Source organism: Engraulis encrasicolus, chromosome 13 (assembly GCF_034702125.1).
Source record: "Engraulis encrasicolus isolate BLACKSEA-1 chromosome 13, IST_EnEncr_1.0, whole genome shotgun sequence".
Lineage (NCBI taxonomy): Eukaryota > Metazoa > Chordata > Actinopteri > Clupeiformes > Engraulidae > Engraulis > Engraulis encrasicolus.
Window position 1 is genome coordinate 12,084,781 of NC_085869.1, and position 71,790 is coordinate 12,156,570.

At 44.3% G+C, this 71,790-nt stretch overlaps 3 protein-coding genes across 6 annotated transcripts in view; 1 reads left to right on the plus strand and 2 right to left on the minus strand.

Annotated features, from left to right (window-relative positions):
• Nucleotides 1-8,357: 8,357 nt before the first annotated feature.
• On the minus strand, nucleotides 8,358-19,152 carry nup35 (nucleoporin 35). Of its 2 annotated transcripts, none has more exons than XM_063214440.1 (9): nucleotides 19,033-19,152; nucleotides 18,347-18,517; nucleotides 18,098-18,228; nucleotides 16,571-16,625; nucleotides 16,336-16,477; nucleotides 14,155-14,224; nucleotides 13,758-13,886; nucleotides 12,679-12,837; nucleotides 8,358-9,963 (listed from the first exon to the last, which is right to left on the minus strand). In XM_063214440.1, exons 1-9 carry the CDS (start codon nucleotides 19,043-19,045, stop codon nucleotides 9,886-9,888), a joined length of 948 nt encoding a protein of 315 aa, XP_063070510.1. In that variant the 5' UTR covers nucleotides 19,046-19,152; the 3' UTR covers nucleotides 8,358-9,885. The 2 variants fall into 2 exon arrangements, with proteins under 2 accessions (XP_063070510.1, XP_063070509.1); XM_063214439.1 differs by having other exon boundaries at nucleotides 18,098-18,231.
• Nucleotides 19,153-19,573: 421 nt separating this feature from the next.
• dnajc10 (DnaJ (Hsp40) homolog, subfamily C, member 10) lies at nucleotides 19,574-54,464 on the plus strand. The gene is made up of 23 exons (XM_063214441.1): nucleotides 19,574-19,796; nucleotides 20,352-20,667; nucleotides 24,671-24,836; nucleotides 26,444-26,494; nucleotides 26,700-26,782; nucleotides 27,274-27,405; nucleotides 28,617-28,710; nucleotides 28,936-29,013; nucleotides 29,179-29,222; nucleotides 31,602-31,733; nucleotides 33,260-33,349; nucleotides 33,780-33,890; nucleotides 35,166-35,280; nucleotides 37,013-37,140; nucleotides 37,708-37,824; nucleotides 39,627-39,728; nucleotides 43,744-43,899; nucleotides 47,376-47,509; nucleotides 47,670-47,723; nucleotides 48,203-48,350; nucleotides 49,892-50,014; nucleotides 51,806-51,919; nucleotides 53,626-54,464. The coding sequence occupies exons 2-23, from the start codon at nucleotides 20,452-20,454 to the stop codon at nucleotides 53,635-53,637; spliced, it is 2,400 nt and encodes a 799-aa protein (XP_063070511.1). The 5' UTR covers nucleotides 19,574-19,796; nucleotides 20,352-20,451; the 3' UTR covers nucleotides 53,638-54,464.
• Nucleotides 54,465-68,634: 14,170 nt separating this feature from the next.
• Nucleotides 68,635-71,790, minus strand: part of frzb (frizzled related protein) — a 5,501-nt gene continuing 2,345 nt past the window's right edge. For all 3 annotated transcript variants that reach the window (XM_063213046.1, XM_063213047.1, XM_063213045.1), the window contains 2 exons: nucleotides 71,545-71,608; nucleotides 68,635-70,560 (listed from right to left, as the gene is read on the minus strand). In XM_063213046.1, the coding sequence (XP_063069116.1) occupies nucleotides 70,489-70,560; nucleotides 71,545-71,608 (136 nt within the window). In that variant the 3' untranslated portion in view covers nucleotides 68,635-70,488. The remainder of the gene's footprint in view (nucleotides 70,561-71,544; nucleotides 71,609-71,790) is intronic.

A 71,790-nucleotide genomic window follows, 5' to 3' on the forward strand; every position in this document is an offset into this window, starting at 1 on the left:
CATCCTGACTGTTTTGAATTAGCCCCCGTATATCTCCGAGCAAAACGGAAGAGCCTCTTTGAAGAGTCCCAGTCAATTACGGACCACTCTATCAGGCTGTAAACCATCGGAGAGGGGAGGTCACCCGCTCTTTCTAGTCTCAGAGTAGACAATACAAGTAGGTATAGTGTACAGTATATAAAGTACACAACAAGATCTCAGGGGACGACGTTTACACTGTAAATGAAGAAAAAGGGTTTTTTCTTCTGATAAGTGTGGAAACCATAAGGGATTTGGCTTGCAGTTCTGTCCTTCCATTTCTGACTCCAGCTGGTGCTTTTCCCCCGTCTTCTTCTTCGCTTTCTTCCAATTGCGGTGGTGTGGTGCAGTGTGGTGAGTAAAAGAAGAGAAGAAGGTGATGAGACAGAGAGAGAGAGAGAGAGAGAGAGAGGGAGAGAGAGAGAGAGAGGTAAAGAGGTGGCGGAGGAGAGAGAGAGAGAGAGAGAGAGGGAGAGAGAGAGACAGAGAGAGAGAGAGAGAGAGAGAGAGGGAGAGTGAGGGAGAGAGAGAGAGAGATAGAGAGGGGAGAGAGAAGTGGGAGAGAGAGAGAGAGGAGAGAGGGGAGAGAGAGAGAGAGAGAGAGAAGAGAGAGAGAGAGAGAGAGAGAGAGAGAGAGAGAGAGAGAGAGAGAGGGAGGGAGAGAGAGAGAGGGGGGGGAAAGAGCTGGGGGAGAGAGGGAGAAAGAGAGAGAGAGGGAGGCCAGGCTGAGTAATTACAGCCTCTTAGAGTTCCCTCTTTGAGCTCAGAGTGCAGTTGGCGTGTGGCGTAGGTTGCCAATCAAGCTTAGTGTTGATTCAACCAACGGTGTGCTGAAGTGAAGTGCCTTTATTCTGATTGGGGCCGGGTGTATATAGAGAGAGACCAAAACATCTCTCAAGGAATTAAAAGTGTGTTTGGGGAGAGGGAGAGGGAGAGGGAAAGGGAGAGGGAGAGGGAGAGGGAGAGGGAGAGGGAGAGGGAGAGGAGGAATGTGTGCGTAGGGGTGTGTAATAGCAGGACAGCTAGAGGGTCTTTAAATATACACGCAAACACACACACACACACACACCCCCACACACACACCCCCCCACACACACACACACACACACACACACACATACAGTCGCACACACACACACAGACACACAGACACACAGACAAGCACACGCACACGCACACACACACACACACACACACACGCACACACACACACACAAACTCTTTGAGGGTGTGATTAAATAGTTTAGGATTATTTAACAGGATGGTTTTAGCCTTTCAAACACTGTGTTGACAGGATAACCAATTAAAACAAATCACCGAGATGAAAAAAAGGCTTCAAACACTGAGCAACAAAAAGCTTTTCTGCTCTTTTTTCCCCTTTTAAAACCACAGAAGGAAATAGGTGTTGCTCTTACATACACCTGCCTCTTCACCAAAGCGATGGGGAGCAGAGCACACTGTTCAAAGACAATCATCGGAAATCATTATCATTCCTTCTCAATGAGATGCGCCATATCCAATCAAAAACTTCACTCAATACCTCCTGGATGCACAGAGATCGCAGAGGTGTGTGTGTGTGTGTGTGTGTGTGTGTGTGTGTGTGTGTGTGTGTGTGTGTGTGTGTGTGTGTGTGTGCACTTAGTACCCAAACTGTTGGGAGCCAAAAATCTCACACACACACACACACACACACACACACACACACACACACACACACACACACACACACACAATGTATATTGTTCCTGGATGCACAAAGATTGCATAGAAATGTATATGTGTGTGTTTGCTTACCCAAACTGTTGGCAGACAAAAATATCACACACGTACGCATGCACACGCACACACACACACACTACACTTATATTGCTACAAGTTTTCTCAAGAGAGTTAACAGCGGCGCCGGCACAGTATCCAACAGGACAGACGGCTGCTTCTCCACAGTTGTTCATGTTCTTTTTTGATCTCGCTCTCCCTCTCTCTCTATCTCTCTCAGCCTCATCACCTTCTTCTCTTCTTTGAAAGGTAAATGAGCAGGTAAAAAAAACATGCTGAGAGAGAGAGAGAGAGAGAAAAGTAGGACAGCTGGGAATTCATATTTTAACCAGATGCTGATGTGCTCCGCGCAATACTTCTAAACTAACTCCCAAGTGCAACTGTACGAGTGTGTGGGAGAGCGAGAGAGCGTGTGAGAGAAGGTAAGAGGGGAGTGCTGATCACTACTACACAAAGGAAACACTGCCATCTTGTGGTAGCTTTCTGTAGTGTTGGTCACAAGTGCCGCCCTCCTATTTCAGGGATCTGACTATGGAGACATAGGTACAGTACTACACACACTCTTTAAAAAACCAATATCACAAGTTTCCCAGCAGCCTAAGCTAATTTAAATCCTTATTGTAAGTTGTGCGAATCTTTGAATTGCAGCGTTGAGTTCAAATAACACACACAACTCCACACAATTTACAAAAAAGATTTAAGTTAACTTGGAATTCTGAGGCAGCTAGGAAACTTGTGATTTCAAGTTAAATAAACCATGCTGATTTTTTTTTTACAGCAATAGCAGAATGAACTACCGTATATAAGTTATCATGACTTATCATTTTATATCATTATCATGATATCATTTTTCTTACAGTGTACAGTCTCACTATTGAGCATTTAAATATTCAGACTTGCATATACTTGCATATAGGCTACTAACAATACAGACAGTACCGGGCCGAAATTATACTGTGATTTCTAAGCACCGGGCTTTCAGGAACTGCTGCTGTGACTTATGTTTGCCAACATGTAAAGACTAAAAAAACACTCACAGGAAAAAATAGGTCCAAGGCTAAAGTATCCATTAGTAATAAAAAATGTCTTATTTCGATGAGGTTTTTGCTGTCTGTCATTTTCACTGCATGCTCACGCACGCACACACGCATGCACGCATGCCCGCCCGCCCGACCGCCACACACACACACACACACACACACTTACACACACACACACACACACACACACACACACACACACACACACACACCTCCTGTTGACACAGTAAGACAAATGGCCTTCCTCCAGTCCTGGCCCACCTGTGTAGATATGATATGTTGGGATGGTGAAATGGCCTGATTAAGCCACAAAAGAATATATATGAATCACTCGTCAGCACAGCAGGGTTGGCTGTACACAACACAAGACGACACAATACATAACACAACACGACACAACACACACAGCACAGTACAACACAACACAACACCACACATACTGTATAACATCATCTAATCTCAGCTGCCACTATATACACATAGCTTCACCAAGGGAGCTGCAGAACAAAACAGACTCACAGAAGAAAAAACAAGACCGACTCTTCCCTCTATGTATTTCTATCTCTCTCAGTCTCTATCTCTCCTTTTCTCCATTCCGATCCCCCTCTGTCTCCCATGGTCTCTCTTTTCCACCACCCCTCTCTTCATCTCTCTCCCTCTTTGTCCTTCTCTCAATCTCTCTCTCCCTTGTTTTCTACCTCCGTAGCTCTGTATCCCTTGTTCTCTCTCATCTGCCATCCCTCTCCCCATCTGGCTTTCTATCTCACTCTCATTCTTCCAGGACCCCCCCCCCCTTTCTCTCTCGCTCTTCCACTATCCCCCTCTCCATCTCTCTCTCTCTCGCTCTTCCACTGTCCCCCTCTCCATCCCTCTCTCCATCTCTCCCTTCCTCTCCTCTCTTTTCCACTCTCCCCCTCTCCTCTCTTCTCTCCTCATCCCTCTTCTCCTCTCCTCTCTCTCTCACTCTTCCACTATCCCCCTCTCCTCTCTTCTCTCCTCTCCTCCAAGGTCACAGGTCTGTGGCGTCTGCCTGAGGAGGAGCCCATCTGATCGGGATGGATTATGTCTGCCTCCTGCTGACCTGACCCTGGGGGCCACCTCACCTCTCCTCTCCTAGCCTCGCCTCGCACCCCCTCTGTACTGAGCCTCAGCGGCCCAGACAGCACGCTGACACTTCACGTCAGCCTCACCCTCCGCTCCTGCTACCCCCACCTCCAGCCCACACCCCCCTCCCCTCCAGCACCAGGCCCTCGCACCAGCGTCACCTTACCCACTGCCACCCCCATCCCACCCCAACCCCAGCCCTTGCGTCAGCCGCAACCTCCCCTCCTGACCCCCAGCAAGGGGCGTAGCAGCAGATCGTGGGCCCTATGTACAATCAGCTCCAAAGGACCCCACCAGCCATATATCTACAGCAGTGATTCTCAAAGTGTGGTCCGGGGACCACTAGTGGTCCGCGACAGAGCTCAGGTGGTCCGCGAGTGGATTTATACTTTTCCAAGACAAGCTAGCTGTATGCTCTATTTGTAACATTATTACAGATACAGATTACAGAAGATAGCTGAAGTCTTATTTTCACCACAATAAGACAGGCTTGTAATGTGAAAAAAGTAAGTGGTCTGTATCCAAATTAGCAGTGTCAAATTAGCACATGTCAACTGTCAATTCATTTGACAGGTGGTCCTTGAAGATATTTGAGGGGACAAAGTGGTCCTCGGTCTGAAAAAGTTTGAGAAACACTGATCTACAGTCATACATAAATCAGACACTGTGTGGGCCCTCTATACATATATACATGGGGTCCTGGTTGCTCAGTTCCACATTACCCCCCCCTGTACGACACCCCAGCCCCCAGCATCATGCCCTCTGCCCCCGGCCCTGACAGAGGTGCACGGGACAAAGTTGAGGCCTCGCTCACACTGTAGCCCTCATCTAACCTCTGCACCGCGGCACTGACCACAGACACGTACATGTCACCTTGCAGCAGGCAGGGGAGGGTGGTGGTGCATAGGGTGGTGTATAGGGTGGGGTGGGGTGAGGTGGCGAGGGACTGTGAGTCAAGTGTGGGGGCGGCAGACGAGGAGAGAAGAGGAGAGGAGAGGAGGACGAGAGAAGAGGAGAGGAGAGAAGAGGAGAGGAGAGGAGAGGACGAGAGGAGAGGAGAGGAGAAGAGAGGTGGCGTCTCTGATGCTAGCTTCTCTCTCTCTCTGTCTCTTTCTCTTTTACATCCATCCGAGTTGTTTTTTCGTCCCTCCATACCTACCGATGCCTACGGACTCACCTGCCTGACCTTCAGAAGCCACGAGCAAGCAGCACAGGGCTGAAAAAACAACACAACAACATAACACTCCCTAATGTAGTGCAGCACACTGGAGAGAGAGAGAGAGAGAGAGAGAGAGAGAGAGAGAGAGATGGAAAGAGAGAGAGAGAGAGAGAGAGAGCAAGACAGAGAGAGAGAGAGAGAGAGAGAGAGAGAAAGAGAGAGAGAGAGAAAGAGACAGAGAGAGAGAGAGAGAGATGGGGAGAGAAAGAGATGGGGGAGAGAGACAGAGACAGAGAGAGAGAGAAGATGGAGTGAATAAAAAAGAAGAGAGAGGCAGTGTCAGCACCTCACCTCTCCTCAGTGGTGTGGGAGTGGGAGTAGTAGCACTTGTGTTTGCCACCCCGCCGCTTTCTCACACCTATGGAGGCTGGTGCGAACACTGCCACAACCCACTGTATGTCTTTACTTATGCTGCCGATGCGATGCGATGACTACACACACACACACACACACACAAAAACACAGACACACTAGGGCTGCACAATGTATCAAAATCACGATATCAAGAGTGGCAATATGCGTATAGCGAAAATGACTTAATTAGGCTATCGCTAACAAGTAAAAAAAATCTGTGCTGTCCAATCACTTGCTGAATGTCAACAAATGCGCAAAAGGCCCACCATGACTAAAGACACAGCCCACACACAGACCGACAAATTAGTGACAAGAAAAGCACTCGGCTCTATTTCTAAATATTGTTTACATATCGTTATCGAGGTATTGCATGCTATTATCGAGTATCGAATATTTTTTTCTGATATCATGCAGCCTCTTTTCCAATGTCGGTAGGCCTACAGCTCAACAAAGCGTGACTCGGCCGCCACTTTTTGCTTTTCAAATAGGCACGACACCGCTCAATCATAAAGCAAAAAGTGGCGGCCGAGTCACTCTGTGTCGAGCTGTAGGCCTACCAGAAAACCGGCAGTGGAAAACAGGCATATGCTGTGCAGTCAGTGCCATGTCCCATGCCTGGCTGCTACCGCTGCCGTTGTTCTCGTTCTCTACTTTGATATGTTGTTTACTTCCTTGGACACCAGATGCTTGTTGAATTTTAATGGAGCAGCACCGTTCAACCTTTGTCTCCTCAATCTGAAAGTTAATACCGGCGTGCATAATTGCATAATGCTTGTATAATTGTGTAGGTCCACGACACTTGTTAATTTTAAACAGCTTGAGTATCTGAGCTTTTGCATTCGAGATGAGGCACATCACATCTGTAGAACAGGTGGCAATCTTCACGTATGTATTTGTGTTGTTGGTTTTTTTTTAACCAGAATTAATCAAATACTAACATGTCAAAAACTTAGTTCAAAGTCAGAGTCCAACTTGAGATGCAGGTCTCAAGGGCATATGATCCGTCCCAAAGCAAGAATACAACTTTTAAGGTGCACTGTGTAGGATGGTGGCCAGATTAGGTATTGCAACTATGCTGCTCATTGTCAAATTTGATCTTTCATGAAATGATAAAGTAATATTTACTAGTATGACCAAAGTGCAGTAAGTTTTGCAGCAAAAAATGTCTAAATCTGGAAATTCAAAATGGCGGACATGGAGAGGATCCACCTTTTCATGTATGAAAAGTACAATTTTCCCATTGTGTTACCAATTTGTGAAGAAAGGTAACATTTGTGAATGGGCAGCATTAATTCTGGAAAAAAAACTGCTGAAATGTAACACCATTTGCTGCATGATTGTGCATTTTAACATAATGTCTTTTCTGAAGCTAAATGTTTTGGATGATAAATGTGGTAAAGTCAACATTACGTAACATTGATCAGGTAAGACTGGACTAGATATACATTTAGACTCTAGAGTAGGCCTATGACCTGTTTAGTGACAGGCATTCTCATTTCTAAATAGAGAAAATAGCCAACTCTGGTTGAGGTGTCAAAATGCGGCCTGCCACCCCTTCTCTGACTCCCATCATCATTGTGACTCAGCACTTGCTGCACACAACAAGATTGCATTCATCCCTCAGCCGTGAAAGGGAGCAGTCCCAAATGGCAGCCCAAGTGAGCAGTGCGGTGGGACAGTAGGTACCATGCTCAGTTATGATGCCAAGATACCTCAGCCATGGAGGAGGAAGGGAGGGGGAGCACTGGTTAATTACTCCCCCCACCAACTTGCAAGGTCAGGAGTCGAAGCAGCGACCTTTGGGCTACAAGTCTGACACCCTCACCGCTTACCCATGACTGAGTGCATCTAATTTAGTTTAATTTTCGGACACTAGGCCAGAAACTTTACTGTAGCCAGGACAACAGCACCAAAAAAAAGAGATACATTATTGAGCATGAAATACATTTATTACAGAAACATTAATTACAGTCATGTTTAACAACCGTTTTGTCAGATTGTGTTGTGATATTTATTGATGCATGACTAGTTTGAGCTTCTCTCACATCCAGCACATCATCAAGTGGCAGAGGGGGAGCCACCCAGTTGGCCAAAACATCACACCATCAAATCAGGAGCCAGCCAGTTAGCCAGCGAATGTAATTAAGGATTGTTACGGGAAATCACCTCGGAAAGCTTGGCTACACTTGTGCGTCACACAAACAAACAAACAAACATGCCACACACACACACACACACTCCAACACAAAGCACAACACACACACATACGGCAATCAGGGGACTCATCAGGGGCCGTATAATTGAGCATTTTAAGTGAAGTCCTCCCCACTTTCAGTCTGCACTTAGCACACCACCTGGCAGTGTAATCAGCTATGTATTTAGCCGTGTCCAACAGCAACCCCCCACCTCCAGCAGCTGCAGTCTTCTCATCCCTTCCAGTTCTATTGCCTCATCAATCTGTGTGTCACACCCAATCAATGTTGCAACATGCATACAGCCCTTCAAAACAAACTAGCGACTAGACAAGACAAAAACAAATAAACGAACCAGGGAGTGACTAAACAAACAAACAAACAAACAAGCGGGCCCAGCCATGGCTTAGTCGGCTGGGCACTGGACTGCTACGCGGGCCACCCGGGTTCGATTCCCCATCCGATTCCCAATCCGGGTCATATCCCGATACTCCCTTGTGTCTCTCTCTCACCTTCATTTCCTGTCCCACTCTTCACGGTCCTGTCTAAATAAGGTTGGAAAAAAAACCTCCCAAAAAACAAACAAACAAACAAGCAAGCAAGTGAGAGATGCTAGAGAGGTAGAGAGACAGAAGGCACACACATATTCTACTATTAGGAGAACAATAATCTTTATTTATTTATTGTTATGACAAAAGAGAGGGGTAAAAAAAGAGAATACAAAGCACAGTATTGGAAAAGAACTGCAATACAAAGGCAAATAGTGACACAATAAGAGTAGGGGTGAAGGGTCAAACGAATTGAATACAGCTTTTCAGTGGACACAACAATCAGACAAACAGCAGAGGGGAAAAAAAAGATACTGTACAAGAAGTATGTTACTCTGTCAAACAGGGGACACGGACACACACGGACACACACGGACACACACGGACACACACGGACACACACGGACACACACACACACACACACACACACACACACACAGACACACACACCAAAATGTTGTCTCTTGCCATGTTGCACACACTCACACTCTAAAAACAAAATGTTGTCTTTCTTTTATAAAAAAGTTTTTCCATCAAACCCCTTAGGACCTCAAACAACTCAAAATACATGAAATCCCATTCATAACATTTTGTTTTGAGACCTAACTAAGGCATGGATGGACCTCGAGATAGTCTTTCAAAAAAGCTGACCCAGTATTTCAGCTCAACTTGTCCTGAGAACCAATTAGATTACATCATGGCTACTACCAGAGTTATATCAAGTAGAGGTAGAATTACTCTTACAGATGTTATTACAACACTAGTGGTATGATATTACATGGTTTCAACTTTGTAATATCATACCACTAGTGTTGTAATTACATTTAGAGTAAGAGTAATTCTACTTCAACTTTATACAACTCTGGCTACTACTACAAAAACACTTCAGGCCAACCAAATCACACAACTTTATCTATGGCTGCATCTGTGTACCTTGTGGCTGAGCTTGTGCACCGTTAAAAAAAAGCCATACCACCCTGATTATGTGTGGAGGAGAAAAAAAAAGAAAGAGCCTGGGTTTGCTAAGGACGACTTCAGGCCAAAGCAAAGTAGGGCTCCTACATATTCACAAATCTGAAATTATAAGCCCAGAAACACTAGTGCATAATTAGCTAATAGACTGAAGACAGCCCCTGCAGTGTTGCAAACTTTCAAGCCAGCAGATCTTTTTTTTAAATACACACTTAACACTTTCTGTATATTTTCTTTTTTCTTTCTTTCCTTCCTTCCTTCCATGGACAGTTTTTAAGACATAATCGAGAGCATTGCCGTGCCGTACATCCCATTCCCCCTAAAGAGACAACATTTCAGTCGAGAGCGTTGTAGGAACCCCGCCTCATCACCCAAAACAGGATACTTTGTTTTTAAAAGATCATTCACCTGATAAAGTGCTCATATATTGTCTTTTTGTCTTTAAACACACAAGTTTATATGCTCCTCTTATGCCAACCATGCCCAGCCTGTCGTCAGTGTGCCACACAGCACCCACGGCAGGGTGGTGGTGGTGGTGGTGGCGATGGCTGTCGTGGTGGTAGTCGCAATCGTAGTACTAGTAGTGGCACCACTGATGGTTGTGGTGTATACCCCTCTGCCACCCAAAAGTCCCACCCAAAAAAAAGGGTATCACCGCTGCTCACCAGCCGAACATGTATTCCATGGCCTTGGACACAAAACTGTCATCTTTCCTTGGGGTGTTTTTATCAGCAACCACCTACAGAGAGGAGGAAATGATGTGAGTATGTGAGTATGTGTAAGAACGCCATCTTGTGTCCTAGCCTGCTACAACATAAGGGACCACAATTGAAATAAGTCTTGGGACTTTTTTGTGTACAACACTGTCTAAATATTCCTTTTATGTATGATTGCTGTTACTATACGATGTTTTTACATCTAATAGACTAAATTAATTCATTCATTCATAACGTACAATTGTCATTTCACAGAAAAGATGCCTACTCTTCCAGCCAGGTCACAATAGTGGAAGGCAGAGCCATCTATATAAAAAGAGTTAGAGCATTGCCATAGGTTCCCGGTGTGAAAAATGGTGGGGAAATGTGTCCATATATGGTCAAACATGGCCCATCCCGCCGTCCCATTGGGTTTTGCGCAGCCTTATGAAGGTTCCGCATGTAGTGCTTCGTTTCCATTAACACAGGGATGTCAAACTCAGGCCCGAGGGTCAAATCTGACCCGCAGAGTCATTTTATTCAGCCCGTGCGTGTGCGTGTTTTTACAACCGTTCTTGCGCATTCTAAAGGACACGATTTCAACGGACTAAATTACTACCTGACCTTAAATGATAACTTGTGTCAGGACAATAACAGCACAGTTAACATTGTAGAATTAGAAGACGTAACCTAGTCGTGTTAACACAAACATATGGCTATACATGAAACCTTTGAGGCTAGCATAAAACCATGTGACCAGAGATCAAAGAATAGGGCAACTCTACGGCTCTGGTGAAATGTATACAACTGGACTTCTGAGTCCTTTCAGCCGCTTCACCTTTCGTCCAGGTGAAACACATGCAAGACATGTCCCGCACACATACTATATACATGAAGCAGGTTGGATGACCAAACCATTGCATTTAAAGGAACAGACCACCCTTTTTTGATTTTCACATATTTGCAGTATTTTCAAGCATTATTTATGAATGTGCATATAATTTTCGTCTATGTGTTTGCATTGCCCCGTTTAACAGTATAGCCACATTAGGTATAGCAATGCAAGTCTATGGTACAAAATAAAACACAATCAAATGTACTTATAAACCATTTTAAAATTAATGTAAAATTCACCCGAGTGTAAAACGGCAATTTAATTCCGTCCAGTGACCACTTGTGGCTTGATGCTAAAGATACCAGTTACTTCCAGTGATTATGCTAAGCTATGCTAATAATTCTGATCCAATAAATCTAAGTACTGAAAACACTGAGACGAAAATGATATGCACATTCATGAATAATGTTGGGAAATACTGCAAATATGTGAAAATCAAAAAAGGGTGGTCTGTTCCTTTAAGTGGTAAATTGCTGGTGGATTGGACCTCTCTCACAGTTTAGGTACCTCAGTAAGAGCACATCTGTCCAACTACAGAGGTATGCAAAAGGACCCCGTCATTTGGTCCAGGCGAAGTACAAAAGCTGAACCATCTTCACCCTCCAAAAAAAGTCCAGTTTAGTTCTTTTCTTTAGATCAAAAAAGTGAGATCATAGCCTTAGTGGACTTAATGCAGCTCAGAAGAGAACCCCTTGTGTGTGGGGGTGAATCTCTTAACAATCTTTGTGATTTGCTGAATCAATTAGGGCATTGTGGGGGTGCACTGGCCTCGAATCAATGAAACACACAGCTGCAGCAGCGTTTACTGCAGGGCACACACACACACACACACACACGCACACACACGCACACACACGCACACACACGCACACACACGCACACACACACACACACACGCTTGTACCACACCATGCACAGAATAACACATACACTCATTAATCCTAGCCCCATTAATCCGCCCATCCATACACACAATGAGTGTGTGAGTGCGAGTGTGAGTGTGAGTGTGTGTGTGTGTGTGTGTGTGTGTGTGTGTGTGTGTGTGTGTGTGTGTGTGTGTGTGTGTGTGTGTGTGTGTGTGTGTGTGTGTGTGCGTGCGTATAGAAATGTTTGTGGGTTGTGCGTCATTATGCATCAACTGTGTGTGTGTGTGCTTGCGTATATCCGTGTGTGTGTGTGTGTGTGTGTGTGTGTGCGCGTACGCCCACATGTGTGTGTGCACCGAGCATGCTTGCGTACGTCCACGTGTGTGTGTGTGTGTGTGTGTGTGTGTGTGTGTGTGTGTGTGTGTGTGTGTGTGTTTGCGTACGTCCACATGTTTGTGTGCGAGGGCATGCTTGCAAACGCCCACGTAAGCGCGCACGTGTGTGTGTGTGTGTGTCCGTACGTCCACATGTGTGTGGTAGGGCATGCTTGCATACATCCACATGCGTATGTGTGTGCGCGTCTGTGTGTGTAGCCCAAGGCTGCAGTGCAGGGGCCTGGTGTACCTGGTAGTCACTGCTGGAGGCCCTGTGTGTGTGTGTGTGTGTGTGTGTGTGTGTGTGTGTGTGTGTGTGTGTGCATGTGTATGTGTGTGTGTACCTGGTAGTCACTGCTGGAAGCCCTGTGTGTGTGTGTGTGTGTGTGTGTGTGTGTGTGTGTGTGTGTGTGTGTGTGTGTGCGTGCATGTGTGTGCGTGTGTGTGCGTGTGTGTGCATGTGTGTGCATGTGTGTGCGTGTGCATGTGTGTGCGTGTGTGTGTGTGTGCACACGTGTGTGTGCGCTTGTGTGTGCACACGTGTGTGTGCGCGTGTGTGTGCACACGTGTGTGTGCGTGTGTGTGTGTGTGTGTGTGTGTACGAGTGTGTATGCGTGTGTGTACCTGGTAGTCACTGCTGGAAGCCCTGTAGGCGGCGCTAAGGGGCCTCATGGCTGAGCGGGGGGTGGAGACGGGGCCACCGGGGGTACCATTGGCCTTCGCAGGGGTGCTGAAGACCGAACTGGAGCTGCTCAATCTCTCCACAGAGCCCTCCATCACACCCTGAGAGAGAGAGAGAGAGAGAGAGAGAGAGAGAGAGAGAGAGAGAGAGCGAGAGAGAGAGAGCGCGAGAGAGAGAGAGAGAGAGATATTTTTGTAGATTATAAAATGTAATCATCTACAAATGATGGCTGAAGTGCAGTTCACTACACCGTTCCATACAGAGCATAAAGCGTTTTTGTAACACCACCTTGCTTGAAAAGTTTCAAAATCATTCATAACCTTGTAAGAGATAGACAGATAGAAATGTGCTTTACGCTTAACTACATCCCGGATGAAAGGGGACACAGATGTGTAGGAAGGGAAGAGAGCAGTGGTGGAGAAAGGGAGACTTAACAAACGCCATGCACTGCCCACTGCACTTTGTAAACCAAGGTGACGTCCACGAAAAAAGGAATCAATACACGCCGCCGTGTTGCTCAATATCTGACCTTGTCAAGGCTTTGACAATCATGTAATATACGCTGTGTGCAGTGAATGAAATGGATTTTTATCAGGAGGCTCTCTCAACCGAATCATGTTGTGGAAGAAGCCTAGTTTACTAGTTTGAGCAACCATTAGAGGAATAAAAAACTACTACTCTCCTTTGTGGTGGATATTGCCGTCGGTACCATTAAGCAGGCCGTGTATACATGGGTTCTAAATGTTTGTTTTCCCTCACTGCGCGAAACTAGCTGCAAAAAAATTAGCTCACGTGGTTGGCTGCCAGTGTCTTGCCCCTCCTCACAACATTGTGTTTACAAACATGGCGAACCCATGTATAGAAACATAAAAACCCACTTGATAGTATTTACTCATTACATTGACAACACCAAAATGTGTTAACTGGCAGTGGCCTACCTTGACAACACCAAAATGTGTTAATTGGCAGTGGCCTACCTTGACAACACCAAAATGTGTTAACTGACAGTGGCCAGGCCTACCTTATCAATACAAGATTTGACGCCGATCATGATGGCCTCTCCGAAAACCTTGCCGTCCTTGCTGAGGGCTTTCCGTGCCTGGAGTTTGGACTGATACTGAATGTGCATCCAGTTGCCCGTGTTGGACATCTGTAATTGAAAAGCCATGCACACAGATAAAAAACAGATGGAGAGAAAGCAAAAAAAAAAAAATAATGGCCAAGATTGTGGTTGTCAAACGAAATGATGCAAAGCCCAGATTCAACCACATGAGTCATCTGCTAAAAACATTTCATGACACTAGAGCACCTCTTGACCATTCCAAAAACAATTTACTACAGTTACATACATAAGGAGACGGAAGGACACATACACAGGGAAATGCAATTATATGTATTATGAGGAACAGTGTTCTTACCACGTGTTTAAGGATGTTGCCGTATTGAGCAAACTGTAAAAGGATGTATGAAGCCGAGGCCGGAGGAAAGCTGTGAAGAAAGGGAAACGTTTGTTCACATAAATGGTCCCAACTCACTAGGGCTTTAACGATACACTCAACTCTCGATTCGGTTCGTATCACGATTTTTGATCTACGGTTCGATACACTCCACGATTTTTTAAAATGTCTTTTTGATGATCATTTATAGGTAGAATAGGTTACAAGAGTTTACTAAAAATGTAAAAAAAAAAAAAATTAAAAGAGAGTTTAAAAATGATAATGATATTGATTTGAAGCTTGGAAACACAATCACATCATATCATGTGGTTGTTTTCTGGACTGAAGGGTAACAGAACTTTGAAAGGGCGTATCACGATACTGGCTTCTTGTATCATGATACAGCATCGTGACTCTGTGTATCATGATTTCTTGGGTCGATACAATATCGTTACAGCCCTACAACTCACAACTTAATTGCAATCCCCAGATAATCCCTACTCTTGCACAGACTCTGCCTTCCATTTGCATTCCAGGGTCATTTATAAGGACCTCAAACTGACCAAACTTCTAAGGGCAGTAAAACGGACAGAGAGTTCTGGATTCAATAGCGATGTTCAGTCCATCGTCTAAAGCTGAAAGCTGCGATCAATACATTCTCAGCCCTTTTCTTGTGTTTAACTATTTGGTTGTTTACCTAACACAATATAATAACAAGAAATGGCAACCTAGCTCGAACACAAAGGCTCATGCGACATCAATGTCCAATTTACATTTAATAGAATGTTTCTATTGAGTCTACAACCCCAATTTGGTCAATATTGAGCAACAAATTAGTTATTGACAAATCAATTGGGGTAGACAAACAAGAGACCAAAACAGTCATTGTAAAACCTGGCCAAACTCCTAAGCACTGTCCTCTCATCATGTATAAAGTTTCCAGTACTGCAGATATGAGACTGTCAGGACTGGGTTGTGCACCGTCTCCGTGGAAAAACAATAACGTTTCCCCACTGTCAGTTAAGACACAACATATTTGGGGGACTTTTCCCCATTTAACATCGCGATCCAAATGAGAAAATGACCTTTCAATTGAGCTTTCGCAAGATAATGAATAAAACGTCTATCGTCAATGACGTCTTGCCTCGCCTCACAAGGCCACAAGCAAGAGGACAGGATGGGAGGTTAGATATTGAGATGGAGCCCTAAACTCTATGTCTGTGGTTTTCAAAGTGGCGGCCGGGAACTTGGGGGGCCGTGGGGGGCTATGGGGGGGCACGGCAGGCTGGCAGGAAACGCATGGCAAAACAAAATGAACATTTCAATAAATGTAATAACGAATGTACACCAAAATAAGCTTAACAATATTCCCATTAGTTAATAACTGCATACTGTACTGCACTGCTTTACCTTCCCAGTGGGGCACTGACTAATAGGCCTAGACTATGGTTGCAGGACTTTCTCTAGGATTTTTTGGCATGAGGGAGCATCATGGCAGGTTACAGGGGGTGAAGGGGGGTGTTCCCCCCCATGAATGAGAAATTTATTAGGGGCGCTCAAATATATATATATATAAAAATAAATGTATGAGGGTGCACCCACGGAGGTATGAGGGTGGAGCGCCCCTATTTCCCCGTTCAGAAAAAGCCCTGATGGTTGTGAAGGGAAATGCAGAGAAAAATAGTGTGGCATGCCCAATGTAAAGGGGGTCCTTGAGTGGAATATAACGGTATATGGGGAGCCTTGACTGGAATATAACGGTATATGGGGAGCCTTGAGTGGAATATAACGGTATATGGGGAGCCTTGACTGGAATATAACGGTATATGGGGAGCCTTGACTGGAATATAACGGTATATGGGGAGACTTGACTGGAATATAACGGTATATGGGGAGCCTTGACTGGAATATAACGGTATATGGGGAGCCTTGACTGGAATATAACGGTATATGGGGAGACTTGAGTGGAATATAACGGTATATGGGGAGCCTTGACTGGAATATAACGGTATATGGGGAGCCTTGAGTGGAATATAACGGTATATGGGGAGCCTTGAGTGGAATATAACGGTATATGGGGAGCCTTGAGTGGAATATAACGGTATATGGGGAGCCTTGACAGGGTAAAGATTGGGAACCCCTGCTCTATGATGCAGCACTTACCCGAATACAGTGACCCACGTGTCATCAAGCTGGTCATCAGATGAGAGGGCATCGCCTTGGGTGAAAAAAGGGTCAATCTGCGCAGGGGATAGTGTGGATTTTCTCTGCTGACTTAGACTGGCTGGACTAAACACACTAGAGACTACAGAACGAAGAAACACACACAGTTAGATAGACAATAACAAAAGCAATAACAACATTCAAGAGGGAGTAGAGCATTGCTTAAAATGCTCACCTGTTCCTGGTGTTCCTGGGAAAGTCGGCAAAGGACTCTGGAATGAGGAGAAATTCTGTGGAGAGCAGGGGAAAGCATTATCATTCAGCATTGGGAGGGAAAGTGGAAAACAGCGATCCTAGCGGTTACGTTCCAAACACCAGGATGATCCTATTGAAACTCCCATAGACAAGTTTTTAAAAAAAATCCCACAAAGATATGACTTGGAACTATAACACCAGACACATTTTTCAGCGTACACAATAGCATGAACTACTACCTGTGAAAATCTCAAGTCATTTTTTGCCCTTTCAAGAAAAATAGAAATTGTGCCAATCTGGTCGGAAACGGACTACAGCTCCCAGCATGCTGTGCTTCGCGCCTCGTTGACAACACAGAGAAACAAATGAACGCGAACGAACGCAAGTTCTTCGCATATCTTCACATTCTTGTAATCCTATGAGTTCCACATTGTCTTCTTATTACACATATATACACGCGATCATTTTGGTATGGTTTTAAATTCTCTAGTAGATATGATGGCTTCTGTGGTGACGAGTAACCACCTCTCTGGCTCATGTTTGGCTATGCTAATTTGGCTATGCTAATTACATGGAGTAAACAAGCCACACATGCCAGTCAGTGTAGTTCTGTATTAGCTTTTTAAAGAATATTAAAATCAGCTCAGATCAGTGAAAAACCGAACATTTTACCACCTGGTTCGATAAAACGGGCCAACATGCCCATAATATGACTGCCACTACTTCTACTTCGTCGTCAGGGCCGAGATGTAATTTTTCACAGAAAAAAAACATTCATTTGTTGCAGGGGGTTGGAACGTTGCCAGCAGGGGGCGATGAGATTACTTTCCCTCCCTATAGAGCTTGAAAGTCCCGCCCCTTAGTTCCAGATCTCACGGGACCTAAGCTGACCATCTAACAACATGGTAGCGAGTAAATATCTTCTGATCTCAGTCATTATAGGCGCTGGGCTTCAAATATGCTGTTTAAGAGGCTAGATAAGATTATTCATGCAGAAGTATCAATGTTTTGTTCCGAGGCCGTTTGCATGAAAAATGTGAAGAAACACAGCTTTCTAAAAAGTTTGGAGGTTCGTACGAAAAATTTAAGAAAAATATCAGAAAAAACATATGTGGAGCTCGTGGCCCAACTCGAAGGGGATCGAAATATTATTTTAATACCGCCATTGGATTACATGCTACAATTTTCAGCTAAAAATGCTGTTGAGGTCCCATGAAATCGGGGGAAGTGATGTCACTTTCAAGATCTATTGCCTTTCCCGATTTTAGACCATCATAATGTCACTTTTTAACTCCTTCACTCATTTCATTCAAATATAACAAAGAGGAGGATAGCGGCCTGTCTTCCAACTCAGCGCCAAATGCATGCTACTGTGACCATTACACCAAAGAGCAACTTATTTGGAGTGACAAAGACTGCACACACACAACCACCATATTGATAGTCATATCACCACACCCATCATGAAAAAACAAACAATAATTGAAGTGCATGTTACTGTACTTACATGTTTGCGTGCAGAAAGAGGGGACATGCCAATAGCTGGGCTTGCGAGGTCATCATATATACTTCTGACTGGAGGAGCACCGCTCTTGTCTTTGGGAGTGGGAACCACCGGCTGAGGCGGAGAACCACCAGCTGCTAAGAGACACACACATTATTAGACCATCAGTAGTAAGTACACTGTTGTTCACTGACATACCGTAAGTGGCAAAGACTGAATTTCCAACAATGAGCAACACGCTTTCCATTATACCTGCCAACAGAGGGGATCTGGTGTCACTGCCACTTCCGCTGAGGCCGAAAGTGCGAGGCTGTGGGGTGACAGGTGCTGGCAGGTCGCCCATCAGAAACCCTGGGAGAAACTGGGCTCCTGTCCCAGGCTTCGGGGATGTGGGGGAGCCCAGGGTCATTGGTTCAGAGCCCACTTCGGGAAAGAAAAAGGTTTTGGTTAGTTGTGATTTTATTAGAAGTTCATTATACATTCGTCTTGCCATATGTATCATCCGTGATGTTCTGCCAGGATTCCTGGTGGCTGTGTAGTTGACGGGTAGAGCCACTTACTGGACTGTCTGCCTTGCAACTTCAAAAGTCGCACTACGCTTACAAGTTCACAGAGCTAGCAAGGGGCTACTGGCATGAGCTAATCCACAGGGTAGTATCACAGCTGACCTATTCAGTATGTAGTGTTAACGTTCGTCTGGTTTGATTTGTTTTTAACTCTTAATCATTTCATCACCATTTCCACGATATAATTTTAGTTAACTGTCTGTGCAGACAGTGTAGACAAGTGACAACATAACGTTGAACCGGTTAGCTAACAAGCTAGATATTTGAACTGGGTGGTGTGTAGTGTTAGCTATCTTGCTAGCTTCAAGCATGGAAATTAGTTATATTGGCAGCAAAATTCGCCACCTCCTGATCAAATATGAGTGTTCTTACCAGCGAATTCCATAGTTATAAACCCAGATGACTGACAATATAGGATCCAAGCGCAGTAATGTTGAAGTACTTCCTCGCCGGAGGAAAATTTTCAAATAATGGCGGAAATTGCGCGTGCTGAAAGAGTCACGGGGACAGGGCAATGCTACGCAAGTTACGTCCAAACGCAATTATGTGCGTGCGCTACGTATGCTTATAGCCAGCCTGGTAGCTGTATCATACATCTAGATGCTATTTCAAAAGATGTGCTGAATTTTTACATATCAGAAATCACAAGAACAGATTTAATAGTCGACGCATTTAAATGTCATACACAGGTGTGTATCTGACATGTATCGATGTTGTACTGTAAGCGCATCAGTATGATGCAATGAGCAACCAACATCACAGTGCTATTTTTTTTTTTTTTTAATTACATTCATCCTTCACCTTATATTAGCAAACACTGTTTGTGAGATGCACGACAAAAGTTGCTCGGTAAAGTGGGGTGAACGAATAGACAGTAAAGTGAACGTGGCGCTCTGTGAGCGTCTCAAGGCGACGTCACATCATCTGGTGGCATTTGTTCACACACGCAACTTTGTGGGCAGGAACCACCCGGCATTGAGAATAGCGGAGAGTCCTTATCAAGCGTCAGCTAAACAGCTACTCCCGGATTCAAACCCGGATTAAAAGTGCACATTATCAGAGAGCCTCTGATCCTAGAGCAGCCAGTTGCTTCCATCATTCAAGAAATCCAGGAGCTTCGTTCATAGACGTGAAAGGTGACTGACTGTCCATGCATTGTTGTTAACATTAGCTAGCTATATCTTGCTAACTTTTGGTTGATCTGGAAAGTTAGCCCACGCTAGGCAGCCAATTAATGCATCTTAATGGCCAGTGCCACACACTTAAATTATCTTTTTTTTGTGGAAAGTATTGCAGCTATAAAAATGACTGGAGCTGCAATAGGCATAAGTAGCACCATGTAGACGCGATAAGATCTTTCCCTTTGCAGGTTGCAACTTTCTGTTTGCTGACCTAACTTTCTTGTGTGATGATGCCTCATATTATCATACTGAGAGTAGCAGCATGTTTTTGATGATTTCTTTATTTTTGTGCTGTAGTATTTTCGTTCTGTCTGAGAAAAGGTGTTGTGAGTTAATGTCAGCACTGTTCAAATTTGTGTTGAGATAGGCCACTATATTGTTGCTACATGCAGCAGACATAATGTTCTTCCAGACTGCCTCAGCTGATAAGAAAAAAAAGTAATAGGCAACAGTCATATGTTATGTCTTGTTGTTTTGCAAAAACAATGTTTTCTTCTTTTAACCCAACAGGATGCCTACAAGACATCCCTGGTAAATCCCTTGAAGATGAACGAGTTTGAATGAAGTTCACCAAGTTTTATAAAGTCTGACTTTTGAAAAATCTGCCAGGATGAACAGCAAGGACCAAAACCGGTTGTTATTCCAGCCAAGTCAACAGTCCTGGAAGAGGATACTGGTATCCTGTATTGCCCTGTGTCTCATCGCCATAGCTTACTGTGATGAGGACTATTACAAATTACTTGACGTGTCCAGAGAAGCGACCACGAGAGAGATTCGACAGGCCTTCAAGAAGCTGGCCCTCAAGATGCACCCTGACAAAAACCCAGTAAGTAATATTACATTGCTTGAAATTCCACTTAGCTGAGGCTTTTGTCCAAAGCGAATTGACGTTATTTTACAAGGTATTGGTTGCGGTCCCTGGAGCAGTATGGTGTTAGGTGCCTCACTCAAGGGCACCTCTGCCATTGAGTGGGGTAGGGAGTGGAAGCATGGGATTCGAACCTGCAAACCTCTGATCTTAAGCCCATGTCAAGTATCTCAATGCTGTCTTAGCCTGGTTTTACCATAGGCCTACCATCATACTGACTTAATAATACATGGGACATGTAAGGAAATGGGCAGTCATGGGTGAGTGGTTAGGGTGTCAGACTTGACGCCCAAAGGTTGCCGGTTCGACTCCCAACCCGCTAGGTTGGTAGGGGCAGTAATTAACCAGTGCTCTCAACCATCCTCCTCCATGACTGCGGTACCCTGACCATGATATCGTCCCGCTGCACTGCTCCCTTGGGGCACCATTGGGTCATTTCACGTGAAATCAGACACTTTGGGACCCGACCGACCCGGATTTCAATCATACTTGGTGTGCCTTTTCAGTAGCAAGGTAGCACCCCAGAACTGCATTGGTTTGAATCTGACACTAATATTAAGGGAGAAACAGACTAGGAAAGGTTCACATGTGAGGGTAGGACACTATACATTCAGCCTTGAATATATCAGTCAGTGTTAGTCACAAAAAGATGCCTGTGGTGTTGTTTGAAAGCTCTTTTCTGGCTCTACATATTACACAATCACCTTGGAATACAACTACTCTCAGAATATGAATTATGATAAATTGAAAAATAAAAAATTGAATATCTAAAAAACTCATATTTTAAAATGGCCAGTTCCTTGTCCAAACGTAGCCGGCAATGTCATGAGCAGCACCTAAAATGCTGGTGTTCGGTTTGTTATTCATTTCAGAGAGAATGTGACTCACAAATATGGCATCATACAGACCACTTACTAATAATATGGTAATACCATAGTAGCATCACATGACATAACAAAAACAAAACAAAAATGGTCAGTGTCCATGGTCCCAGGTTTCAGAAACTAAGGCAGATGTCAATTTATACACACCAAATGATGATATGTGAATGTTTGAACATTCCTTCTCTGTGTACCTGTGCCATCTTCCCTTTACCATACTTTAAAGAGATAATCAATGGCTACACTCTCATTTTGTACTCTACCAGTGCATTTGAAGCAGCAAGCTGTGTCTTTTGTAGATAATGTATAAGTACGTCCCGTTGCAGTTACAGGTTCCACTACCAGAAGCACATCCTGATGATCCATGACAAGTCTATCTGGTCTGACGGGAAAAGTGAAGGATGGAGATGGCCCATGAGGATGCAGGAAGTTCAGTTTCACCTCTCCAGTGCTCGGCATACATTCCTCAGCACATGCTAGCCACCAGTTGCCATCGTTAACAGCTACAACATACCCTTTGATGCTTGAAAATGTAACACATTCCTTTACTGGGCTCACTCTTTCAACTCTGCCTTCTCTGAATGCTGAAAATGGCCTAACTTCCACTGTGTCCATTGACAATGGGCAGAAGCTGTGTAGTTTTTGAGTACCTGGAATAGTTCTTGCAGATTCAAACCCTTTCAACAGGTTCTCAGCTTCATGATGGTACATCTCTGTTGTGGCAAACTGGCAATTGATGTTCTTGACATTATCCTTGACAAATTCAAACAGTTGGTATGGCGTTACAATTTAATTGTCAATAGGACGTTGCAGACTTGCTCGTGCAGCAACACATTTAACTGTCCCTCCAACGCCATCACATGGACCTTTGCCATGTGATGTGGCAAAAAAGTGCCACTCTGCAGGTATGTGAAAATCTGCCTCGTGGTGGCACAAATTTGTTGTGTTTTTAAGGTTCTTATATTGTACAGCCACAGCCATCAGAAAAAATATAGGATCTTCTTTGGACGTTCTGTCATTGAGATGAAGTGCACTGAGGAACTGAATTAGGAGCTTCTGAAACAGATGTACAGCAATTGTATCATGAATGTTTGCAGTCTGAAATAACAACAAAACATATTTTTTTCCCAGTTTCAACTGATCTTGGTAGTAGCATACAAAATGGATGGATTGTGGCCTGCACTGGTTGTTCCAGTGAAATGATTGAATAGCATCTTGAATTACAAAACTATAGTTTTAAAAACGTTCCTGGTTCAAGGGAGTCAGTCAAGGATAATGTCAAGAACATCCATTGCCAGTTTGCCACAACAGAGATGTACCATCATGAAGCTGAGAACCTGTTGAAAAGGTTTGAATCTGCAAGAACTATTCCAGGTACTCAAAAACTACACAGCTTCTGCCCATTGTCAATGGACACAGTGGGAGTTAGGCCATTTTCAGCATTCAGAGAAGGCAGAGTTGAAAGAGTGAGCTCAGTAAAGGAATGTGTTACATTTTCAAGCATCAAAGGGTATGTTGTAGCTGTACATGATGGCAACTGGTGGCTAGCATGTGCTGAGGAATGTATGCCGAGCACTGGAGAGGTGCAACTGAACTTCCTGCATCCTCATGGGCCATCTCCATCCTTCACTTTTCCCTTCAGACCAGATAGACTTGTCATGGATCATCAGGATGTGCTTCTGGTAGTGGAACCTGTAACTGCAACGGGACGTACTTATACATTATCTATAAAAGACACAGCTGCTGCTTCAAATGCACTGGTAGAGTACAAAAATGAGAGTGTAGCCATTGATTATCTCTTTAAAGTATGGTAAAGGGAAGATGGCACAGGTACACAGAGAAGGAATGTTCAAACATTCACATATCATCATTTGGTGTGTATAAATTGACATCTGCCTTAGTTTCTGAAACCTGGGACCATGGACACTGACCATTTTTGTTTTGTTTTTGTTTTTGTCATGTGATGCTACTATGGTATTACCATATTATTAGTAAGTGGTCTGTATGATGCCATATTTGTGAGTCAAATTCTCTCTGAAATGAATAACAAACCGAACACCAGCATTTTAGGTGCTGCTCATGACATTGCCGGCTACGTTTGGACAAGGAACTGGCCATTTTAAAATATGAGTTTTTTAGATATTCAATTTTTTATTTTTCAATTTATCATAATTCATATTCTGAGAGTAGTTGTATTCCAAGGTGATTGTGTAATATGTAGAGCCAGAAAAGAGCTTTCAAACAACACCACAGGCATCTTTTTGTGACTAACACTGACTGATATATTCAAGGCTGAATGTATAGTGTCCTACCCTCACATGTGAACCTTTCCTAGTCTGTTTCTCCCTTAATATTAGTGTCAGATTCAAACCAATGCAGTTCTGGGGTGCTACCTTGCTACTGAAAAGGCACACCAAGTATGATTGAAATCCGGGTCGGTCGGGTCCCAAAGTGTCTGATTTCACGTGAAATGACCCCATTGGGGGCTGACCCCTTGCACGGTTGAGGCATAAATGCAATTTTATTGTGTGCAGTGTTCACTTGTGTGCTGTGTCACAATGACAATGGGAGTTGGAGTCAGTTAATAAGTTAGTTAAAAACAACTGAACGGAACAAAGACACCTTTGGCTCTGGCAGGGCCAGGCTAACGCTGTCCTTGTTAAAGTTTTATTTCTTTCAGCTTCATTCGTTCAGTCCAAAGTCATGATGTCATCCTGAAGTCATGATATCATCCATTCCTGCAGCATGATGCGGCGGCCCATGGCAAGTTCCTGAAGATCAACCTAACTTGGAGTTAGTTAAGGAGAAATAATAATTGAGCAGAACAAAGACATCTATGGCTCTGGCAGGGCCTGGCGAATGCTGCCCTTGTTAAAGTTTTATTTAATTCCGTCTTTGTTCAGTCCAATGTCATGATGTCATCCTGAAGTCATGATGTCATCCATTCTTATTTATATGGTTGTTAGTTTTGTAAATGTGATATGATTTTTATTCTATCTGTATTGGCCATGATATAGCCATAGCTGCTGAAATGGCAATAAATGTAAACAATCAATTAATCATGTCATCCATTCCTGCAGCATGATGCGACGGCCCATGACAAGTTCCTGAAGATCAACAGAGCCTACGAGGTGCTGAAGGACGAGGACATGAGGAAGAAGTACGACAAGTACGGAGAGAAGGGCCTGGATGAGCAGAACCAAGGGGGACGATACGAGAGCTGGAACTTCTACAGATACGATTTTGGTAAGTATTGTGCAGTGCTAGCCAGGCTGTGCCCTCCTAGTGACGCAACACCTTCAGCGTAGCTTCTAGTCAGGCCAAGAGCAACACAAATATTGTTTCTGAGCTCCTGAAATAACGGGAACTCCTCCCAATTTGTCAGGAAGCAAACAACCATTTGCAAAGTAAGGGAGGCGGGTCAACCATGCTGTTTGGGAAATGTTAATTCACCTTTCGCAAAAGCCACGCCCCCTAGTTATTGTTGCTACGTCCGTCAAAAACTTAGAACCAGGCACACGTTTTGGCTGCGTTTCATAGGAAATGTGTGTAGCCTACACTATTGTATAGACATACACACGCTGATTACTAGAAGCCATATTCAACTGTGAAATACAACAACTTGATGATGCCGATCTAATGTCTGTAACCAGGACATTTTGATAGTGCTTGGTGTAAACTGGGACATTGCAGCCGTCCGCCAAGACCTTTGACGGGCTTTGGGCACACTGCGCAGCTCTTGGGCAGTCACACTGGGCGTCTCTCTTCTGTTCACTTTAATGGTTTTAGTTGACAGTTAATATCTTCATAACAAGGTTGGAACAAGCGCAGCCCCATTTCAGTGTTACTTGTTTTTGCTGTAACACTGGACGCATATACACACACACAAACCGGGAAGGAGAGAGGGTGGGGTCTGCTCCGTGGGCTGCGCATTTGGCGCATATTAAACAACGCAACTAGTAGTTTCCCAATAAAATTTGAATCATAATGCCGTGAATCCAATACTATAATATCATATAATATTGTCCTTAAGTCTGAGCGATGCATTGATTATTTGTTCAGGGTACGTAGGGGGCTATATTAGCAAACAAGACGATTGCACAGTTAGCCTGCTACTTTTAAATATGATCACCTGGAGCTAATAGCCTCCACATGGCTTAATCCATCCCTGTTATCAGTCCGCTTGAGGTTTTTGCTTCGGGAAAGTGAAAAAACGAGGTCCTAATCAATCTTTAGATGGTGTCGGACCGTGACGGTGCCATAGGCACACGTTTTATGTGTCCCTAAAATCGCAGGTTTTTGACAGACCTCCGACAAGTTCTACACTCCTTAGTTACCGTTGCTTAGCTCAGATTGGTTGGCGGCCGTTTGTGGGAGGGGTTTTGCGAAAGGCTTATTGTTATGCTCTTGGTCAGACCAAGTCTTGAAGAGATTTGAAAGTCGATGATAATCAGGCTAGTGCAGTGCACCCCCAGACAGGTCCTTCCTCAGAGTTGTTTTATATGAACATTATGCACATCCTGTGTCCAGGTGCTGCACAAAGACCGATTCAAGTTCTAGTAGAAAGAAGGCTGCACAATGTTTCTTCAATGCAGTGCAGAGAAGGGTCAGAACTTTTTTCTGTGCCATGGTTTGAAAGAAATGGTGGACTTCAAGTATGCCGATATTTTTTTTTCTCCTAAACTTGTTGTGTTTGCAAAGAAATGGAAGAGGAAGATAATCAGCAACCTGTAATTCTCTCTCTCTCTCTCTCTCTCTCTCTCTCTCTCTCTCTCTCTCTCTCTCTCTCTCTGTCTCTCTCTCTGTCTGTCTGTCGCTCTCTCGCTTGCTCTTGATTTGTCTCTGTTGTACAGGTATCTATGATGATGACTTGGAGATCATCACTTTAGATAGAGGAGACTTTGGTAAGTACGTTTTCTCAATCCCCCCAAATAAATTATGCCCCCACCCACCTCCCAATTGTTTTCTTAATTTGAGTTCCTTCTCTCCCATTCTAAGTAACACACAAGCCCTCAAGGCAAAGAAGAGAGACTGTTAACCCAAAAGCATTCATCTGCCCCCGGCCTTTTTGTTTACTTGTTTACTGTGTTGTTGTGGTTGTTATTTAAGATGCAGCAGTAAATTCTGGAGAGCTGTGGTTTGTGAATTTCTACTTCCCTCGCTGTTCGCACTGCCATGACCTGGCCCCTACGGTGAGATTTTAATGAAGCTATATATTTTGTTTTGAGATGTTCAGGGCATGTTTTCTAGTACGTATGCTCATTCTTGTTTGCTCGTTCTGGTTGTTTATTATAAGCGCTGCATATCTGTGCCTTCTGGGGTGCGTTTCTGGACAACATCGTTGCTGACTAAGATAGCAACTTATTTGGTTGCAATGCAATTTCCCATTGGAAACCTAGTAAGTTGCTAACTTGTTAGCAATGATACTTTTGAGAAGCGGGGTCCTGAATTGCCTTTTGTTGTTTTCTCCAACCCCTCTACAGTGGAGAGAGTTTGCCAAAGAGATGGACGGTGTGATCAGGATAGGTGATTTAAATGAAGCTATATATTTTGAGATGTTCAGTTCAGGGCATGTTTTCTAGTTCGTACGCTCATTCTTGTTTGCTCGTTCTGGTTGTTTGTAAGTAAACGCTGCATGTCTGTGCCTTCTGTACTGTCTTTTGATTTTCCCTTTCCTCTACAGTGGAGAGAGTTTGCCAAAGAGATGGACGGTGTGGTGAGGATCGGGGCCGTGAACTGCGGCGACAACGGGAGGCTGTGCCGCAGCCGCGGGGTCACCAGCTACCCCAGCCTGTACATGTTCAAAGCAGGCATGGTGAGAGGCATTACATTACATAACATTACATTACATTACATTTAGCAGACACATTTTAAAAATATATTTATTTATTTTTTACTTTATTTTTATGATAGGACGGTGAAAGAGTGACAGGAAGTGAGTGGGGAGGGAGATGGGGAAGTGGTTGGGAAAGGACCCGGGCCGGAGTCGAACTCGGGTCAGCCGCGTAGCAGACGAGTGCCCTACCGTTAGTGCCACAGTAGGGCCACATTTAGCAGACGCTTTTGACCAAAGCGACTTACAAGGAGGACATTCAAGCAGGTGCAGAGTGTGGGGTGACGTCAATGCAGAGTACAGCAGTATACAAGTAATGTAGAACAGATAGAGAGCAGAAGAAATAGTTGAGGATCTATTAAAGGGACACTGTGCAGGAAATGGTCAAAAAAGGTACTGCAATTATACCGCTTATTGAAATTGGGCTGCCTATTGCCAAATTTGATCTTTACATGAAAGTTTACTAAGTATGAAACAAAAAAATTCTTGTATGGTCCAAGTACAGTCATTTTTGCAGCTAAAAATTGCTATTTTTGGAAATTCAAAATGGCGGACCATGGAGAAGATCCCCCTTTTCATGTATGAAAAATGCAATTTTTCCAGTCATAATGAATACTTAGAATTTGATGCTGGTGGTAAGTATTCATGAAAAAGGTAACATTAGTGAATGGGCAGCATGAATTCTGGAAATAAACAACTAAAAATCTCACACAGTTTCCCTTTAAGGATAGTGCAGATTAGTACCCATGACTAGAGATGAGTCTTCACTACCCCAGCCTGTACATGCTCAGAGCAGGGATGGTGAGATGCATTCAACTTCCACCCTGTTGTGCAGTGGTGGTCCTGGCTGGCGCAATGCTTTACTTCGTTACTCTCATCGTCCGGTATCCACCAATCAATAGTTGTGTGTTAAGTGTGCACTATATCAGTCGCTGTCTTGCTGTAGTGTTTCATTTGTAGGGTATAGATAGTTTGCACATGTTGCACTGAGGAGTGAAATGCTTTCTTTGAGTATCGTTGCGCTGTAGAGAGGGTTTACATTGCTCATGTGTGTAGTGTGAGTGACAATAAAAGACATTATGTCCTATTCTGTAATGGCCCAGTAAACCAGTGGGTTGCTCAGGTAGACAGTTCTCATTTTAGTGACCATTGATCTGTCGTATAAACAAGGTGATTTTTTTTGTTCCCAACAGAATTCGGAGAAGTACTATGGAGACCGGTCAAAAGAGAGCCTGACCAAATTCGCCATGCAGTTTGTCAAGAGCAGAGTCACAGAGCTATGGCAAGGTGAGACATGTGGTGAAGCAACGATTTCAATTTGCATGGGCTGTATTTTGGAGCTTTGCATCTGTGTATTTCCTCTTCTGACATGTACTCGTTTGTGTGACTCGAGTATGAAGGAAAATCAATGTCAAGGTTTGCCCCCCCCCGTGACCCTTTCAATCTCCAGTTGTCAGCTTGTTGCTTGACTGACGTGAAGGGCTTTTGTGTAATTGGTCTCTCATCTCACAGGCAACATCGTCAATGAAATTGACCGTGCGTTTGCGGCGAGGATCGGCTGGCTGATTACTTTCTGTGCCGACACTGGAGGTAAGGAAACTCAGAGTTTCACCTGTGGTGTACAAAACTCTGTAGGTGTCCTGGCATAATGCAGGGTTATGATATGGAATTAACTTGGAACAACTAATGATTATTTATTTCACTTGGTTTCATATGTAAATGTATTGAAAGATGTGTCCCACGTTTCTTTGGCAGACTGTTTGGAGTCTCAAACAAGGCAGAAGCTTGCTGGGATGTTGGTATGTGTTTACCGGACGACAGCACAACACAAGACTTTATTTCAGGGGGTTGACCCTTGTTCATGCACACACACTCTGCAGCGTAGGCAGTAAGGCTGTAACGATATTGCATCGAACCGAGGGATCGCGGTACGCAGACCCACGAACCCCTATCGCGAACCTTCCTCGCAGAATCGCGATGCGCCCTTTTAAAGTTCTTACCCCTCAGTCTATAAAACAGCAGGATACAGGCAAATGCTTGCATATGCGCTTAATGCTTGCATATGCGCTCAAAGACAATTAGAAATGGGGTGCACATGAGCGAGTAACACTTCCATTCTCCCCTCTCTCCTGTAAAATGTTCCGTCCAACCAGCACGTGCATTGGTTGTTATTCATTGCCGCCCACAGAAACCTCCGCGAGACAAAAAACTTCGGCAAACGTCGGAAGGTAAAGCACAGAAATGAACAACAGACCAAGAAGGCTTTATCAAACGTGTGAAGATGTTTTTGATTCATGCATGCGCCGATGTATGTTGAGTGGAGATAGACGTTGAGCGGAGAGAGAGAGAAGGAGAGCGAGAGAGAGAGAAGGAGAGCGAGAGAGCGAGATGCTCCGCCTGACCAAATGTTAAATCGCTACGCTCATAAGGGAGTGTCTGAAGTCGGGCGAACGTTTAGGTCAATGTGGATATTAGGCAGCATTATTTCCTCCCCACATTGACCGCCTGTCTAGCGAAAGCATGCTCCATTTCAGCCACTGCATCTATTCCCGCTCTTGACAAAATGCCAAATCACAAAACCAAACAATGGACAACGTGCATGTTGCATACTGAGAACATAACTGAGGTTCATTTCGAGTTTTGTTTGTATAAACGTGTGCGCGCTGCTGCACGATCAAAACAGTTACAAAAATATTAAACATCAAAATTAAGTGTTGCATTTATGTAAGTAACTTAATACAACATGTTTCCTGACGAAATATGACCAGTGTTGTTTTCAGTTAGCCTAATGTTTGGATATTAATTGGATAATGTTTGATAATGTGAGACAGTTGTTATAGGCTACTGGAACCCTGACCCTTCTCTCTCCATCTCTGTCTCTCACACATGGTCAGCATCTCAGCATGATTATGATCTAAGCCTATTAGTAATAAGCCTATTTTTCCTTGTTGAATTAATATCCCTTATTTCTCTGTGCTGTGCTTTGATGTGAACACCTGGGGAACAGGTTGCAGTGGTAGGCCTATATCTGCAACATTATTTAGTAGACCTACAAAATTAATGTAGGCAGGTAAATGCAAAAAGAAAGCATAGGCCTATATATAAATATAGCCTATAATTTATTTTCTTCTTATTGTTTCCCTTTAAAAATAATAATATCGTGGGGCATATCGAACCGAGGGTCATATATCGTGATACAAACCGAATCGTGGGTTGGGTGTATCGTTACAGCCTTAGTAGGCAGTTTGTCCTAGACAGGTTCCTCTTTGCGTCTGTGGTGTGGTGTGGTCTGGGGTGGGGTGCGGTGTGGTGTAGGGTGTGGTGTTACTCTAGGACAGTAGGGGTGGGTATTGGCAAGGGGATCACGATTCGATGCGCATCACGATACACATGCCACGGTGCGATGCTGTCACGATGCACTGCAATACATGTGTTATTGCGATTCATTGCGATATTTACTTCAGTAAATGTGTAAAAATAAATTTTAAAAGTATAGTTTTACCTACTCTCTACTGAAAAAATGAATCAGCGGCACATTCCACGGATTTATTATTTTTTTTTTAACTTTTTTTAGTATTATTGAATAATCGTTTTTCATTGTCATGAGTCAATGCAGTATATCTCGTGAAGTATCGCGATACATTGTCATGAATCGATAGCCTGATAAACCAGCCTAAATGTGAGACCGGAGTAATTTAGTCTGGCCCCGATGAACTATACCTCCGAAGATTGTTGATGAGAACAACCTGTTGTTTTTCAAACCGTGCCGGCGCTCTGACCAATCGGCGGTCTTTGCCGTTGATGTGCTTTCCCAACTGTGTTGCGAGATTCGTCGTCACTCCCTCAAAACCCCGCCCGTTTTGATTCAAAACAAATCTCTGCGTTGTGATTGGGTTTGCCAGACTCTGGGCACAGTGTTCAAAACGTTCTCAGATCCGAGGCCAGACCAACTCGCAGCTGAAAAATGTTGGCGTCCCAGCGGGTGGCGCTGGTTTACCAGACTAATGAATCGATGCAGTATATCATGAAAATAAGTATTGTGAATGATAAATTGTCATGAATCGATGCAGTATATCATGAAAATAAGTATTGTGAATGATACATTGTCATGAATCGATGCAGTATATCATGAAAATAAGTATTGCGATGCATTGTCATGAATCGATGCCCCCCTATAGGACGGCCTGGTGAACGTGGGCTGGATGGACTGCTCCACCCAGAGGGAGCTGTGTGAGAGTTTTGACGTCTCCACCAGCACCACCGCCTTCTTCCCACCCGGGAGCATGCTGAAGGAGAAGGACAGCGTTTTGGTAAGGGCTGTTCATAGAATAAAGGGAAAAAGCACAGTGGTGTGGTCTACGTAGAAAGCAGGTATACGCAGTATACCTAGTACCTCAAAATGTCATGGATTTCAGTATACCCACCTAAAATGTATTGATCCATTATTTAGAATAGCACAAATACATACAGTATACTCACCTCAAAAAATGCTCAAATATACAGTATACAGTACCACAAAAAAGTAGACTACACCACTGAAAAAGCACACAATGTTTTAAGAGATGAATTGTCGTGAGACCTGACGCGCTCCACTCACGCTGAAAAATTTGGTAAATTCAGTGCACTGGAAGCGCCCGGACGCTGCCCTGTCAACGGTCAAAAACGCAGTACGTGAACGATGGACCCTGCACGCACTAAACAGCCGCCATGTGTTGTTTACGTAACGGAAGAAAGAAGTCTCTTAGTTCTGTTAGTAGGCCTTATGTTGATGAAACATGAGACCATGCAGGCGATAATGGCCATCGTTACAAAATGCAGAAACTGTTGGAACAACTCTCAAAATACACAATAAACAGTAACACTAGCTTCTTATTTCCTTACCACACCATGGATGAATGAGAGGAATCACTGGATTGCTTCTGAAAAAGTTGTGTTCTCAATTCCAATGTGTGATTTAGTGACGCTGCCCATTTTTCTCCTGGACACATTTCCTTATCTGTGTAATATGATCACTGTACAGGATGGTGAAAAACCTGTTGAGCACTGGCTGCCTACCTGCAGTACCTCCAATGGTGACCGAGTTCTCATGCGGGTGTCCGTTGAGGCATATTTCATGGCAATATGAAGGATAAAATGCTTATCTAATAACCGGTAGTGGCCCAGAAGAGTTTTAATTAAACGACGATGAAGTCTTGTTTTATTTGACACTTGAGACTTTGGGTGTTTGTGTAATGCAGGTAATTACAATCACATTACACAGAGGAAATGACAACAAGGCCGGGCGGAGGTGGGGCAGATGTACTGTGTCACAAGTAACGCTAGTGGTGCCTCATTTGCTACGCTTACATGATGTTTTTAATTCCGAATGAATAATTCAGAATTAAATAGTTACGTAATAGAGTTTACTTTTGATCTTTCCTTTAATTCCGAATTAAGAGGTGTTTACATGACGTTTTCAAAGCGGAATTAAGCTTCATTCAGTTCATTAAAGTCAGTTAATTCCGAATTAAATATCTCATGAAAACGTAGCAAATATATATATAGCAAGAATATTTTGATATTTTGTCCATATTATATTACATTACATAACATTTACATTACACTTAGCTGACGCTTTCATTCAAAGCAACTTATTTTAAATGCAGGGTATTGGTTACAGTCCCTGGAGCTTAGTGGGCCTAGGTGACTTTCTCAAGGGCACCTCAGCCATGTAGTGAGATAGGGAGTGTAAGGGTGGGATTTGAACCCACAACCCTCTGATCTAAACCCATCCCCTTAACAACTAGGCCATAGCTGCCCATTCTCACACTATGTTTTGTGTGTCATTTGTGCACAGTATCTGGAGTCTCTGGATGCCAGGGAGATCTACAGCGAGGTACTCAAACATCTCCCAGACCTGGAGACCCTCTCAAAGGAGTCCTTCGAGGTAAAAAAAGATATATATTTTTTTCTGCCTTTAGTAAAACTTGGGGTTTTCTTGTACTTCAGACATGTCAAAGTTTTATCTTTTACCTGATGTGTTTCAATGGTATAGCTTCTGTCTTCATCAGAGGGTTTTACTATACCAGTTAGACATAATGATCGTCATACATCTTTTTCTGTTTTTTTGTGCTAGTTCTGCTTTTCAATGCTGTTATCTCCTCCCTTATTCAAACCCTTCTTTATAAACTGTGCTGAAGTTGCTCATTCATATTCTCTAATTTCTTATATACTTTTCTCAGGGCTGTGGGACCAGCTGCTTGCTTCTGTAATATTTGGTGTAAAATCTCTGTTGATCATTGGCTAGTGATTTAATTCCGTAGTTTGCCTGTTATTACAGTAATCGTTTTTTTTTTGTTTTTTTTTATGGTTGTTAGGCGAAGTTGGCTCGTCACCGATGGCTGATCAGTTTCACGTTTGGCCAGACGGGCCTGGCATCGCACGAGTACAAGAAGCTGAGTGCCCTCCTCAAGAACGAGCACATACAGGTGAAGACAAGACAATCAGAGAGAGTAGAGAGAGAGAGGTTCCATTGGCCCATTGTTTCCTGGTTCTATTATTGGGGGGGAAACCTCCCTTTAGGCAGACCTAGGCAGACCTGAGGACTGTTCTATTCAATGCTAGGAGCATTATGACACGCCCCTTTAGGCAGACCGGAACCTGGTCATGTTAGGTGCCCATAGAAACCTATTATGTTGGCATATCTCTATACTTAAAGAATCTCTGAGACAATGACTCAAATCACGTTTATGGTCTGAATATGAACTAATGCGTAGGAGAAACGGCACACTTTGGGTACAAACGTTTCTGAACATTTCTAGAAATTATATTCAGGGACTGTAACTGCTGTAACTTCCTCTGTTTCCATGGAAGCGTGATCACTGGGACATTGTGTTCTTCTCTCTGTTTTTAAATATCACTTCAGAGGAAAATGTACTTTAAATGCCCAAACCAAAAGAAGCATATAACGGCATTAACACTTTATTTTACAGTTTGTTTTCTAGTTTATCTATCTTTTAGTAGAGAAAGTGCGCTCAACTCCGAAAAGTTTCTTACAAGGTCTTTGGGTGCGAGCAAACAGCAAAGTTCATGTATAGTAAAAAAGCCGCACTCCCGGATCAATTTCTTGCAGTTTTAATACTGGGTTAGCATGGCAGACAGACAGACGTTTCGGCCTAAGCCTCTGAAAAGACGCTGAAGAAGGCTTAGGCCGAAACGTCTGTCTGTCTGCCATGCTAACCCAGTATTAAAACTGCAAGAAATTGATCCGGGAGTGCGGCTTTTTTACTAGTGTATCTATCCACAGGTATCAACATGTAACTATGTATACTACCCCTACTTAACCATAAAGATACAGTACAAGTACATAATGTTACATACTTTGTTAAACAGTACACGATTAATGTAACATCTGGTTTCTCAACGGGGTCTCCACAGCAGTACTGCAATGAGAAACATACTGCTGAGAAGGGGGGTGCTCAGTTGCCATTGTCTATTTTATTATTTAATACCAAGGGGACGTTTTAGAGCCACTGATGTAACATGAACAGTAAAATCAAGTTTATAATATATATTAACCAGATTCACGCTTTCCTGTGATGTCTTGCACGCTCCTGTGTGCGACTCCTTTTTCTTCATCATTCTCTTACTTGAGAAGTTTCACTAGGTGCATAATTCCAAAATAAAGGAGCGGACGCCATCTCTACCTTCATATGCATTGCATGTGAAATCTTAGTGGGTAATTCATCTTTTTTTTTACACAGGTGGGCAAGGTTGATTGCCATGCCGAGGCAGAGCTCTGCCACTCCCTCTACATCCAGAAACCTAGCATCGCCGTCTTCAAGGGCTTTGGCATTCATGACTTCGAAATTCACCATGGTGAGAACCAGAGCTCTAAAATAAATTTTAAAAATCATCACAAGCCAAAATGGCTAGTAGATATTATTCTTAAGGCAAACCACACACTCACTAATGGGCCAGAGTGGCTAGAAAGTATTTCCACCACATTGTATTTCCACCAGCCAAAGTGAATTTTCACCAGCATTTGGCAAGTTGTTGGGTGTTAATTTAGAGCCCTGGTGAGAACACATTGTTCAAACACTTTATTTACTGTCCTTATTACAGGGTGGCCGTGGGTCCTTAAAAAGTCTTAAAAGTCTTAAATGTCATTTTCACCAAATAAGGCCTTGAAAAGTCTTATTTTGTCTTAAATTTTCAACCCAAATGTCTTAAATTTGTGGAGCTTAATTTAGGGAGGAATAATTGTCAGCCATGTGATGAACTTCGCGACGGAAATCGGGAGTTGTAGCCATGTAGTGTAATTTAGAACGCATTATTGAATTTTATTTAGTGTTTCATTTCAGTTTCATTGTGTATAGTTTTGTGTTTTCAAACGGCTACATTAATGTAAATAACCAATTGGTTTTTGTGCTTCATTTGAACCTGTGTATGATCTTGCGAGTTGGTCCTAATTTCATTTGGAAAATGGTATTGAAAAGTCTTAAAATGTCTTAATTTTGACTTGCTAAAACCTGTAAACGCCGCAAGTTGGTCTTAATTTTATTTGGAAAATGGTATTGAAAAGTCTTAAAATGTCTTAATTTTGACTTGGTCAAACCTGTAGACACCCTGTATTATGAACATTAATTACACTGTAACAAAGTGTGTAATAGATATACTGTACCTTGTGTATATATAGATATACGTAGTTGGTGTTGTGTAGGAACGGTGCATGTCCATAGTATTACATGCGTCATGTGGATAGAAGGATTGCTTGCAAATAAGGATTAATATAAGGGTTTTACCAGCATCTCACAAGACAGTAGCTAAATTCACCACCCACTCAAGAAACATTCGTGTTTTAGCCAAGAATATAAGAGACCCTTTCACATTGGTGGATGATGCCAATTCCCAATCCTTGTAGAGACACTAAAAGAGGAAATATAACACCCGGTTTCCAAAAGGATAACCCACAGGCCTTATCTCTTATTACATTACATTGCACTTAGCTGACGCTTTCATCTTTTTCAAAGCGACTTACAGTTATTATTGTTCAGGGTATTGGTTACAATCCCTGGAGCAATGTGGGGTTAGGTGCCTTGCTCAAGGGCACTTCAGCCATGGATGGAGGTGTAGGGAGAGGTCAGGGGGGATTTGAACCTGCAACCCCTAGATTGAAAGACCAACTCTCTAACCACTAGGCCACGGCTGTAGCCAGATAGATGAGCTACGCTGAGGTCATGTGTGTGACATTACATGTGGTTCGGCGTGGCCACGGTTCGCTGACCGCATAGGCTTTCTTCTTCTTCTTGGCTACTGGATAATCAAAACTGTCATCATAACTCTGCATAATCTATATTGTTAGTTGTTCTTTCTAACTTATTTTTGTGTCATTCATTTTAGAATGTGTGCACCATCTTACACTTGTTTATGTTTATAATTTGTGCAATACTTGTTTTTATTTAGGACCATCAAACTTGTCAAGGGACAAAAAGATGGGAATTAGACTTAAGGATATAATCTTGTATATTTTGTATTTTTCTTATGCTATTCTTAATATATGCTGTCCCTTTGTTAAATAAATAAAGAAACTGTCAACTTTTGACCACAGGTAAGGATGTGCTATACAACATCGTAGCCTTTGCCAAGGAGAGCGTGAAGGCCCACGTCACCACGCTGGGCCCGGAGAACTTCCCCAATCATGAGAAGGAACCCTGGCTAGTGGACTTCTTTGCACCTGTGAGTTGTTCCTTTCAAAAGTTATAGATATGTTTTGTCCTCTCTATTTGTCTTTACATTTGGTAACGGCAATGGAAAATGTCTGTGTGTTTCTGGAATGACTAATGGACTTCTTTGCACCTGTGAGTTTCTAGTCGCAGTTTGGTCATTGACTTTTAGTAGCACTATGATGTCCATTCTATTGTTGGTTGCTTTGATCTGCTGAGCTCATGGAAATATCACAGCACGTTGCCATATGCGAGAAAGATATTTAAGTGTGTGTGTTTGATACATGCACACACAATTATTGATACAACACACACACAACCTTCTGCAAAAGACACAATCAGGACATTATGGCATGCTACATTTTACGTGCATGTGCGTGTGTGTGTCCACAGTAGTGTCCTCCGTGACCAGCCCTGCCTGATTTGACATGTGTGTGTCTGTGCGTGTGTGTGTGTGTGTGCGTGCGTGCGTGCGTGCGTGCGTGCGTGCGTGCGTGCGTGCGTGCGTGCGTGCGTGCGTGCGTGCGTGTGTGTGTGTGTGTGTGTGTGTGTGTGTGTGTGTGTGTGTGTGTGTCCACAGTGGTGTCCCCCGTGCCGAGCCCTGCTGCCTGAGCTGAGGAAGGCCTCCATCCAGCTGGTCGGCCAGATGAAGTTCGGGACTCTGGACTGCACCGTCCACGAGGGGCTCTGCAGCACGGTGAGTGGAGAGGAGTATACACACACAAACACACACACACACACACACACACACACACACACACACACACACACACACACACACACACCGTCCACAAGGGCCTCTTCAGCACGGTGAGAGAAGAGGAGCACACACACACACACACACACACACACACACACGCACACCTGGACTGCACCGTCCACGAGGGCATGTGCAGCATGGTGAGTGGGAAGGAGTACAATCAGTGCTCTAAATTAACTTTTTTTTGTAACCAGCCAAAATGGCTAGTAGATGTTAAGCATACTAGCCAAACACACACTCACTAATGGGCCAAATTGGCTAGTAAGTTGCTCTTTTCTACCAGCTAAACTTAAATCGAGTACATCGTAAGAGTAAAATTTCATGGTGTGTGTGTGTGTGTGTGTGTGTGTGTGTGTGTGTGTGTGTGTGTGTGTGTGTGTGTGTGTGTGTGTGTGTGTGTGTGTGTGTGTGTGTGTGTGTGTGTGTGTGTGTGTTTGTTTTTAAGTTGGTGGGAGCAGTTTGTGTACATATACATACAGTTGGGATGTATTGAGAGAAGTAATTCAATTTCAGAGTATTTCATAGAAAGTGGAGAAATGTCATGTTCAAAAAAATAGCAGTGTTGACATCGGTCTTTGGAAACTGAAAGATGTTCTGTACAAACTAACAAATTTTTGTCAATTCGACTTTGCTGAGCATCCTAAACTATTTGTGACGTGATGTCAACACTGCTATTTTTTTTGAACATGACATTTCTCCACTTTCTATGAAATACTTTGAAATTGAATTACTTTTCCCAATTTTCTTCTTTGAAATACAATGTGCAGTGGATGTACAGTGACCTCAAGCATTTTGGGGCATTAAAGTGCAATTTATTTGAAGAATTTTGACATTTACTCATCTTTGTGAAGGCACTGCTATTTTTATGCACACAACTGTATGTGTGCGCCATTGACAGTAGATAGATATATACTGTCAATGGTGTGCGTGCACGTGTGCGCGTGGGGTGGTTTGGTTGGAGGCTGGTCAGAGCAGCTTTCATGGTGGCAGTGGTGTAGTTGGCATGGTGTAGTTGGTTAGAGCAGCATGCGTGGTAGAGTAGGAGAGATGAATGTGTGTTGGGTGGGGGGGGTTGGAGGGCGGTTAGGACAGCATGCGTGGTGCCAGTTCGCCCGTCTGTTCGTCCGCAGTCCAACAGCAGGGGCACAGATGGCCACACTCACCAGGCCCACTGGCCGGGGGAACTCTCCGGAAAAATAACTTTGCTTACGGATAATTGAATAGCCAAAATGCATTTCCAAGGAAACGTGATTTCAAAAATGTGTAAATAAATAACTGCCAACGATGGGACCTCACTCACTGAGGCATCTTGTAATTGCCGTGCTCGTTTACCGGCAAAACGGGTTCCTGTCGCGAGGAAGGTTAATTGTAAATTACTACCGTAAACAGATCTGTCGTTGAGCGCCGCCTCTGTGCGAGTGTGATTATGCCATTCACCCCCTGCTGAGCTAATTGGGAGGGAGAGAGAGTCACCGCTGTGGTGGTGGTGATATTGCTGTTTCTGTGACACGTGATGTTTTTGTTTCTGTATGTTTATTTATTTATTTCTCGTTTGGCAGTACAATATCCAATGAAAAAATGACTGATGAAGGGCAGGATGCCCGAAACGTCACATTAAAATAACAGAAACGGGAGCTTGGTGTCCGGACTTTATTTTCATTCATTTAATTTGACTTTGCTAGTCCTACACCCAAAAGTTTTTTGAGATGGATGTGTGTTTTTTCCTCTTTGTTCTACAGTACAATATCCAGGCCTACCCCACCACTGTGATCTTCAACAAGTCCAGCATCCACGAGTACGAGGGGCACCATTCGGCAGATGGCATCCTAGAGTTTATTGAAGTATGAGAACACACACCACACACACACACACACACACACACACACACACACACACATAGCCTGGCGAGCCAGACCCGTACAGCAAAAAGCCCCCGGAAGCAAATTCAATTTGCGGTCGCTAGGGGCGTCTAGAACACACACGCATGGATTGTAATTAATGAAGCCTTGCCTCTTGTGTTGCACTGCCTGCCATACTGAATAGCCAAATGGAGGACGCTGCAATCTGTGCCCTTGTGTTTTTGTCTTTTTTCCCTCTGGTGTCTTATTTCACACATTCACTTAGTTTCACTCAGTTTAATTGGTAACGCTTTACTTGATGTCGGTGTCATAAGCATGTCATTACAGTGTCATAACAGTGTCAAGGCAACTTAGGGTTGTCTTTGCCATAACCAAATGTCACTTAAGGCCAACAGTCATAAAATGTTTATGACATGGACATAATGTTTATGACACTGTAATAGGGTTGATCAACTTTAATCGATCAATGCATTAATCGATTAAAAAACATTAATTGCAATTAATCGACAACAGGCGCGGCCGGTTCATTAAGGGCAGATGGGCAGTGCCCCTCCAAAGATTCTTCCTCTGAGAAAAGTAGATCTATTCAGAAATTGTAGATAAAATATGTATTGCAACCTCAATCACACTGGGAATCGTATTACATCAATGTTGTGGTTTGTGACGAGCTTTGCGAGTGGAATCGGGTTTTATTTTTGTTGAGAAGTCAAGTTTACATCCAGTGTGGCTGTTTAACGTTACTGTCTATGGCACTGGCCTGGGCAGATTTCTCGCCGCCTCAGCTAAGCCCGGCCCCCTCGCCCCGATCCCATTCTACAAAATTAGCACTGTAGCCTACTTAGCATAATATCATAACATAAGCGCGACTTTATGGGCGCTATCAGGGCAGATGTATGATCTGCCCTGACCAATGACAGGTTGGTGGCCCTGCCTGCTTTGAAAAAGACACAACAAACATATTACTCCGCTCATCTCTAACCTGTGGGATTTTATAAACTCCATTGCCGCAAATTTCCCTCACAAAATCGGTGGATTAAACGGATAACCATGTCGGATTTGACGAAGGATATGTGTTGGCTGGTAAGGATTCACGTTTGGGGTAGGTACAGTTTGTATATTTGCTATGGCAAAGTTTAAGGTTTTATGACCGAAGTCTTTGCATAATGGGTAACTGTCTGTTATTTAATGAAATTTGTGGCCTTGCAATGTTGAGACAGCAAGCAAATGTGTGGCTTCGTAAAGTCTGCTGCTATTACCCCCACGTAGCCGACTAGCTGATGACATTCTCTGAGAAGCTGAGTTGGGCTTACTACATAGTTTAAACAAAGCGTGAGGGATTATGAATCAAGTCTTTGTAAAATAGGGAAACTGGAAGTTAGCCTACTTAATGAAATATCTGAGCGTATTGAGCGTGGGATGTTGTTGACAGTTTCATTTATGCTCAGTATTGTCTGCTGTGTGTCCCCGAAAGCTAGCTAAAAAAAAATACACCTGCACACGGTCCAGCCTAGCATTGCAGAACAGGAGCGAGTCTGTTGGATAGTGAGCTTCAGTGGCTGAATGCACAATTCCCCTTTTAAGTTTTAACCATGGCTACTCCTTTCGAAAATAGGCACATCCTTTCCCGGTATTGGTAGCATTTGGTTCGGTGGTACATTTGAACCGGCAGCAAGAGTACGACTGACTGAATTGAATAGTGTTGCAGGGTTTGTTGATTTGGTTGCATCCAATGTAATGTACGAACGGTGAAGGCGAGATCACTCGTCTATTAGGCAGCAGCAGTTTGTACTGTGGTAGCCTACTTGAGGACAGTTTGTTTCGCATGTTGGTCGACAAAAATGCTTCTACATTTCAAACGAGTATGTTTGCACACGAGGAGTTTTGCTCTGCTTTGGCAAAGGCTACGATGCTGGCTACGATACGAGACTACGATAGCCTTAGTTTTCCTGATTGTTTGCGCTGTCCGGTTGCGTGGAGTGCATATTTTTGTCACGTTGCTTGTCACAAACTCCAACTCCGCGAGCGGACAAAGCATTTTTCTTATAATTTCTTAACATGTCTGCAATCGCTCTGCTTAAATGAGCAAGAGAACTATCTGCGTGGAGAGAGCTGTCAAAAACAGCTTTCTTCAGAACAGAAGTTGAACAGATAACGCGCATGCCTGATAAGTGCGGTGTATCACGGGAGGTGGAGTTTTACTAACACACCAAACACTGCGTAAACGCTCTCCTGTCTTGCCTACACACGCAATGCAACTCGTAAATGATACAGTATTGATTTTATTATTATGGACTTGATCGCCAAAATTTCTGCCCTGCCTGTTTTCCCATCCACCGGCCGCTACTGATCGACAATTCTACTGACAAGAGACCCAGGTGAAATGGGCATGTGAAGAGAGTGTGTGAAGAGGGGTGTGAATAGTGGGAATATTTAAATCACCGTTGGATTTAAGAATTGAAATAGAATGAATTTAAATGTGGTATTTTATCTAAATTTTTAATTAAAATGTTTAGATTTAGTAGTTTTTTCCGAGAAATATTGAGATTTCGGGGGGGAAAACGCTGCTTATTAATTAATCGTAAGTCGATCGATAAGGCTATCAACTAATGATTAATGAATTAATCGATAATTTGCATCCCTACACTGTAACAACATGCTTATGACGCCAGCGTCAAGTAAAGTGTTACAGTCTAATCCCATCATGTACTTACAACATGTGTGGTAAAATGTATTGTATTCCATGCTATTTATTTTGCATATGTAGAATGGCAAGCAAACCCTTGTAATGCACTCCCTCTTGTCCTTTCTGGTATTCATTTTGTGTATGTACTTTTTTTTTCTTATATTCTTATATACAGACAGTGAGCACTTTTCCTAATCTGAATATTTATGACTGCTGTCATTAACCCATTGACGCCTAAGGCACCTGCAAAAAAGGGTGCTGAATGCCTGAGCCCTTTTTAAGAAAAGCTGCCCTCAGCCTATAAAAACCTAAATATGTCAGCTTCTGAAGCACATAAAAATATGCACTTAGTTGCATTTAGACGCTAAGACCCTGATCTTTCATTAGAATGTGTTCATTCATCTCAAACAAGCAGACATTTTTAATAAAGTTGTCTCAAATCTCATGAGCCTGTACGTAGGAATGTTGCGTAATGCAGCTCCTGGCGCCAGGGCCAATGTTGCGCAGTGCAACATCAAGCATCAATGGATTAAGTAACCTTCAACGATGGTAAAGACGGCCCTAACAGTGTCAACTTTTTCATGACCATAAAACGTTTATGACATTGACATTATGTTTATGACTCGTCCATGACCGTGTCATGACACCGTTTTGACACTATAGTGCAGGGGTGGGGAACCTTTTTCATTCGAAGGGCCACTTCAAATTCCTACAAGGGCTGTAAAAGTCCTCCGAGGGCCATACTATGAACACAAAGCATTTCCCCATGCAATTTAGACCTATATTAAATGTAGACACCTTTAAAATAGGCCCCACCTTCTCTAGGTCCCCTGAATATCACTTAATTGCATTGGAAATGTAATTTCTAACATTCCTTTACAAAATATGTCATATTTCAGGTGATGCTGCTTAACATTAAAATTGTCTCAGGGCGCGGATAAAACTGCCTGAAGGGCCGCAAACGGCCCTCCAGACATAGGTTCCCCACCCCTGCTGTAGTGTGTGCATTCCAATATGCGGACTCCCTTCCTCCACTTGTGCTTGTGGCCCCGCTGCTGCCCTGCTGGCAGCCTAGCCACAACAATTTTTGGGGGGGACTATTCTTCTTTCACCATCCAGTTTGGATGACTTTAAAAATGACTTTAGAATTGAGCTTTTGTGAGATATTGAGATGCTGCTGTCAGTAATGTCATCACAACGTATTACTTCCTGGTATGAGGCCACAAGCACAAGTGGAGGACGCAAGTTCGCGTATTGGAATGCACACTATGACTCCGCATGAGGTAAATGTTAACCCCCTGTCCCTCTCCACAGGACCTTGTGAACCCAGTGGTGATCTCCCTGACCCCTGACACCTTCCCAGAGCTGGTCAAGCGGAGGAAGTCGGACGCCATGTGGATGGTGGACTTCTACGCCCCCTGGTGCGGGCCGTGCCAGGCTCTACTGCCGGAGTGGAGGAGGGTGGCACGGGTGAGGAAGGGCACACACACACACACACACACACACACACACACACACACACACACACACACACACACACACACACACACACACACACACACACACACAATAGTGCCCTACAAAGGTGAAGTGCAGTAACTATGCCAACGTTGGAACAGAGGAAAAGGCCTTCAAAGCCTTGATATTAGGTTGGATATTGTGGTGACTGTCAATTTGACACAGCAATATCCGTACACCCGGACACGATTGGACCGCAAGGCTTTGTCACAACATAAAGGAGGTGTTGTGAAGACCATTTTCAATATGAAATCAATCTCGACAAAATATGTAGTTGCTGCACTTTGACTTTGTAGGGCAGAATAGTTCTAAAGATATAGTCTTTAATCTTCCACATATACAGCATCTGTTTGTTTGTTTTTTTTATTCGATTGTTATCATTATTGTACTTACTAATGGCATTTTGAGATGAAGGTTTGTCATTCAGTATTGTACGTTAAACAGGGGCCCGGGTTAGTCGAATAGGGGACAGGGCACAGAAGGTACAGGACACAGAGGGTACAGGACACAGAGGGTACAGGACACAAGTTAGTGTAGCAGAGGAGGAGAGCGGTCATGCCCAGCTTTGAATCCTGTCCTCCCAGGGTACTGGGCAGCTGTGGCAGCTGTGGTTAAAGACATGGGCTTTAGATCACAGGGTTGCTGCTTTGAAGCCCCACCTATCCACTCCCTATCTCACTCCATAAGTGAGGGGTTCTTGAGAAAGGCGCCTAACCCCACACTGTCCAGGGACTGTAACCAATACCCTGTAAATAAGTCGCTTTGGATAAAAAGTGTCAACTTAGGGTAATGTCATGTAATACTAAACATGTGCTCTGACCACTGCAACAAAGAGCCGGCTTCGCTGGTGTGACAGTCAGAGCAGCACCCATAGCCCCAACTGATGGCTACTCCATCACAGTCAGTTTTGTCTACTGTTTGAAATTTGGAAGTGACAACAGCACACAGCTCGGTGGGTTCTAAGCAACTGGCAAAATGATTCGGTCCATTGGTTTTAGGGTTGTAGCCCTTTCATACAGATGGGATCACTGGGAACATTCACTACTTGCTTAAATAGCTTAACTGCATTAAAACAACATTACCGTGACATTACCAAGAGTGGCATTACCAACTGCAGCTCCAACGGTAACTGCGCCCGTGTGTTTACTCAGGAATCGAGCGTGTTGTTGGCACAAGGCGTTCCTTCCCGGTGTGAATTTGTCCCTCATATAACGTTTCAGATCAGGTTCAGACACTACCCAGGAACTAGTGACAGAACAATTGCACACTGGGCCCCAGGGCAAAACACTTGATAGGGCCCCCTATACTGCCAGCCAAGATCTTAATAGGCCCCCCCCACCAATAGCGGAGGGCCCTGGGCTTAGGGGCAAATGCCCTGCTCGCCCCCCCTAGGAACAGCTGCATGTTTACATGGCACAGGATGTGGCGTTAAGATGAAATGTAATGCGAGCATAAACCAACACAAGTTAAGTTGCAGTTAAGTCAGCTGATATCGGCCCCGGCCGTCGCTCAAACGGCAAGGGCACTGGCTCTTAAAGGGACACTGTGCAGGAAATGGTCAAAAAAATGTACTGCAACTATGCTGCTCATTGAAACTGGGCTGCCTATTGCCAAATTTGATCCTTACATGGAAGTTTACTAAGTAATAAACACATATTTTCTAGTATGGTCCAAGTACAGTAATTTTTGCAGCTAAAAATGGCTATTTTTGGAAATTCAAAATGGCGAACCATGGAGAAGATCCCCCTTTTCATGTATGAAAAGTGCAATTTTTCCAGTCATAATGAATACTTAGAATTTGATGGTGGTGGTAAGTATTCATGAAAAAGGTAACATTAGTGAATGGGCAGCATGAATTCTGGAAATAAACAACAAAAAATCCTGCACAGTGTTTAAGGTTTTCTTTTACTTCAGACATGTAAAAGTTTTATCTTTTACCTGACATGTTTCAACGGTATGACTTCCAGGGTTCCCACTTATGCTTGAATTTCAATTAACTGTTTTCAAGGTTGTGAAAATGTTTGACTTTTTGGTGAAGTGCTTGAAAATGCAAAAAAAAAAAAGCAGAAAAGTCAAACTCAGTAAGCCAAATAATAGATATAAATTGTTCAGATACCTGAGGTAGTGAGATATCAGATTGAATTTGCCATTCGACAGTCTAAAATTCATTAGAATACAGGAAATTGCATCTTAAAAACACAACAATTTCTGGGGGGGGGACCCCCCACCCCACCCCCACACCCCCTTCCCGTGACCTATTACAGGTGCTGGAAAATGGAAAGTTTGGTCCTTGAAGGTGCTTGAAAAGTGCTTGAATTTGTTCATGAAAAATCTGTGGGAACCCTGGACTTCCATCTGATGTTGATGTGTGACATGCTTTAAAATCAGCTGATGTTGTAATGACTGATTCGTCACACCTCCTGCTGTTGTCCTCCTTAGGATGGTGGTCCAGGTGTAGTGGTCCAGAACATGTATGCCCCTCATCCCTGTTCATGGTTTTTGGGCTGCGCTTTCTGATCTCTATAGACTCCTTAATCCTTAATGATTAAGGGCACTGGCTGTTGCACCGGAGACCAGGGTTCGATTCCGGCCCGAGGTTAGGTTCTCCCCCTATGTCTCTCTCCCGTTGCTTTCCTGTCTCCTCTCAGACTGTCCTGTCTGATGGAGGCAAGAGCGAAAAAAAATGAAATGGCCCTACCGTGGCTCTAACGCAGGGATGGGGAACCTTTTTCATTCAAGGGGCCACTTCAAGCTCATCCAAGTGCCGTAAAAGTCCTCCGAGGGCCGTACTATGAACACAAACCAGGATTTCCCCCTTCACTTTAGGCCCATATTGAAGGCAGACACCTTTAAAACAGACCCCACCTTCTCTAGGTCCCCTGAAAATAACTTAATTGTATTGCAAATGTATTTTCTAAGATTCCATGACAAAATATGTCATATTTTATGTGAAGCTGCATAACATTAAAATTACATTGGGGGCCAGATAAAACGGCCTCAAGGGAAATGGCCCTCGAGACCTACAGTAGGTTCCCCACCCCTGCTCTAACGATAGGGTACTGGGCTGCACCGCTAGTGACCCATGTTCGATTCTGGCCCAGTCATTTGCCAACCTGTTCCCTGACTCTCTCTCTCCCTGCTCATTTCCTGTCCCTCTCTCGACCCCCCCCCCTGTAAAAGTCCTCCGAGGGCCATACTATGAACACAAATGAGGATTTCTCCATGCAATTTAGACCTATATTAAATGTAGACACCTTTAAAATAGGCCCCACCTTCTCTAGGTCCCCTGAATATAACTTAATTGCATTGGAAATGTAATTTCTAACATTCCTTTAAAAAATATGTCATATCCCTCTCTCGACGCCCCCCCCCCAAAAAAAAGAAAATGAAAAAGTTGATTAATGTTTTGAACTGCATGTGTTCCTCAGATGCTGAGCGGCACGATTAACGTGGGTACAGTGGACTGTCAGAAGTATCACTCCTTATGCCAGGGGGAGGGGGTGAGGGCCTACCCAGAGATACGCCTGTACCCACACAATGCCAACCGCCGAGACGTCTACCAGTGAGTATCTGTTTGCTACACAAACGTATGTGTGCGAGTGTGGTCGGTCTTTGCACTGCGTGGATCTGTTATTTGTTTGTGTTCATTTGGCTTGTAGTACACAGTGTTGGGTGATGGTGGATTAATTGCGTTTTTTGCTTTGTTTCTTTTTCAATTACAGTGGCTACAACGGGTGGCATCGGGATGCGCACTCCCTTCGTGCCTGGGCAATGGGGTAATTAATTTAGCTTCACTATTTTCCATGTTTTCTCGGTGTTTGTGTTTGTGAGAAGTGGACCATTCTGGATCAGGGGGGAGGACTAAGAAGCTGGTTCAGGAGTAAACCAGGTTAAGTTAAGAGGTAAATAATAACCTAATACAGCAGAAGAGCCTGGAGTCCTCATTTTCTTAAGGAAACTTAACCTGGTATACTCCTGAACCAGCGTCTTAGTATACTCCTCAGGAAGTCTACTTGCATTCATTTTTTCAACCGATCAATAACTGATGAGGATGCCAGTTAATCAGTTAATACACCTCTGCAGCTTGGTAGATTACTCCATTAATGAAATCACCTGTGGAAAGAGAAAATCCACAGGGATTATTTGGCAGATGGCTTCCAACACATTTGACACCTCTGTAGCGATGCCTGACTCCTCATCCTCCTCATCCTCCTCATCCTTCTCCTCCTCCTCCTCCTCCTCCTCGCTTCTTCAGCTACATGCCCAGGGCCTCAGTAGACCTGTCACCGGAGGACTTCCGCAGTAAGGTGCTGGGCGGTAAGGAGCACTGGGTGGTGGACTTCTACGCCCCCTGGTGCGGACCCTGCCAACACTTCGCTCCCGAGTTCGAGGTCCTGGCACGGGTAAGAAAGCCATGATGCCAAGAAACCGATACAAGTACGAGTACATTAATGTGTGTACTTGCCGATACCGATACCTTTTACCACCAAAATACAATGAAAATAAATGCATGGCCTTGTTTTTTTCCACCTGTGTTATTTTTATTGTCCATTTCCATGTAGATTTAAATGTTAGTAAATGTATGAGGTGGCACTTTTTTCCATGCTGCTTTCAAGTCCACAGAACGTGACAAGATTTTGCATTGTTTTGTGTAATAGCATTGTCGTTCCTTGTATCGGCAAGTGCTTGAGGAGTACGAGTACGAGTATAATGAGCAGTATCGGGTGCCGATACCGATACCAGTATCGGTATCGGTGCATCCCTACAAGAGACAGGATAAACCTAGCATGAATAATTTGCTTGACAAGTTCTGTTTTAAGATTAGACAGTCCGTAGGAGATAAATAATACATTTAGTTACACATCACAAATATAATGGGGTTTTTTCTAAGCTGAATCTTAATTTTAAAGAATTGTTTTGCCATTTTAGCACATTCCATTTTCCATTTTAGCTCTTCAGACGGAAATTGCTCTAACTTTCCAAGTATACTGTACGTCTCACCAACTCCTAATTGTCCGTTTCCAACTCTGCGCTGTAGAACAGCACAGGTGTCGTCGCTTGCAGGGCTGAGAGGGAAAGATGTTCCCTGCCACTGCAGTGTCACTGGGAGAGATAGACTTTAAATACTGTGGCATCAGGAACACGACAGCTGAGTTGGCTTTTGTCCCAGACCAGGGCTGCACCGGGGGAGAACTAGGGCCGAGGCACTTTTGTCTTAAAGGGGCCCCCCTCATAATTAGCAGCACAGAACTGACTCAACGGTGGGCCCCGCACCCTCGTGGGCCCTTAGTTTTTAAAAAAAAGTTAATGTACATTTCTGAAAATTGGGGCCCACCTGGAAATGCCTACTATGCCAGATGGCCAGTCCAGCCCTGTCCCAGACGAAGGGGGAGGAGAGGAGAGGAGGGTAGAGAGAGGACGGAAGAGGAAAGTAGAGCATGTAGAGGAAGAGAAGAGAAGAGCAGCTGAGAAGGGAGGAGAGGAGAGCGGCCACTTCACTTCAGATAGAATTTAAATGCTGTGGTGGCATCAGGAACAAGACAGGAGTTGGCTATGGTCCCGAACAGAGAGAGGAGAGGAAAGTAGAAAAGGGAGAGGAGAGAAGAAGGTAGAAAGAGGAGAAGAGAGGAGAGTAGAGGAGAGGAAAGTAGAAAGAGGAGAAGGGAGGAGAGGAGAGTAGAGGAGAGGAAAGTAGAAAGAGGAGAGGAGAGGAAAGGAAAGTGGAAAGAGGATAGGAGAGGAAAGTAGAAAGGAGAGAGGAGAGGAAAGCAGAGCGGACTAGAGGACAGGAGAGGAAAGCAGAGAGGACTGGAGGAGACGAGAGGAAAGTAGAGAGAGGAGAGAGAAAAGAGAGGAGGAGAGGAGAAGAAAGAAGAACGAAGACGTTACCGTGTGCGTGTGTGTGTGTGTGTGTGTGTGTGTGTGTGTGTGTGTGTGTGTCCAGATGATGAAGGGCAAGGTGCGTGCGGGGAAGGTGGACTGCCAGGCCCACTACCAGACGTGTCAGACTGCAGGGGTGAAGGCCTACCCCACCGTCCGCTTCTACCCCCACCTCAGCAACAGCAGGGTGAGTCTTCATCATGGGTTAATGGTTACATAGCAGCTTATGACAAGCCTGTATATGCCTGATTTACCTATATGTTACCCATGTTTTGTTTTCGTTCATGATTTATTTATAGTAAATGCCGATGTACTGGTTTAAACCTGACTGGTTGCTTAAGAAGTTTATCTGAAGAGTTCGGAATGCCTTTCAAAAAACCTGTTAAAACATCAACTCTCAAATCAAAAAGCCACTTGAACATCAAGTGTGTTGAGTAAACCCAAACAAATCCAATGAAATAGACTGATTATTATTTATTTTATAAATTTATAGAAACGGGGCCCATTTTTGTAAAACTCTTTACAAGTGCACTATAGGCGCATTCAGGCGGACTGAGAACCGCACCGGTGCCCGTTCCTGCATCTAATCGCGAGCCGGCCATCGTGTTCATGCCACAGAAATTAGCGTTCGCGAACCGGAAAGTTGTTTCGCAATGCGAACCGCAAAAAATACTTGTTTTTTCCTCGCGAACCGTGACGACAACGTGGCCGTCAGCAGGTTCGTCCAGGTAACACAGTCACGTGCCGAAAAAGTTCAGAGCCCGGTATGAACACGGGTGGTTCGCAGATGAGCACTTAAGTGCCGAACGCAACTGGTGCGGGCACCGGCTCCGTTTTGGTCGGCCTGAAAACCCTATATGTAGAGGGTTTTGCATCGGAACCCTTCATTCGGCTATCTTACTGTGTAAGCTTGTTTTTGGTTTTGTTCTTGTCTTATAGTTTCAAAGTCAATTGTAGCAGGAAGCAGGCGTCACTCAGGGGTCATTAATTACTTGGGTGCTGGCCCAATTGAAACAAAAAAGGGGTCCGCACTATTTAGATGCAGGGTGTGCCCCCGTTTTTGTTTCTTATAGTTTCAATCTTTTTTTTTTTCAATTTCCACAATACTTTTTTACATGCCTCTCAGGCTAAATCCAAAATGCTTGTAACTTATTCACTCTATATTGTGAAGGGAAATGACTGAACAATGGACATCATTCCCAATGCAGTGAAATGAGCAAACAGTTTGGACAGAGGCCAGAGGCTTTTCTTTGCTTTCTTGTTGTTGTTTTCCAAAGTCATGTTATTTTTGTTCTTCATTTACTCACTTAAAAACTTTTTAATGACTTCTCCACTTGACCAAATATATTTAATTGCATGTAGCTTTTGTTCAGTCAGGCTTTCCCATAGTTCCCTACATGAAATCCGCTTTTAGCATCCAGAGAACTTTTTCTTGGCTTTTTCACAGCATTATTAGTAGACCTACTGCACTGCACTTGCAGCAGGGTATTAGGCAGGCTTCCCCCACCCACACCACCACCACTCTGCTAATCCACTGGCCCTCTTCCTCCTCTCTCTTTTCTCTCTCCCTCTCTCTCCCACTCTTCTCTCTCTTCCTATCTCTTCTCTCGCTCGCTCCCTCTCCTTTCTTTTCTCTCTCTTCCTCCTCTTTCTTTCCCCTCGTCTTGCTCCCCTATTCCTCCTTCCTCTTTTCCTTTTTCTTCCTTCTCCTCTTCTTCTGTTTCTCTTCCCCTCGTCTACTTCCCTCCTCTCTTCCCCTCTTCCTCTCCTCCCCTCTTCCTCTCCTCCTCCTCCTCCTCTCTCTCGCTCCTCCTCTTCCTTCCTCTCTTGCTCTCCTCTTCTAATCTTCCTCCTCTCTTTCCTGCTCCTCCACCTCTCCCCCTCTTCTTTCTTCTCCTCCCCTCCTCTTCCTCCTCCTCTTCCTCCTCCTCCTCCTCTTCCTCCCCCTCTCTCTCCTCTCCTCTCCTCTCCTCTCTAGAGGGATGCTGGAGGTGAGTACATCAACAGCCGTGACGCCTCAGTCATTGCCGACCTCCTCCATCAGCGGCTGCAGCAGCTATCGCCATGGTTACAAGACAAGTCCTCACTCAAGGTACATAAGCCTCTTAGGTCCAGTCTCCCTTCCGCTCTCACTTTCCCTCCTCACTCATCTCTCTCTCTCTCTCTCTCTCTCTCTCTCTCTCTCTCTCTCTCTCTCTCTCTCTCTCTCTCTCTCTCTCTCTCTCTCTCTCTCTCTCGCTCCCTTGCTCGCTCTCTCTTTCTTTCTCTCTTTCTTTCTTTCTTTCTTTCTTTCTTTCTTTCTTTCTTTACTTCTTTACTCATTCATTCACATCTCTCTTCCTTTCGGTTTCTCTTCCTCTTCCTCTTCCTCTCTCTCTCTCTCTCTCTCTCTCTCTCTCTCTCTCTCTCTCTCTCTCTCTCTCTCTCTCTCTCTCTCTCTCTCTCTCTCTCTCTCTCTCTCCTTAATAAATGGTCGGTTCCCTAATCTAAGCTTCTGTGCGGTGGAGCGCGGGTGTCATAAGTTTGTGTCAGGCCGCTAGCTCCTGGGGCTTAACATAGTAATGAAGAGTGCTGAGGAGATGAGGAGCGCAGGAGAGGAGTCTGCTGGTGGAGGAAGGAGAGAGAGAGAGGGAGAGGAATAGAGGAAGGAAAGAGAGGGAGAGGAATAGAGGAAGGAAAGAGAGTGAGAGGGAGAGGAATAGAGGAAGGGTAGAGAGCGAGAGAAAGGAGAGAGGGGTAGGGGGAGGAATAGAGGAAGGAAGGAGAGGGAGGAGATGAGTGCAGGAAGGAAGGAGAGAAGAGGGAAGGAGAGAGGAAGGGAAAGCTGGGGTAAGACGAGGTGAACTTCAAGGATGCTGCTGAAGTTGAAAGTTGAAGAAATGAAAGCAACACTCTGTAGTCTTTTAAATCTTAAAACAATGTGTTAAGTGCGTTGTGAACTAGTAATGCAGCAAAAATGAATGCTTTTTCATTTGCTTTGCTACCCTGCATGGGCCTACTGTATATCCATATCCTATGAAGAGATACGCTACTCTCAGGTGAAATTGAGGGTCTCCCCACAGTCCCGAGTGGGAGAAAGCGTTTTCCTGGTGACTCAGGAAATCTATCAGCATTGGTCACCAGAAAATAGTTCCCAAACCGAAATGACTCCGTGTTGACCTTTGAGTGGCATATCCCTTTAACTTGGGATCTGCCCCTGGGATCAGACCCCAGGCTGAGCTTATCTTTTCGTTGGTGGTGTTTCTAAGTCTGTTCTACATAGACGCTTTTACACACCTCTGTAGTTGAACAGGTGCGTCGGATATTATCCCAGTGAAGTTGTCATTCAAGCGTAAAAACAAATCCTGCACTCTGTCCATTCCACCAGCAAACATTAATACCAAAGAAAGTGGATCTAACAAGAAGCGTCATTTTGTTTCTTTTCCGGTATCCACTTTATGTTGGGTGAACGCCCATTTAGGAGACCTTCAGTTAGGAGACCTTCGGAGTCCTGAGGTTGAGAATCAATGAAGTCCCCTTAGCGCTGGTGATGGCGGTAGCGCACGTCTTGCGCAAACACCTCAAAAAGAGAAGAAGAAGTAGGGGACAACGCCCCCTTAGGAGACCCAACTTGAGCACACGCTTTTACATTGAGTGGGCGTGTTTTGCGATATCTTGCTCTGATTCAGTATTTTTGTTAATACGTTTCGGTCATCTGTTGTATTAAAATGTACTGGTGCTATGGACAGTGTGCAGGATTTTTTTTACACTTGACTTTCCAAGTTTGTAACATATTTGTCCTTCTACTCTTTTCTACAGGATGAACTGTAAACCAAGCCAGGAAAATTCTTCTGCAAATTCTGCAAGATGGAAGAGACTGCCTCATTTTTTTTCACTATTAAGGATATCAAATCTGCACTCAATGAAACAAAAGACTCTCCTCAGAGGTTTGTTTACCGTTTACTGCAAAGAATCATGGGACGAAAATCCACCATTTTGGAATTATTTGATGTTTCTCCATCAAACGGGGAAACAAGCTAACCTCTCTAGTCTTCGTGACTCGTATACGTTCACAAAGGAAATTTTCTCGAAAGACATTCTGAAAGGAAAATATCACCGGACAAGGAAGACTATGATCACGAGGTTTCATATTACACCTGTCCAAAGTCACTGGACTCTTGTCAGTTTATACTCTGAATGTACTGTTTTACCTTGCTGTGATGTTTTATAACTTCAACAGTAATGGTGGAAGAAAGCTACTGTCATTTTTATCTGGTAACTGTAACAATGTTGTTGTTTTTTTTGCTGAGGATCTCAGCTGGCTTTAATGTTGTGTGGTGGAGAAGTGTGGATACATTTTTTTGTCTGTATGAAAACAGGATTTTTTACAATACAAAAAACATAGGCCAACCATTTTAATCCGAACCACTATTTATTATTCAATGGAATTAAGAGGATATTTCTGTTTTGCCTGAAAGTAATCAAAGGTTGATACATTCTACATTTAACACTACTATGTCAATACACAACAGCTCCATGTACATACGTGTAGCCTACAGACTATGCTGTCCCCATCTTTGTTACTGAAAACTTTGGTCCACATAGTCATTTCTGTTCATTTGCACAGAGCCTTTTAGTAAAAAAAAAGTTTTCAAACATTTTTGTGTTTTTTTTGCTATTTCTGACTGATGTTTGTCAGAAAAGTGTTAAGTTGTGAGCTTACAAATTGTAGGCTAAATGAAGTGAACTCTTACAACTACCTATTCAAACCTTTCAGTGGTCTTTGGTTGAGTCGTAGTTCCTCGACTATCCACATGGTGGTAGTCTGGTACAATATTGCGTCAACTTGTCATTTCACACTTGTGATATGACGTAATTGTCATTTGTCCATATCATGCGGTAGTATCTCACGCAGTGCCAGTGATGCGCTTTAATGCCCTTTTTCGGTGAAGATGAGATCAAATGTCATTTTAGTTACGCACGCAATCATAATGACACACGTGCATGTGGACTGATATTTGAAACATTGCAATGGAAGAAGGCATTCATGATCTCTAATTCAACATGTAAAAGGTCGACAGCAGGCAGCTTGGATGCTCGTTCCTACCTCCTAAATCAGTCGCGCAGTGTGCCTGTGGAAGGCAGCAATCGTGCATGTGAATTATTCCTGATTTCATTTGCATGTGGTGCCTATGCTACTGATCTTGAACAGAGTCAGCGTGTAAGTGTATCCCTGATGGTGTCTGGGCAGTATGTGTTTCCATCTCGAATCCTCGCAATTAGTCTGCCAGTCTACTCTGGCTCCACGCACAATCATCACTTGCTATATTCTCTCCAAATGTCACACTGCGCTCTCTCTCTCTCTCTCTCTCTCTCTCTCTCTCTCTCTCTCTCTCTCTCTCTCTCTCTCTCTCTCTCTCTCTCTCTCTCTCTCTCTCTCTCTCTCTCTCTCTCTCTCCCCTTTGAGGTCCAGAGCATTGGGATTTCTGCCCTGCTCCAAGTCCTCCCCTGCCCTGCCAGAGCACTGCATATGTTGGATGGATGAAAACCCAGAGATGAGAGTGGCAGTGGCAGCGGCCCGGCCCCACGTCAACTCAACTGCTCTTAACCCCAACCCAACTGTTCCCCCCCTCTCTTATTCAACCTCTGTCAGAAACTCTTCATATTCCCTGGCTCTGCGCGTGCTTGGTGTGTGTCCTGGCACCGTCGGTGGAACCGGACACGCCCCGTGGCCCCATCGCTGACACCAAGGACACGCTGCTTGGCCTGGACAAGAGATCACACACACACACACACACACACACACACACACACACACACACACACACACACACACACACACACACACACACACACACACACACACACACACACACACAAGCCCTCGCCTGTCTCACACCCACTGGAACAAACGCCCTCATCAGCAGCAACAGCATTGGCCACACACATGACAGGACCCCACTAGCATCAGTGCGGTGATCGCGCTCCAACCTTTTCATCTCTCCAACATGATGGGTCGCGCAGTGCCAGAAGTTACCGAGAGTGACTCCCCAAACGGGACTGGAGGACGTTTGGAGAAGCTGAAAACGTTCATCTTGAAAACTACTGGACAGGATGATGGCGCTGAGCGTTGGTGGGAAGCCCTGTCCTGTGAAAAGGCTTACAGAAGGCCCCCCTGTAGCGTGGACTCGCTCAGCGCTCACTGCCCATGTGCAGCTCGCCTCCAAGAACTTCGGATTCCCGCTGGTACGGCCTGAGTTCAGGGTGACTGAATGATTGCACTGTGTTTATTTTCCTCCCTCTCCTCCGAGGTGGAAAAATCCCACCTGGGGCCACTGGAAGAGGTTTCGCGGCTGGCAGCGTGTCCAACCAGTTCTGGCGTCAGCGCGTTGTAACACCTTGTAACCGCAGTGTGGTTTTTACGAGGGGAACACTAGAGTTCACGGAAAACGCACAATACACTTTAAAATGCGCACGTCATATGAAACAATAACAAAAGATGCATTTTGTTATTTATATTGCTATTAAAAGCCCATTACATGAAATGTCACATTGTTTGAGGAAAAAAAAAGCAAGGGGAAACACCCACAGGGCTTTTCATGCCCGCGGTTGAGTTAATTTTGATCATCATGATTTCGTTGTCATTTGTGGAAAGACTATGGTTTGCACGGAACAGTGTGTGGTTGTGGGTCACACGCAAGGTAAAGAGTTTTGTGAGTCCCGCGTGGCCTTTATCTATCTGTTTATGTGTCTCACTGGTTACGACCCGGGAGTCCTCGATCAAGCCTAATGTTTTCTCTCCATCAGACGCTAGGGATGGCACAAACCGCACCGAAAACCGAAACCGTACAATTCACACGCATACCGAACCGAACCGTGCAATCCATCACAAACCGCAATTCATGTACTGCCCAGAAAAATATATAAAACAGAGACTCTAGGAGTATCTTATCCAGTCTCTCTGATTAAAACATTAGCGTATAAGACCAAATCAGAGGATGACACAATTAAAATCACACCATTTTCACATTATAAGCCTATACAAACCATATGTAGGATATTTAGTGATAAGTCCGATTCTATTATCCAGTGCACCATGTATCATGAACTAAAAAAAAGAACCGTAGAGAACCGAAAACCGTGACCTTGACACCGCGATATGAACCGAACCGTGAATTTTGTGAACCGTACCACCCCTATCAGACGCACGAATTACTTTCTTAATTAGAGAGCAGTAAAGTTGCCACTCACTTATGTAACACCATGGGCCCTTATTTTACAGGCCTCGTGTGGCTTTTTAAAAGAAGGATCGAGACAGACCGTTCTTCTACTGTCTAGAGCCATGTGTCAGGTAGCCTACCCCGTTTGACAATTTTTTGATCTGCACATGTTTTAAATTCTGAACAATTTCATGTTTTAACAAATGTTTTAAACGGCTCCTTCTGTCTCCCAGCAAGGATAGGCTACATCATCATTGTCTTTGGTGTTTCTGTGGTTCTAAATGGAACAGATTTGCATCAATGGCTACTCACATGGGACATTTGACAAAATACACAGAATTAGCTCTCCAGCAATCACTGAGCGCCAGTGTTTATATCACTGCCCTAACGAGCTCATGTCCTTTGCACGGAAATAGTTTATTTTAAACGAAATTGCTGAGGCAAAAGGGAACGCATTTGTCTGGATGGGGCAACTTATTCTGCTTTAGACTGATCGTTTCAATCTCATGACAAATAATGGATACATATAAATCAAATTAAACTGTTCCTCTATCAAAGATTTTTTTGGCATCTGATTTATGCTGAGAGAGGGAGAGAGAGGTGGAGGTGGGGAGCACACTACTTGGTTACACCAAGAAATAAAAACAAAACAAAAAATACACCAAAAAAAACAGAGTCAATATTTGACTTGTGCATTTATTTACACACTGCAACAACCTGCGAGCAAATGTTTTCCCTGCTGCCCAGGGGACCCTGCATGTCAGTCAGTGCTCAGGTAGCTTAAGCACTTGCCATCAGATAAACCATGTAGCCACAATTGGCCTTTTTTACGAGCCCAGACCGTCCGCAAACATGTCATTAAGCCTGTGTACACAGTGAAGTGTAATTGTGGCAGGTAAGGTGCCTCGGCCTTTTCGTTATATACTCTGCTTGCCAGCCAGAGTACTTAAAGAGGGAAAGGGGGGAGCAAGCAGGCAGATCGGCCCCACTGTGCGTGTGTGTGTGTGTGTGTGTGCGTGTGTGTTTGAGGGGGGTGTTTATCAGTAATTTGCAACATCTTGACATGGGGCAGGGAGTACTCGTTCACCACTGATAACACTATTAGTATGTGTGGCAGGCCAGGCGCTCAGTCAAGTCGACAAACAAGCTGTCGTTGTGTGTGTGTGTAAGTGTTTGTGTTGGTGGGATACTGGACATGGAGGACTTGGCCGGCCTCTCTGGAGATGATGTTGCTGGAGATGCAGCCCCACACAGGCCCTCTGTGGCAGCTGTGTGCCCAGAGGAGAGGCATGGCTGGATTGGCCATTAGGCATATAGCAGTGGTGTAGTCTACGTAGAACGCGGGTATACGGAGTATACCCACTTCTAAATTTCAGGGATTTCAGTATACCCACTTAAAATTGATTGATCCATTGTTTTGAATAGCACAAATATATACTGTATACCCACTTCAAAAAATGCTCAAATATACAGTATACCCACCATAAAAAAGTAGACTACACCACTGGCATACAGGGCATTTGCCTGTTGGACTGCTGATGATTTTGGCCTGTTCTGTCCCTCAACGCAAGGAAAGGTTATTTGTATAGCGCATTTCATGCACAGGTGCAACTCCAATGTGCTTCACACAAAAAAATAAAATGCAAAAAGAAAGGAAACAAGAAAGAAAGTGGTATCAGTCCTCATGCCGCCACAGATGACCTCTCCAAGTCCGATTTAAGTATTAATTTTGGCTGTTGTGGTCAAAATAGCTCGTTATAGATTACTAAAACTGTTTCCACAGGCTTCATTTTCTCTCCTAATGCCTGGCGGGCCGGCCTTAACTGAAAAAGCCCAGCCTGATTTTTCAGCCCAGACCAGTCCTGAGGAGAGGCAAGGTGTGGTGGGGTTGGGTGTGTTGAGGGTGTAGGGTAGGAGAGGCAGGGCTGCGGACAGCTTTGGCCGAGCCCAGGACAAAGTCATCCGAAAGGGCCCTCTCGAGCCAATAAATTAGATTAGATTAGATTAGATAACTTTTATTGGTACCCAAGGTTAGATTTGATTTGCAGTGAAGTGAGCTTCGCTCACATTTAGGACATACATAACATGCAACCAACCTACAATGAACTGTAAACACCAATGTGATAACTTTTAAAACTTTAATGCCCCATGCGCAATTTACTAAAGCCACGCGGTGGGTGACATTACAGAACATTTAGACAAAACCAAAAGTAGCCTAGTTTTGTCAAAGTGTTCATTGTGGTCCCAATTCTGGTCCCCCTCCTCTCCCTGGGCCTGGAACAACTGTCCTGTTTGTTCCCCTCATGTCAGGTTCCCTGACGAGAGGCATAGAGCAGTGTTTCTCAACAGGGGTGCCGAGGCACCCTGGGGTGCCGCGTTCCCCCCTCAGGGGTGCCGTGGAAACATGGCTGATAAACAAATTATGTAATATAATACATATTTGTCTAAATTAATAAATGAATGCTTAGTCAGTGGAATCTTTCATCTGCCATTTACACACAGTAAAGTAAGTTTAGGTTCCAGTAAGCTGCAACTTCGAACGTAGGTTGTATGACGTCTCCCTTGTGTTTATTTTCTAAGCTTGTGTGGTATCGGATGCGAAGCCATGTAACAGCTTGTAGGTTTGGGGTGCCTTGAGATTTTTCATGAATTGAAAGGGTGACTCGCCTATAGAAAGGTTGAGAAACACTGGCATAGAGGGATACTGGGACTTTTTTCTGCCAGGATCCCCTTTAGTAGCCTCACACACCATCCTACGTACTTCCGCCAAGAGACTTGGCTCCGCACTACGTCTGGTACCTGTTTTCTGTGGAGCAATGTTGAGCGGCAGGATTTGTCCTATGTTGTAATTTTATCCTACGGTAGGATGTTCTGTCAGATATGTCTGTTAAACTGTCCTACATCTCCAAAGATAGATGTCAGATATGTTTGTTCAATAACTTATCCTGATTTTCCCGAAAATTTCCTTCCAGCTTCCTGCAATCGCGTCAGATCAAACAACCTCCAGACCATGAATACGAAATGAAATGGTAGTATTATGGGATGGTCAGGACCAGGCTACCCCTTTAGACCCTAAGTATACTTTCACGACCCTACCGTATGTTCCAAACGCCAAACACTATTTCTCCATTAATATTGCCCAAGCCTTAGCCCACCTGTAATAGTGCACAAGCCTTACCCCACCTGTAATATTGCTAAGCACCAAGCCTTACCCCACCTGTAATATTGAAATGTGTTCAGCATTTTCTAAGCCTTACCCCATCTGGGGTGGGGTTGGGTGTGTTGAGGGTATAGGGTAGGAGAGGCAGGGCTGCTGACAGCTTTGGCTGAGCCCAGGACAAAGTCATCCGAAAGGGCCCCAAGGCATACAATGCGATGAGGATCCAATTCTGGTCCCCCTCCTCTCCCATCAAGCATCAAGTCTTGCCCCACCTGTAATATTGCCACATGCCTGGGTTTATGGCCACTATCACACACACACACACACACACACACACACACACACACACTAACACACACCAGCCATTGCCCCCAGACCAAATCCAGCCCAGGTCAGTCCAACCCCCACTACCTCGCCCTGTGCTTCACCCCACCCTGCCCCCCTGCCCTGGCTCTCTGTTTTGCCACCTCACCCTGCCCCCTGCCCTAGGTCTCTGTTTCCTCACCTCACCCTGTCCCTTAACTCGCCCTGTACCTCGCCTTGTCCCTCACCTCACCCTACCCTGTCCCCTGCCCTGGCTCTCTGTTTCGTCAAATGTCATTTCTGCTCTCAAACTAAATTTGCTGTGGCCTCAACTGAGGAGAGCCAGAGCTCATGAAACCTCCACTTTCCCCTTTCGCCTCGTTAAAGGGGCACAAGGTAGGATTACGTAGTTTGCACGGTGACCGTGGCGTGCCTTTCTCAAAATCTACACCGTCATGAATAAATAAGCTCTCTGTGAGAATGTTTTTCATCACAGAATGCCAGCAGTTGATACAAATCTGAATACGGTATATCAAGCGATTTTTTTTTATTTTTTTTAAATAAGAAAAGTGTTTCCCACGACTCTCGTAGCGGACCGCTCTGTCCAAAGTTACATGTGGGGTTCTCAGCGGGCGGACCGTCAAAAAGTGGTCACGAGAATAATCGTTCACTCACTAATGACTCAAATAAGCATTGGCTGACTCTGGACAGTGATTAATTAAATTGATTAAAAATTAAATTAATTAATTTTAATCCTACTTAGAGCCCCTTTAAAGGAGATGGGGCATATTTATTTCTGTGGGGTGGGGTGGTAATGAGTTGAGTGTGTGTGTGCGCGCGCACGTGCGTGCGTGCGTACGCGTGTGTGTGTGTGTGTGTGTTGCTCACCTCTACCACGCCCACCAGCCTGTCTGTGTCTGCGAGGTGTCCAATTCTGCCCTCATGTAGCAGTGAGTGAACATCTGTAAAGTGTTGGAGGAGTGCCAAAGCCAAAAAGAGCCTTCAGTCCATTTGATATGCACCAGCACCTGCACCCGGCCGCCCTTGCCTTTGGTGTCATTGGCACACCCGCACGCAGGCATACTCACTAACACACACACGTAATGTTTATATGCACATGGATGTGAACACACACAGCACGCACGCACGTACACACGCATGCACCCACACGCATGCACGCACACACTGACGCATCCATCAACCAGATGTTACAGCAGTGTTTTTGTGACGTCAGAAATGCCTGTCAATTTAAGGACCATTTTTTCTTTTCGTTGTTTAACCCACAAACGTAATCACAAAAAATATATAATCATTCTCCTTCTGATGAGATCACACCTTTTCCTACATATTATTGTGCTACCTTTGAGGAAAATGTTAAATGTTAAAAAGATAAAGAACACCAAGAAATGGGTCACTTTAGGCGACAATTGTCACAATCCTAAAGCAATATCCTGGAGTCTATTCCCAATGTTCTGCTTTCATTTCTCAACTTTTCACAGCTTTTCCTTTTCTTCTGTTTTCCCTTTTCTGTCAATTCCCCCTCTCTCTCTTTCCCTGCTTTCTTTTCCTCTCTTCTCCTTGCTCAGCATTTTCATAACCACAAACAATTTGTACATTCAGGCAGATGTCTTTGATGCCCAAATGGAGGGGGGATCATGGAAGTTCTCTCTCTCTCTCTCTCTCTCTCTCTCTCTCTCTCTCTCTCTCTCTCTCTCTCTCTCTCTCTCTCTCTCTCTTTCTCTCTCTCTCTCTCTCTGTCTCTCTCTCTCTCTCTCTCTCTCTCTCTCTCCTTCTACCTTATTCTGTCCGTACAGCCCCCGTTCATTTTCTCTGCATATGTCTGTCTGTCTGTCTGTCTGTCTGTCTCTCTCTCTCTCTCTCTCTCTCTCTCTCTCTCTCTCTCTCTCTCTCTCTCTCTCTCTCTCTCTCTCTCTCTCCTGTGGCCGTTTGTTTCATTCTGAGCCAGCACCGTATTCCTTTTCACAGTATGGCCATTATGACCAGAACAAATACAACAGGCATTGAGGCAAGCTACAGTATGGACGGGTGCTGACAATTTCTCTGTGTATCTTTAGAAGGTCAACACTCTCATCAAAACCTCCCCTTTAGTTTACCATTGTGGGATGGTGAAAGTGTTTTTTTCTCTTTTTTATCTTAATATTCTTTAATTTCGTAATTTGGTGCCAGTAATTTACTGCTGGCTCAGCGTAATGTTTAATAGCTCATATGTGACCTCTAATATGTGTAAGTTATGTGGGTTGTGTATGTATGCATGTATGTCTGTATATAGGCCTGTGTCCTGTGTTATTTGTTTTTGTCTTGTTCTTGTTTTTTGTCAGTTGTGCAATAGTCTTGTGATGTGATGTTATGTGTATCTCCTGTCTTAAGCGAGTGTTACTCAGGGACGCAAAAAGAATTTCAGTGAAAACTGACTAAATAAAGTATAATCGTAATCATAATCGTAATCGTAATAAATCTGGTAAAATATATGGTGAAATCAGGTAAATTGGGCCACTTTTTTTGTATATAAGCGAATGGCCCAAAGTGGCCCAATTTACCTGAATTCACCATAGTGTTGATTCCACACTTGAAGAGTCGATTTACCATCTTTCAGAAAGTATTTGAGTTCTCTTGAATTAACACTGCAACTCTGTGTACCGTAGTTGTGTCTACAGCTAATATATGGTAGACTGCATAAAATGATTCAAAATGTCAGAAAAAAAACTACACTTTGTACTGTCGGATGACATTAGTCAAACCACTGGAAGTATTTGAGTACTCTTTAAGAGTTGAATTAACACTGCAATTTATACTCTGTGTTATGTATGTCTACAGCTAATATTACGGTAGACTGCATAAAATTATTCAAAATGTCAGAGAAACTACACTTGAAGGATGACATCAGTCAAACCACTGGAAAAATATAGGATTACCCCCGGCCGCGGCCGGCACACAAAAGAAGTGCATGGGTACCGTGCAGACACACACAGACTGTGATTACCCATGAAAATGTGGTTTTGTTCTGAATATAGTTCAGCCAAGGGGGAAAAATACTGCATGTGACTTGCAATGGTAACATAACCTCCGTGCAACTTATACCGAATTATACTAATTAGGTTATGCTTTAAAGGTTTCTGATTTAATTTCATGTTATATTATTGAGCACGAATATAGGCTATACCATGGTGTGCTTTTGTTGGAATGGAGCATTTTCATTACATGAAAACCTCATTAGTGTACGTATATATAATTAAAAGCAGGGTAATATTTTCCCCTCAGAATTTTATACGTGTGTCCGTTTTCACTGTATACATCAGAAGCATATCCACCACAGTTAGTGTTTTCTTTCTTTCTTTCCTACCAACCGTACACATTTTGGAAACATGTGTTTCTGATCACGGCTCATATTCATGAAAGCCTACCCCGGGCCTGTCGCAGGAAATGAAAGAAAAGGGTAAGGAGACCCAGAAGGACAGTTTTTCTTGTCAGCAGTTCCATACGGTGTGAAATACACAGGTCAGTTATTCTTTCAGGCACTTTTCTCATCGTTGGATGTGGCAGAGCAGGACTGGCCACCTAGCAGTAGCGGTGGAGGAGGAAGAGGAGGAGGCGGCGGGTGGGAGACTGGGTGGGTTACATGCAGTGTGTGTGTGTGTGTGTGTGTGTGTGTGTGTGTGTGTGTGTGTGTGTGTGTGTGTGTGTGCATGGGTGGGGTAAGGTAGGTGTGTGCGTGCGTGCGTTATAGTGTGGAAAGTATTTGTGTGCATGTGAAGTGATCTCTACGTCTGTGTGTGTGTGTGTGTGTGTGTGTGTGTGTGTGTGTGTGTGTGTGTGTGTGTGTGTGTGTGTGTGTGTGTGTGTGTGTGTGTGTGTGTGTGTGTGTGTGTGTGTGTGTGTGTGTGTGTGTGTGTGTGTGTGTGGGGGTGGTGGTTTTGGAAGAGTCCCGGGGGAGGAAGCCTACTGTTGTCAGCAGTTTTTCCCAGGCATTAGCCCACCGGACAGCAGGTCAGCTCCCATGGGAGCCCCCAGCCCCACCACCCAGCCCCAGCCCCAGCCACCGCCATCCAGGGCAGGGCAGCGCAAGGAGCCTCCACCTTAACTCAGGCGTCCTGCTAGGCTGCTACCTTAAGGACGGAAGGCTGTGGAACATTCTACAAGCCGTGCTACCAGCCACTGATACATACACATTTAAAAACACCATGGAGACATTCTGCACGCTATTGCAGCCACTGGACTTTAACAGTGCCTACACACACACACACACACACACACACACACACACACACACACACACACACACACACACACACACACACACACACACACACACACACACGATTGGCTCAAAGACGTCCAACATGTCCTTCAATGCAACAGATACTTTTGCTTACTGTAAATGCAAAAAAAGAGATTTTTTTTAAATTATTTTTTCGGCTTGGCTTTCATGCATTCACTTTTAATTTTTTTTTTTGAAATTTCATGTTTTTCACAGTTACAGTAAGCAAAAGCATCTGTTAGCACTGAAGGACAGTGTCATGTTGGACGTCTGACCCGAAATCTTGCAGCACTACTCACTACATGCAAAAGAAAACACTAATTTAAGGCCGTCGGAATACTACATGTAGTAATCGGTCATGAAAAGCAAACGATTTAGATGAATTTAAAGAGACACAGGCGTATAGGGCTTACTACTACCACAACTGTAGCGTTATGGAAGTCATTAAGTGTGTGTTTTATGTAGCCGGGGGCTGCGTTAAAGGCCTGTAAAGCCGTTGGGGCTTGATGCAGGGCCAGACGCTGATGGAGGAGCTGTGGAGAAGAGACATACAGTAAGCATGCCACCATGGAGAGAAGAGGAGAGGAGAGAAGAGGAGAGGAGAGGAGAGAAGAGGAGAGGAGAGGAGAGGAGAGGAGAGAAGAGAAGAGAAGAGAAGAGAAGAGAAGAGAAGAGAAGAGAAGAGAGAAGAGAGGAGAAGAGAAGAGGAGAGGAGAGAAGACAAGAGAAAAGTGAAGAGAAGAGAAGAGAAGAGAAGAGAAGAGAAGAGAAGAGAAGAGAAGAGAAGAGAAGAGAAGAGAAGAGGAGAGGAGAAGAGAAGAGAAGAGGAGAGGAGAGGAGAGGAGAGGAGAGAAGACAAGAGAAAAGTGAAGAGAAGAGAAGAGAAGAGAAGAGAAGAGAAGAGGAGAGGAGAGGAGAGGAGAAGAGAAGAGAAGAGAAGAGATGAGGAGAGAAGAGATGAGGAGAAGAGAAGAGAAGAAGAGAGGAGAAGAGTGAAGAGAGAAGAGAAGAGAAGAGTGAAGAGAGAAGAGAAGAGAAGAGAAGAGAAGAGAAGAGAAGAGAAGAGAAGAGAAGAGAAGAGAAGAGAAGAGAAGAGAAGAGAAGAGAAGAGAGGAGAGGAGAGAAGAGATAATCAAAGAAGGAGGGGAGAGGAGGCACAAGGGAAAGAGGGGAGGAGAAGAGAGAAAAGGAGGGAGATGAAGCAAAAGGAAAGGAGAGGAGAAGAAGGGAAAAGAAAAGAGAGGAGGTGAAGAGAGGAGAGTAGAGTAGAGGAGGAGAGGAGAGGAGGCGAGGTGGGGCGGGGCGGGGAGGCTATAGACTAAGGCAGGGGTTCCCAAACTTTACCATGACAAGGCCCCCCAGATACCGGTAGATTCCAGCCAAGGACCCCCTTACATGGGCCGTGACACGCAATTTTTTTCTGCAGACCCCGGTTTTACAACTTGATGAAGTTGATGCATTCCTAAACCCATACAAGTACTACAGAAAGCATAATAGTCTACATTGTAAATAAGATTATTTAGCTTTTTTTTGTTTATGTTGGCTTCATAAGCTTTTCAAGTTGTTAAATTATTCATTTTATTTTGCTATACTTTTCCTGCCGATCTTCCGCGGCCCTCCTGGCATCCCCTCGCGGCCCCCCAGGGGTCCCCGGCCCCCACTTTGAAAACCACTGGGCTAAGGTATTGGGGCTGGGGGCTGTAGAGGAGGGGAGGCGAGGCGGGGAGGCTATAGGCTAAGGTATTGGGGCAGGGGGAGGCGGGGAGGCTATAGGCTAAGGTATTGGGGCTGGGGGTTGTAGATTTACATCTGTGTCGAGCTGCTTGATGGCTCCCACATGGTGCATAATTTCAGTGAGTTTGAATGTGCGGGTGGCGGCCTGGCAGGACAGATTGATTGGGGAGGCATTTTTATTCCGCATGTCAGGTGGCTGTAAAGCACAGAGAGAGGGGCGAGCTATAGCTGCTGCTGCACCCGCTAACACAGCAGCAGCAGACCTACACAGCAGGAGAGAGGGAGAGGGAGAAAGAGAGAGAGAGAGAGAGAGAGAGAGAGAGAGAGAGAGAGAGAAAGAGAGAGAGAGATGTAGAGAAAGGCAACGTGCTATTACAGACCTATACAATAGATAGACCTATTAGACCCATGCAGGAGAGAGAGAGGGGGAGAAAGGGATATAAGAGAGAGATGAAGAGAAGGGCAACTCACTATCATAGACCTATACTTATTATGCCTATGTAGGGGAGAGAGAGAGAGAGAGAGAGAGAGAGAGAGAGAGAGAGAGAGAGAGAGAGAGAGAGAGAGAGAGAGAGATGATGTTGAGGATAGCGCAGGTTGTCCATTTTTCATGGAATAATTAACAGCCCAGTTTGAGCTCCTGCTGTAAACTCCCTGATTAGTTGATCCATGATGAAGTTTGCACCCCTTTTCCCCCTCTCTTCTCTCTTGTTGCAGACACACACACACACACACACACACACACACACACACACACACACACACACACACACACACACACACACACACACACACACACACACACACACACACACACACAAATGTGTTCCCCAGAGCAATTTATCAGCTCATCTAAGTCCCCTCTCTTGATAGATGGCGCGCATAAAAGTGAGCGGGCCCCTAAAGTGATGGCTCATCACTGTGTGGTCCAATAAACTCGGAGGGGAATTAAATATGCATGTTCTGTGATGCCGGGACAGGCCCCTATAAATCCATGCCAAGTAAGCCTGTCCTGGCCAGGCCAGGCCAGCCGCAGCAAACGCCACGGCTGGACTGGAACCACAAACCGGCCCAGGCATTTTTGCCATAGACCAGGGGTCCGTATCTCGAAAGCGTCTTTGCTAACGACGGTAGCAACGTCCTTCGTAAGAGCGACTCAACTCTCTCTCGACAGCGACGCTCACCACTAAATCCAAGGGAATGGTAAGACGGTCTTAAGACGGTTAGCAACGACAAGAATCGAGAAACGGACCCCAGCCTCTCTCACCCCCACTAGTGGTGTAGTCTACGTAGAAGGCAGGTATACGGAGTATACCCACTTCCAAATTTCAGTATACCCACTTAAAAAAATGTTCAAATATACAGTATACCCACTACAAAAAAGTACACTACACCACTGACCCCCACCCCCCTACCACAGATATGATGGGCTCAGTCCACTGTATATTTAAGATGCCCCTAGATGCCCCATCTAAATTGTGGGCCGGTCTTTAAGGGAAAATTCGAAACAAACAAAAAAACAAACGGATCGGCCCCTGAGGACTGTCCACCGGGAAATTGCCCTGTATGCCAGATTACCAGTCCAGGCCTGGCCGCAGCTAACGCTAAACGAGTGTTTTATGGCAGCACCATTCTAGGAGCTTCGACAACTAAAGTCTATATACTATCCTATATCCCTCTGCACCGACTACCCAGCTCCTTGGCATGGGGAGAGGGGGGGGACTTAGGATAAATTTGAGGAGTGGGAGTTGTCGCGAAAAGATAGCAGTATTTACACAGACGAAGCCCCTCTTTAAGCCTGAACAGACAGCACTTTGCACCAGGACAGCCCGGCAAGCTACCCCTGGCCTCGCCATAAGAGGATAAACAGACTCAACTCTCGCTGGGAGGAATGCTTTCAGAAAGAGAGAGAGATAGAATCAGAGAGAGAGAGAGAGAGAGTAGGGGAGACACACTGATTTGGACCGAGGCCAGATTCCCTCCACTTTTCCTCGAGCTGTCCAGATAGCCGGGCTGAACCCACTGACAAGCTACTGACGCTATCCACAGACACCCACTGAGACAAGACAAATCTGTGATGGAGGCTTGGGGGCCAGCAGAGTTAGGCAGGCAGAGACAGAGGAGCTCGCTCATGATATGGTCCAGACGTGTTTTTAATGGAGAATGGAACAAAACAAAAAAACTGGTTAACAAACAGCAACTGGTGATGCTTTTTTCCTGTAATATGTAGTGTAATGTTTATAAGACCAGGCTGACAAGTGAAGTCACATGTAAAAATGCAGATGTTGGAAAAAAAACAGGAATGACCCAAAGGAGCCATATCGAAGAGAGTCAAAGAAAATGGAATAAAAAAACAACAAAAAAAGAGAACAGAAACCAGAAAAATAAACAATAAATCAAAGAGTCGTTTAAGTGAACAAAATGCGGGGACGAAAAAAAATCAATCAGGGACATCTAACAACAGCACTACAGACGTGTTATGCAGTATACATGCTCCAATAAAATGAACAGATATTTTTAATGAGCTTCCCAACAGTAACATTCATATTTGTTTGTCTTTCTCTCCCAACCCCACTCCTCTTCAGTCTTCAGTCAAGTCCTTGATGGCATTCAACCCCCATGCTGCACAGTCTTGGATCATTCTGACATTTCTCTATAGCCTGCCAAAAGATGACCCCCCCCCCCACCCCAACCCCCAACCCTACCCCAACATCAACTGCGCTCGCCGAAAAGATGGTCGATCACCCCTCCCCTCCCCTAAACCCCTTCCCCTTGCATCTCATCTCATCTCATCCCCCCCACCACTCCCTGGCCACAGCACTAGCCAAAAAGATGGTCGATCGCCCCTCCTCTCCTCTCCTCTCCTCTCCTACTCTTCCCCTCTCCTCCTCTGCTCTCCCTTTTCCCCAGTCGACTCCGTCTTTCCCTTTGAAGAGCCTTCCCAGTCCTCCGGGGGGAGAGAGCGAGCGAGCGAGCGAGCAAGACCCAGCTGCAGCGCGATTAAAATGTGTTTGTCTCCCTTTGAAAGTGTAAAAGCTGAGACGGAGCACTGCATAGTGTCAAAGACAAAAAGGAAAAAAAAAACACACTTTGGCATCTCAAAAGACATCCAACTCCTTTCCCACTGTGTCACTGGCTAGATAAATATCCGTCCCTCTCGTTTTAAAAAGAGAACACACGCACACAAAAAAACAACACCACGCTCCTCGTTTCATTCCATCTCATTTCGATCTGAAAACAGTCCACCCCCCCCAACCCCCCACCGCCTCTTCTTCCAGCAAGAAATAACCCTCGCACAGGGAAATCTCTCCACAAAGGATGCCGACAAGCTCTCCTACACAAACCCTTCTCTATTGCAATAAGGCAATGAGTCATAAAAAAGATATAAAACAACATATAATACAAACAAAGCAACCAACTAAAATAAACCTACTTTTTTTCTTAAAGGGTTACAACTCATTTTTTTCTTTTTCTTTTAAAAAAAATGACAATGAAAAAAGAACATACAATAGTGCAATTTTTGTTGTTCAGTTGTATGGAACGCTTCTTCTTCTTCTTCTTCTTCTTCTTCTCCTACTTCTTCTTCATCTTCTTCTCCGTCTCTCCTCCTTGCTTGTGTGTCTCATTGGGTCGCTCCAGCTCAGGGGCCTACACTAAGAAGCTGTTTTCAGGAGTAAACCAGGACCCCGTTTCTCGACAGTGTCATTGCTAACTAAGCGAGCAACTTACTTGGTTGCAATGCAATTTCCCATTGGCAACCTAGTAAGTTGCTAACCGGTTAGCAACGATGCTTTCGAGAAACAAGGTCCAGGTTAAGTTAAGCGGTAAAGCATCTAATAGAAGAGCCCTCATTTTCTTGGACTCCAGGCTCTTCCATTAGATGCTTTACCTCTTAACTTACTGTAACCTGGTTTACTCCTGAACCAGCTTCTTAGTACAGGCCCTTGGTTGCTCCAGCTCAGCTGGGCTCAGCCTAAAGCACGCTGGGATCAGTAGCGGCTTCGTCTTGCGTTACTCCTGCCCGAGTTCCCCCTGCTCTGCTCCTGGAGCTGGTTCCAGCGCTGACAGACAGATAGAAGGGGACAGAGAGAGAGAGAGAGAGAGAGAGCGAGAGAGAGAATGAAATGAAAACCTTTCACTTCCTAAAGACGTCAAAAAAACATGACCAGAGAAGTAGACATGGCAGAACAATAATATAGAAATGTAACTTTAGTAAAACTCAAAGGTGGCCTTACAACTTTTTCACACGTTTTTTTCCCACCCCCTTCACAAAAGTGACATTTCACTGAACTGAGCCAATTTCCTCTCGCCTCTGTCCACAAGCATCCTGTTTCAGTCTTTGCTAAAGGTTATACTACTTAAACAGCAACCGAGCGTAGAGAGAGAAATCATGGTTAGGCCTCAAGTGTCTTTGAGTAAGTAACCCTTGCATAAATCTTCCAACTGTGGGAAAAGGGCTTCTCTTCTCTTCTCTTCTCTTCAGTGGGTTCGAGTTTTTCCACCAGCAGCACAGGGCTGTGCTGGTGTGGAGAGGAGAGGAGGGAGAAACCTCCTCCTTCACAGCACCCACACAGACACATGTTGATGCTAATTACACAGATCGCTGAGCACGTCAGGCAAATGTGGGAGGGCGTTTGTTTAATAAATGCATTCTCCTTCCCTTTTCACAATACAAACAAACTTCAACGATGCACCGTGATGCAGGCACATCACATTTGGAGCTATGTCTTTTCCCAACAAAAGACAGCTAGTTCCAATCCAATAGGGAAATAATGGTTATTTTACCCCATTTTAGCCTAAGCCCTTTTTGGAAAAAGGTGCCCTCTGCCTATTAAATCCTAAATATCTCAGCCTCCGAAGCACATAAAAACATGAAATAAGTTGCATTTAAAAGCTAGGGCCCTCATTTTGCATTAGAATGTGTTCATTCAGCTCTGACATACCCACTTTATTAACAAAACAGCTCAAATCTCAAGAACCTGAATGCAGCATATACGTCACCCCAGGACAAAATGGGTTGAAAAGTGAAAACATCTTGATCTTACCACAACCTTTCTTCCTACTTTGTCCTTCCACTTCTGTGCAATTGACCCCTCTATGAGAAGTAGCCTTAATAAGAAAAATAAATAAAAAAGACATCATAAAAAAGCAACAGAAAAAAACAACAGAAAAGGTATTTGTTAACAAATAGGCTTAACATATGACAATTTTAGCATCAATTTTGGGTGAAAACCATTGACCTTCAATATACATTTTTGTTTAAATTTGAATGTAATTTGGCCAGGAGAGTC

Excerpts from the sequence above, each read along its gene's own strand:
- dnajc10 (XM_063214441.1), top strand. The coding sequence starts at position 20,452 with ATGAACAGCAAGGACCAAAACCGGTTGTTATTCCAGCCAAGTCAACAG. Across the intron at positions 47,724-48,202 it reads CTTCGTGCCTGGGCAATGGG|CTACATGCCCAGGGCCTCAG; the intron begins GTAATTAATTTA and ends TCGCTTCTTCAG. Across the intron at positions 48,351-49,891 it reads AGTTCGAGGTCCTGGCACGG|ATGATGAAGGGCAAGGTGCG; the intron begins GTAAGAAAGCCA and ends GTGTGTGTCCAG.
- nup35 (XM_063214439.1), bottom strand. Across the intron at positions 18,232-18,346 it reads CAGATCCCCTCTGTTGGCAG|CAGCTGGTGGTTCTCCGCCT; the intron begins GTATAATGGAAA and ends TGTGTCTCTTAG. Across the intron at positions 16,478-16,570 it reads CCCAGGAACACCAGGAACAG|TCTCTAGTGTGTTTAGTCCA; the intron begins GTGAGCATTTTA and ends TTCGTTCTGTAG.